The sequence below is a fragment of the Hibiscus syriacus genome, unplaced genomic scaffold, assembly GCF_006381635.1.
Source record: "Hibiscus syriacus cultivar Baekdansim isolate YM2019G1 unplaced genomic scaffold, ASM638163v2 tig00000218_pilon, whole genome shotgun sequence".
NCBI lineage: Eukaryota > Viridiplantae > Streptophyta > Magnoliopsida > Malvales > Malvaceae > Hibiscus > Hibiscus syriacus.
This window is the reverse complement of record NW_024061774.1, coordinates 1,728,679-1,800,767: the sequence shown is the minus strand read 5'-3', so window position 1 is coordinate 1,800,767 and position 72,089 is coordinate 1,728,679. Positions and strand designations below refer to the sequence as shown.

Here is a 72,089-nt window from a genome sequence, read left to right as displayed (position 1 = left end):
AACCATTCCCATCCTGCAAAATAAAAGATAAAATGAAAACCATGTAACACAAAATGCTAACAATAGTGTCAATATCTGCCACTGTATAATATACGAACACATGATCTTTTCTGAAGGAAGCAAAAGTTTCTTCCATGAATAAGTTCAAGCCTATAACTCAGGTCTGAAGACACAATCGATTATGTGCCTGATACGGTTATGTTCAATTTTTGTTCAAAATCTTCATGCATTTGTGGAGAGTCATATGCCATGTCTTGATCTGTGTCCAACATGGGCACTTCAGGAAAATGAGGAGTCATAGCAACATAGAATTATCAACTCGATTAGACCCAAAAAGTGCAAACATACAAGTTTAACTTAAAATTAAATGCCACTGCAACAAAAACAATTAAAACCACGACTACATTGAACAATTTTGTCGATCGTTAAGTTCTAACTACAATAACAAGCCGAAGAAAGAAAAAGATTGTATAAACTGGTAAGTTTCCACGTCGTTTTAGCATTTGAATCTAATACTCAGATTCACATTCCAAGAATTTGTCAGCATTTAGCGATCATAACCATGGATCCATTTCGCATTTCTTGTTTTGAGCAACAGATTACAACAGAACAGAACAGATCAGAATCAATAACAGGAAACTCAAAACCCTAATCTAGTAATCTTCGATAAATAATTCGAAAATTAATAAAAATAATCAGATTTTAAATAAAAATTTACAGAAAAATAATTTATTTATGGATAATGAAATATACCATTCTCGTAAATTTTAATGGCTAAGAAGAAACTTTTCGCTGCTTGGCGGAGGAGATGAAGAGAAATGGACAACTCTTTGGGAGAGTGAGTGACTCGGTCGATGACGCGGATTACATCAATGGGATACGACGGTACAAGGATATTTTTGTAGAGCTAAATAAATCAAGGGTGGACTACATTAAATGGTCACTTAAATTTTAATAAGTTTAGTTTCTAACACTGAAATTTCAAAAAGTAATAAAACCGTCAATAACATAATCAACTTTAGATGCCGAGTTGGGGACTTTTGAGGGGATAAAGATGGCATGGGAGTTGGGAATTCAATCTTTAGTTGTAGAAGCGGATAGCAAGTAGGCGATTTCAGTCTTCCACCATCCGCACTGTGCAGATTTCAGTTCGTTCACGGATATAATTACTGGAATTACATTATTGTGTTGGTTGGTTTGACAGGAATGTAAGATTACAGTGTTTGGTTGAACGAATAAAAGATTACTGAAATGTATATTTTACCAAATTGTCTTTGTTCTATATTTTTTAACAAGTGAAATTCTAAATGTTTAAATAAAAATTATTTATATAAAATTCTATATGTTGATAATATATACTTGAGTATGTAAATATATATGTATTATTTTAATTTTAATTAATATTAAATTTTACATAATTTATGTAAAAATATATTAAAATTTTACATTATGTAACTAAATGTTTACATTATGAAAATTCTTTATAGATATTCATAATAATAAAAAGATGTAAATTATTTTTGTTATCTAAGATATAATATTTATTATATCTTCTATATACAATAATTTATTTATTTATTTATCTTTTATATTTATACTTAATTCTGCATACTTTATCATTATTATTTATCTCATGAATTTATATTACAAAAACATAATTCAAATAAGTAAGAAAATATAACACTAAAAATCATATTATCTATAATTTTATATTTCACCGTCATTATCATTATCTTTGCTAATATTTATCAAATGAATGATAAAACCACTGCCTTAAAAAATACAGCCAATACTTTATCACGACCTGATACCCTTCCACAATGGTTTTAAAACTGAGTCAAAGCTTTCAATACCATAGGGAGCAGTAGCCTCAGCACTGATTCTCATCATTCAAACCATGTTCTATGATTTTTGCTAGGGACTTTAAGTGAGGAAGAACCGCACAACCAATCAAAATAGCAGTAAATGTATGAAACCTTTTGTTGTGGATACTCTTATTGATTTGTAAATCCCGACTCACTAAACGTGCATACGTGGAAATCTTATTAGTATTTTTTAAAATAATATTTTTTAAATAATATTTAATAATAATTGAAATAGATAATAATTTGAAGTTGATCGTATTTAATACATCAATAAAAAAAAATTACTCTTTTAACATTAAACCTTAAATTTATATTTTCAAGAAAATTATTTGGTGTTGGCATCTTCTTGAAACAAATATATTCCTTAAAAATAAATTATATATATATATAAAAAGAGATTTTATTAACATTACCTTATAATTGTCCGTTTGAGCAGATAAAAGAAAAGAGATTTCATGTTCAAAACTCGTTATTCTCTCTCTCAAACCACAAATGACAATTCACAGTTTCTATAAAAGAAATTATACACACCGAATAACAATTCACAGTTTCTATATCAAACAGAAGTCTTAGATACCTTCAGTTGGGGTAACAAAAACCATGATTAATCAAATTCATTTCTTCCCCTCTCTAACAGATATACAACAATAAAGACGGGAAACAAAATAATTTCTGGACTCCGTAAAGCTTATTTTCAGTTCATCGTCCCAGAAATCACATCGGGATCCATCGTACGTAATGTACGTCTAATGAAGACCCAGTAATATCTAGTAAAAGATCGAGTTGGAGGTATTTTTTAACTTGCCTATATGAGAAAACCGATGTAACAGTAGCCGCCTTGCAGAAAGCCTAATTGCCGATTAGCAATTAGCGGGCAATGTGTATTATCAAAATTGTGTTTTGAATCGGACCCGAAAGAGATAGTTTAACCATCTGGTTGTTCGTGAGAGCTCAAGCCAATGTTGTTCTCAATCATTCTCTAATGTAGGCATGATACAAATACGATACCCAGACATCCAAATTTTTTATATTTAAACAAAAAGCTCACTTTTTTCTGCCGTAATAAGACCCACTTCCAGAATGGCTATGATGGCGATGTCGTGATCCTCCACTCCTGCTGTTGGATCATTCCCATGAGTTTCCACAGCCATAAGCTCGACTATTTACACTAGGCCAATTCAATGTTTGTGCTCAGAGTCCGTTCTTCTCTTCCTCCACCCTGTCATTATACTCCAAGATCAGCCTCTTAATGTCTTGTTTCTCTTCGAACTCAGCTGCTTCTTTCTGTTTCATGCTTTGGACAATAGTGAAATCTCGAGGAATGTACATTTGTTTTGTTTGTTGTTTATTCCCTCGCTTCACGAGAACTTTCACCTGAACCTCCTGGCTCCCTCCGGCCTCTTCATCCAACACTTCATCACCGCTTTCCCAAACCACCAACCCTTCGATGATTATCTTTGCTAGAACCCTCGAATACATTCATTGGTATCATCATGTTTAATGTAGGTCAGCCCCTTAGCTCCAGCTTACGATGCTCCATGCTCTCCTGTAATTAAAATTGAATAAAATGAATTGCAAGCCAACTATTTCGTTGAAACTCAATTTGAACCCACCGATCACACTAGAGGGAAGTTATGATAACAAACCTGATTAATGTATGGCTCCATTTGATGCAATAATTCATATCCCTATAAATGACCAAAGTTAGTCGTGAGCAATGCATTCAGCAAGTGATTAAAATTTGAAACAATCAGAAAGAAATAGAGAAGTCATGCCATGCGATAACCTGTTTGAAGTATCGAAGATGCGCATCCATAGTCCCACTGACAGCTTCCAGAAACTCAAATCGCTTTTTGGATTCAACATTTGAAAGAGCAGTTACCTGTAATCGTAAACCACAATAGTGTAATTCCCATATTGAACCAATTTTGAACTATCAAAGCAACATCAATTTAGAAATCATCTGCTAGCAAGTCACTCACTAGATTAAAATGAGCCTGCTCAAATGTTTTTCTTGCATTATGAAGTTCCTAGAATAACGCCAACCATGTCAGACTAAATATCCATCAACATTATATATATGCAAGTAAGAATGTCAGATGCATGAGATTATAAACCATTAAAGCAAGCCATTTTGCAAGATACCTCTTCCAAAACATTGATAATATTACTCTTTGTACTTTTTCTCAGTGAAAGAAACTTTTCACGAGCCTGCAAGATTATACAAAGCAATACAATGTAACAATTAATTCGATTTTAGGCCAACTCCAAATTATATTATCACATTCAATCAATGAAAATAAAGCAAGCTAACAAACTACACAAGCAAAATAAATTTAAATTCTAAAGCACCTGGTCGTAAATAAGACTAGCCTTGTTAAAGAGTTTACGTGCTTCCTGCACTCAGATAAGATATTTTAAACCAAAAAGCTTACAAATAAAAAATACATTATCTAGAATAATACACAGATTATAAGAAGTTAGATGAATCTATAGCAAAGTGATAAATAAATAACCTATGAATCTATAGCAAAGATATTTTTTATAGGATGTAATAAAGTAACCAACTGATAGTATCAACAGATTCTTCTCTTATACACCTAAACACTCATTCAGGCATTTTGACAAACAGTTTATACGCTTACGAGTAAACGGTTCTCAAGCTTTAACACGAATGCAAAATAACCTCAATGATCTCCAAACTCTTGTTACCAAAGCAGCATATTCTCTTAAAACTAAAAAATCATAGTGGAGTGTTCAAAATGGGTCCGGAAAAGTGAAAATAATACCTGTAATCAGATGAGTACTCAAACAACTTCCCTTTGTTAGAGTGAAGGATTAGTTGAGGCCTTGAACTGCTGCAAAAACTCCATTTTGTACGAACCAATGATCATCAAATCAACCCAACAATTCTTTCTTTATTTCAAAAACTCTTAACATTCGTTTCCAAAGGTGTTTGTTCGTATCACAATTAATGCTTTCATTTTGGATACTTCTATTAATCTCTTCCTAGTCTGGGTTAAGAATCTCCTCTCCACTCCGTGAAATATTTTATGTATTGAAAACATTAGATTTCAAAGAGTTACAATCCAAAACCAGTTATCTTAGGTCCTTACTCCTCTGTAATAAATTTGAATTCATGTTAAAATGATAGTTCAGAGAATTACCTAGGACTGAAGAACTTACTTGTATGTCCCAATTTCTCTCAATGCTATGGTAAACTTGGTCATAACCGGCCCTAAAGAAGCCAAAAAATGTTCAATTACAGATATGATTCCAAACCAAAATATAATCTAAATGTGATGTTAGAACCGACGAACAGAATGAAAAAGCTTCTGCAGATCGAACAAAAATCAAACCCATTAACAACTGCATTTGACGAAAAAACAAATTCGTTTCAAGAAAAAAAAAACATTCTTATGTGATTGATTCTAGACATCTGAATGAATATCAGGTTAAATTATATTTAAAAAAGAAGAAGAGAAATTTCTTGCGATTTCTCAGCTGCAAAAAAAATAAAATGAAATGAAAGAATAAAAATTCCAACCTTAGAGAATTGCTGGGCTCTAAGCTTCTTCTCGCCATCAGCATGGGAAGGAATTCTCGTCTTTATAAGGGCTCCAAGCAAAAATCATAATACGCCATAAGCAGAAATAAACGCCAAATTGAAGAAGAAAATTTTGTTTCAATAGAACCAAGCGGGGAGAATGATATTTTAGGAAGCAAGGGACGGGAATAAGAAAATACCTAAGGGAGATGGAGGACTAACATTCCCGGAGAAACAGGGGGAAAACACTGTTGGTATTAATTTTTGACTGGTATATGGGAATGTAGAGAAACCAAACGTGGGTATCTTCAACCCGGAAAAAAAACATTCCCCCTAGGAATGAAATATTCCGTGAACCAAACGGGACCTTAGTGTTATGCGTCCGAGAGCTAGCTGCTCGTTCTTGGAATACAGTCGTGACTTTCACTCCCCGGGAGTGTAACAAGGTTGCTGATGGAATGGCTAAGGCAGCTTGGGATTTACCGTTCGGCTTTCACTCTTACTATCTCCCTCCTGCAGCGATTCATGACCTGGTTCAGGCGGAGCGCGTGCTTTCTTCTTCTGAATATGTGTTACTTCAGCATGGGCTGATCTCTTTGTATTAAAAAAAATGGAACACTAACCATTAAACGCCATTATTCCTGTCATAGAAAACTAATTTTATGTTAGGGGTAAACTTTTAAAATTTTAGGAGACAAAAAAATATTTTCAATAAAAATACATAAAAATATATATATTAATTTTAAATTTTTACAAGACGACTGACTCCATCCATTTCTCGATCCATCCCAAGAGATATCATTGTTAAACCAGATTATACCATGATTTACCAATCGTTTGCCTTAGAAACATAAATCTGAGAGAGAAAACACACACAGGGAGGAGAAGCACTGCACAATGTTCTCTTTTTTTTGTTATTGATGTCACGTCGGATCTTTTACAAGTATGGTTTATGATATGACATACATTTTTAAAATTTGGAAGGCTCATATTTTAAAAATATATCACAATTTTATTTCTAAAAATGTTTGAAGGATAACTTTTTTTTAATAAAATATCATTATAATAAAGTTGATTAAAATTTAATCACAATCATACCTAGAGAAGAGAAAAGTGAGATTCTAAGAGAAGAAGAATAATGTTACTAATAAGCCTAGAACCAATAACTCAAGGAACTATGAAAGAATAAAGATGAATAACTTGATCACTCAACTAAATGTGTTTGCTTTGTTTAAATTTTCTTTTATTTTGTAAAAGATAATTATAATATAATAAATTTTAATATTTTATTTTATTTTACTTTATTATAAAAAATTTTAGATATCTGAAAATTAGCACAAGATGCTCACATCTTTTGGAATAGAATTGATAGATTTCGTTATATCCTGCAGTACATTGTCAGGTATATAATGCAGTACATTGTCAGGTATATAATGGTAAATTATGTCGTAGTCTCTTATGTTTTCTGTCTGATCGACTTTGGTCACTGAAAAAAATTAAGGGAAAATTGTCAATAACACCATCAGTCCGTCCAATTTAATTCTCTAATGTTATCGATTCGTCCGATTTCAATCTCTAACGTTATCAGTCCGTTCAATTTTAGTTCTTTAGTCATGTTAATGACTTCAACAAAAGGGACTTAAAATAAAAGGGGTTAAACAAAATTAATAGCATAAAGACTTAATCGGACGGACCGATAACGTAAGATACTATTTTCCTTTAAATTTTTTTCTGTGACCAAAGTTGATAAGACTGATATAAAAGAGACTATCGACATAGTTTACCCTTTAATAATTTGTCATATAGACCCTAAAATGTTAACTCTTTTTTATTAAAAATAATCATTTCAATATTAAATTAATACTAGTATACGTAATAACGTGGAGGATATTAGATGAATTTTAAATCAATCATAATCATATATGGAAACTTTTAAGGTTAATGGAAAAATTAATGGAACAATGTGGAAATTAAATTAAACGAGATATAAGAGGAAATTATCCAAACTTTCCTCTCCTGATTCATTTGAGACAAATTAGTTTGAGAAAAAATAGGGTCAAACATAAATAGTTAGATTTAATATTAAATTAAAATAAACTAATTATAATCTTTATTTCATTATGGAAACCCAAGATTTACTCAAAAAGATTAAAACTCTATATTTGACTCTACAATCTACTGTTTCGAAGTTCTCTTGACAATACCCTCTGTAATTGTAACACTTTCAACCCATACCCGACCCGGATACGAGTCTAGGATGACACATTGACTAAACAAAACAATACTCTTAAAAAAACCGATAAAACATTTGAACGTATATTATTAAAATACAATAATATACATATGTTAATACAAGTTTATCAAAATACTCAGAGCATACACAACTCGACATGCCAACATTTATTTACGTAACAAAAGAACCTACTGATTAAGTTGCCTCTGATCTAATAGTTGCAGGAGTAGTGTTGCCCCGCTGCTTAACCTGTCTCGTCTACTTTCTCGGATCCTACGTGTGAAACACTCACACGCTAAGTCATCGACTTAGTGAGGCAATATAATAATAATAAGTAAATATCATGAGAATGCCAAAAATGAAATGAAATGCAATAACATATGCATTTAATATGTATAATGTCCATAACCACGTTTCCTACACATAGACTCATCACATTAACACTCATAGGCTCATATTAATCAGTTCACTAGCCCATGATACCATACTGAGAACCTAAGGTATGTGAGTAATGTGAGGTTGTGCACTATGCTATCACCACAGCTCGTATAAATGCACCGAAGTGCCACGTAGAATTGCACCGAAGTGTCGCGTAGAATTGTACCGTAGTGCCATATAAGATTGTCCCAAAGGACCACGTAGATAATTCCTTAAGAATCATATACATATGCCAAGGATCAAGTATGTGTCTTAAAGACCTCACACATGTTCCAAATAATACATATATATTTCGAAGAACTGCGTGGACCCTCTACTCTTGGCATGCCAACTATACCTATAGTTCTCATCTACATAACATGGGTTTTTCCCAAATTACATAATATATCGCATAGACATATCATTTCCTTACCTTCATCATATGACTCATATAACTTTGTATACATATTCATTTAAAACATGTTACTTAATGCACATAGTATGAATTCATATCATGTTTCCCAATATGAAATGAATCATGCATCAATGTATTGAATCTAGACTTCTCACAAGTCTAGAACTGAATATACCACTATATTCATGCTATGCATATGTACTCACCTATATTTCTTTGCCTTTCCCTCGATCGGTCTTACTGTGTAATTGTTCTGGAACCTGTTTAGGCTTTGTATCTACATAGTAATTCATTGATACTTATCAGTATACTAATTAATATATTCTAAACTATCATTTCTTGGGTTAAAAGAAAAGCCATTTTCATCTTTTAATAGAGGTATGCATCGATGCACTACGCCATGTATCGATGCATCCCTTGACGGGTGCATCGATGCACTATCTATGCATCGGTGCATAAATCCCATTCGATGTTTGTATTTAATGGGGTGTATCGATGCCCTACTTGTGCATAGATACACTGATGACATTTGATGTTTTTATTTTAAATTAGTGCATCGATGCACTTCATGTGCATCGATACACCTTGAACAATTTCTGGGATTTATCTCTGATGCATCGGTCCATATTGAATGTGCGTCGATGCACATAGCCAAAAATGTTATTTTAAGCACGAAAATCTCTTTATAATCCTCTCAACACTTCATAATTCACCTCATTTTATATCCCTAACTTGCATACACTTACTTAAACTAATTATTATCCATTCGATACCTTTAAAACTTAGAAATCCAATTCTCCATATAAAATTTAAGAATTTCACTCAAATTCCAACATGTTCTAAATCGAATTCTGACACTTTATATATTTTAATTAGCTTGATAACAAGTCAAATCCCACTTCTAATTCTTATTATGAACTCTAATCCAAGATTTTACTTTTCTACTTCCTTTCTTTAATCCTTCTTAACCCCATCATCTAATGGTTTTAAGATAACCTAAGTTTTCCTTAAGCTTAGTTATCATCTAATGATCAATAAGCAACCTTAAATTCATCAAGAATTTGATTAACAAGAAAACTCACCTTTAGCTTTGTCTTCAAGGTGAAGAGAAATAAGAGAAATATGGAAACTTTTGCCTTCTCTACTAACTTCCACGTGGTTATAAAATCTCATCAACTAATATTTAATTGTTTTCCTTGTCAAAAGACTCATTTACCCCTTTAATTCCACCTTCTTTGCTAATTGATCCTACACCAAACATTTCAATCAATTCTTTGAACTTTTCAATTTATCCAATTTGGTCACTGAATTTTTAAATCTCATAATTTAATCACTAACCCGGTATGGAGGATGTTACAAATCTCCCTCCCTTAAGAAAATTCGCCCTCAAATTTTCATTGTACGAACAGATGAGGATATTGAAGTCGCATATCTTCTTCACGTTCCCAAGTGGCTTCTTCTACCTTGTGATTTCTCCAAAGAACTTTGACCAAGGGAACCGTTTTATTTCTCAATTGCTTAACTTCGTGTGCCAATATTTGTATTGGTTCCTCTTCATAGGTCAAATCAGGTTGAACTTCCACTTGTTCTGGTGCAGCAATGTTAGAAGGATCAGACTTATATCTTCGTAACATGGATACATGCAAAACATTATGGATTTTCTCCATTTTGGGTGGCAAAGATAACTGGTATGCCACTGGTCCTATTCTTTTAACGATTTCATATGGCCCAATAAATCTAGGACTTAGCTTTCGCTTTCCTTTCCGACCAAATCGTAATACTTTTTTCCATGGAGATACCTTTAGAAACACTTTATCCCCAACTTCAAATTTAATCTCCTTTCTTTTTAAGGTCAGAATAAGACTTTTGCCGATCAGATGCCACCTTTAGGTTATGTTGAATTTCCCGAACTTTCTCTTCCATATCTTGAATCAAATCTGGACCAAGTACATTTCGATCTTTGAGCTCATACCAGTTTAATGGCGTACGACACTTCCTCCCATATAACGCCTCATAGGGTGCCATTTTAATACTGGACTGATAACTATTATTGTAAGCGAACTCCGCCAGTGGTAAGTATTTCTCCCATGACCCTTTAAACTCAATGACACATGCTCGCAACATATCTTCCAATATTTGAATTGTTTTTTCTGATTGTTCGTCTCTCTGAGGGTGAAAGGCGGTACTAAAGTTTAAGCAAGTCCCCAACGCTCCATGCAAATATTTCCATAATCTCGAGGTGAATCGAGGATCTTGATCAGAAATTATAGAAACAAGCACTCCATGCAATCTAATAATTTCTCTAATATACAGTTCCAAATACTTTTCCATAGAGAAATATGTTCTGACAGGAAGAAAATGTGCTGACTTGGTCAATCGATCAATAATTACCCAGATCAAATCTCTTTTGTTTGGAGTCAAGGATAACCCCGAAACAAAGTCCATCGTTACATTTTCCCACTTCCATTGTGGAATGGAAAGTGTTTGCAATAATCCAGACAGAACTTGATGTTCGGCTTTGACTTGCTGACATGTTAAGCACTTGGACACAAATTCAGTAATGCTTCGTTTCATCCCTGGCCACCAATACCGATCTTTTAAATCCATATACATCTTGGTTCCACCCGGGTGCATCGTCAATGGACTGCAATGAGCCTCTGTCAATAAATCTTTCTTCAACTCTTCATCGTCTGGTATCACAATTCTTTCTTTATAATACAATTTCCCATTACACTTCACCTTAAAATCCTTAATTTCTTTATTCTTTACTTGCTCTATTCTTTTCAAACATATTTCATCTTGGCTTTGTAATTCGCCTATTTGGTCTAACCATGTTGGTTTAAGTTTTAAGTCTACACATAGACCACCATCTCCAGTCAAAGATAACCTTGCATCCATAGCTCGTAAAGCTGCAAACGTCTTTCTACTCAAAGCATCTGCTACCACGTTAGCCTTTCCGGGATGATAGTCAATTATTATATCATAGACTCTCAAAAACTCAACCCATCTCCTTTGTCTCAAATTAAGCTCTTTTTGAGTCATCAGGTATTTCAAGATCTTATGATCCGTATACAAATAATATCGTTCTCCATACAGATAATGAAGCCAAATCTTGAGAGCGAACACCACTATAGCCATTTCTAAATCATGGGTGGGGTAATTCTTTTCATGTAATTTCAACTGTCTCGATGCATACGCTACCACCTTCCCTTGTTAAATTAATACACACTCCAACCCATTGTGGGAAACATCACTGTATACAACAAAATGCTTACCAGATTCTGGTTGAACCAATATAGGAGTTTCTGTCAGAATTCTCTTTAAAGCTTCAAAACTTTCTTGACATTCAGAAGTCCAAACAAACGCTACATTCTTTCTCATCAGCTTCATTAAAGGCAACACTATCATCAAAAAATTCTTAACGAATCTTCGATAATAACCGGCAAGTCCAAGGAAACTCCGAACTTCGGATACATTCTTTGGAACTTCCCAGTCCATTATAGCTTTTACCTTTTGAGGGTCCACCCGAATCCCATCTGCAGAGATCACATGCCCCAAGAAAATTACTTCATTTAACCAAAATTCACATTTGGACAATTTGGCATAAAGCTTCTTATCTCTGAGAATTTGCAAAACTATTCACAAATGTGCACTATGCTCTTCAATGGACTTCGAGTAAACCAGTATGTCATCAATAAAGACAACAACAAGCTGGTCCAAATAGGGCAAAAAATCTTGTTCATGAGATCCATGAAAGTATCAGGTCCATTCGTTACTCTGAATGACATTACAATGAATTCATAGTGATCGTATCTCGTTCTGAAAGCCGTCTTCGGAATATCTTTCTCCTGAATCTTAAATTGCTGATAACCCGAACATAGATCGATCTTTGAAAATACCGAAGCTCCTTTTAGCTGATCAAACAAGTCATCAATGCGCGGGAGAGGATACTTATTCTTGATAGTCACCTTATTAAGCTGTAGATAATCAATGCAGAGACGCATTGATCCATCATTCTTCTTAACAAATAACACCGTAGCTACCTAAGGCGACACACTTGGTCGAATAAATCCCTTCTCTAACAATTCTTGCAATTTATTCTTTAACTCTTGCAATTCTTTCGGAGCCATCCGATAAGGTGCCATTGCAATCGGAGCTGTTCCCGGCATTACTTCAATTTGAAATTCTACCTCTCTATCTGAAGGTAATCCTGGCAACTCAAACGGGAAAAACATCAGGGAATTCCTGAACTATTGGAATCTCATGCAATCCTTTTTCTTTAGCTCTTGTATCTATAACATTTGCAAGAAAACCTTGACATCCTTGTAACAATAACTTCTTAACAGATATTAATGATATTACATTTGCTAGAGGATTAAACCTTTCACTGATCATACTTATTTTTGTTCCTCCTGGACTCTTAAGGGTTACCTTTTTCGATCTGCAATTAACTTCCCCATAGTAATGGAACAACCAATCCATTCCCAGAATCACTTCAAACTCATCAAAGGGTAATTCTATTAGATTAGCATGGAATTCAATTCCCTGAATCTTTATAGGACACCCCTTACAGACTTTGTTCACCCGAGCACTATAGCCTAAAGGATTAGTTACTATAATCTCATTACTCGTAGCTTCTAAGGGAATCCTAAATTTCTTTATTAACTTACTTGTAATATAAGAATAATTGGAACCCAGATCAATCAGTACCAATACTAATTTATCATACAACTGAAAAGTATGTGCTATAATATCAGGGTCATCACAGTCTTCACTTATCTTTAAATTATACACCCGTGCGGTTGACCGAACTTCAGGTTGAGCAGAGGATTCAGGCTGGTTCCATCCTCTGCCTCTTCCTCATCCTCTCTGTGAGGCAGAACCAACTCTATCAGATGGTGCAGACTCTTCAATCATCAACGGATAATCCCGAATAAAATTTTCGGCATCTCCGCATCGAAAACAAGCTCCGGAAGCCATCCGATACTCCCCAAAATGGTTCTTCCCACAATGTTGACACTGTCTTGCTTAACCTTGATTGGATCTCATAACACCAGATCCCACTGACTGTGTCTGTCTAGGCCTTTCCTGACTTGCTCCTCTAGCAGAGGATGCAACTGATTCTGATCTAACTTGTGATCGAAATCCTGAGTGTCTTCCTCTTTTTGATGGTATTGAGCTAGAAGAAGCACCTGTCCTCTTTGATGTCTGAACTCTTGAGTCCCCAAATCTCTCATTCTGAGCCCTTTCAAGAGCCTTTGCATGATTGATCACCTATTGGAACGAGGAAAAATTCAATACAATCAGCATCTCTTTCAATCTAAGGCGTAAGCCCTCCACAAACCATTCACAAGCCTCTTTTTCAATAGGCACAAGCTCAGATGAAAACCTACTCAGCTTATTGAACTCACATTCATACTCATATACAGAGCGATTCATCTGTTTCAAGTTCATAAACTCCTGCTTCATCTGCCGAATAAATTGATCTCCGATGTACTTGTTTTTAAATTCATCTAAGAACAAAGACCAAGTCAACTGGTCACTGGACATCCTCATGGTGACGTTCGTCTACCATATTCTCGCCTAACTTCTCCACTTCAGGGCAGTGGAGACCATCCAACATGATTTTCAAATCATTTAACCAAATATCAGCCGCAACCGTACCTTCCTCAGATTCTCCCTTAAATTCGGGAGCTCCCAAACTTCTCAACTCTTTTGCTACATTCATTCTTTGAATTGGTGAGGCAGGAGGCTGAAGACGCATCAGAATAGCATCCAACGTCCTGAAGAAAGTGTCTTGATCTTGTACAGGCACTCCCTAAGATGTCTGTCCTTCACATTTCCTGACCAGGGTAGGTGAATTACTGCTTTCAGCAGGCCTATCTTCTCCCGCTTCACTTCGGGAGCTATTATGTCCGGACATCTAATAAAATAAACACATTGTTCTATTAGCAAAACAACATACACATACTATACCAGATAAGAAGTTCTCACTCTATGTTGGCATGTATTTCATTTAAAGACTCTATAGACTCTAGATTATGCCTAGAATCAGCTAAACCATAGCTATGATACCATTAAATGTAACACCCTAAACCCATACCCGACCCGGATACGAGTCCATGATGTCACATTGACTAAACAAAACAATACTCTTAAAAAAACCGATAAAACATTTGAACTTATATTATTAAAATACAATAATATACATATGTTAATACAAGTTTATCAAAATACTTAGAGCATACACAACTCGACCCTTTGATTATATGCCAACATTTATTTATGTAACAAAAGAACCTACTGATCTGATCTGATAGTTACAGGAGTAGTGTTGCCCCGCTGCTTAACCTGTCTCGTCTACTTTCTCGGATCCTACGTGTGAAACACTCACACGCTAAGTCATCGACTTAGTGAGGCAATATAATAATAATAAGTAAATATCATGAGAATGCCAAAAATGAAATGAAATGAAATGCAATAACATATGCATTTAATCTGTATAATGTCCATAACTACGTTTTCTACACATAGACTCATCACATTAACACTCATAGGTTTATATTAATCAGTTCACTAGCCCATGATACCATACTGAGAACCTAAGGTATGTGAGTACTATGAGGTTGTACACTATGTTGTCACCACAACTCATATAAATGCACCGAAGTGCCACGTAGAATTGTACCGAAGTGCCGCGTAGAATTGCACCGTAGTGCCATATAAGATTGTCCCTAAAAGACCACGTAGATAATTCCTTAAGAATCATATGCATATGCCAAGGATCAAGTATGTGTCTTAAAGACCTCACACATGTTCCAAATAATACATATATTTTCCGAAGAACCGCGTGACCCTCTACTCTTGGCATGCCAACTATACCTATAGTTCTCATCTACATAACATGGGCTTTTCCCAAATTACATAATATATCGCATAGACATATCATTTCCTTACCTTCATCACATGACTCATATAACTTTGTATACATATTCATTTAAAACATGTTACTCAATGCACATAGTATGAATTCATATCATGCTTCCCAATATGAAATGAATCATGCATCAATGTATTGAATCTAGACTTCTCACAAGTCTAGAACTGAATATACCACTATGTTCATGCTATGCATATGCACTCACCTATATTTCTTTGCCTTTCCCTCAATCGATCTTACTGTGCAATTGTTATGGAACCTGTTTAGGCTCTGTATCTACATAGTAATTCATTGATACTTATCAGTATACTAATTAATATATTCTAAACTATCATTTCCTGGGTTAAAAGAAAAGCCATTTTCATCTTTTAATAGAGGTATGCATCGATGCACTACACCATGTATCGATACATCCATTGACGGGTGCATCGATGCACTATCTATGCATCGGTGCATAAATCTCATTCGATGTTTGTATTTAATGGGATGCATCGATGCACTACTTGTGCATCGATACACTGATGACATTCGATGTTTTTATTTTAAATTAGTGCATCGATGCACTTCATGTGCATCGATACACCTTGAACAATTTCTGGGATTTATCCCTGATGCATCGGTGCATATTGAATGTGCATCGTTGCACATAGCCCAGAAATGTTATTTTAAACACGAAAATCTCTTTATAATCCTCTCAACACTTCATAATTTACCTCCTTTTATATCCTTAACTTTCATACACTTACTTAAACTAATTATTATCCATTTGATACCTCTAAAACTTAGAAATCCAATTCTCCATATAAAATTTAAGAATTTCACTCAAATTCCAACATATCTAAATCGAATTCTGACACTTCATATCCTTTAATTAGCTTGATGACAAGTCAAATCCTACTTCTAATTTTTATTATGAACTAATCCAATATTTTACTTTTCTACTTCCTTTTTTTAATCCTTCCTAACCCCATCATCTTATGGTTTTAAGATAACCTAAGCTTTCTTTAAGCTTAGTTATCATCTAATGATCAATAAGCAACCTTAAATTCATCAAGAATTTGATTAACAAGAAAACTCACCTTTAGCTTTGTCTTCACGGTGAAGAAGAAAGAAGAAGAAGAGAAATTTGGAAAGTTTTGCCTTCTCTACTAACTTCCACGTGGTTATAAAATCTCATCAACTAATATTTAATTGTTTTCCTTGTCAAAAGACTCATTTGCCCCTTTAATTCCACCTTCTTTGCTAAATGATCCTACACCAAACATTTCAATCAATTCTTTGAACTTTTCAATTTATCCAATTTAGTCACTAAATTTTTAAATCTCATAATTTAATCACTAACCCGGTATGGAGGATGTTACAGTAATGGTCCAAATTAAGGATGGCAAAAAAAACCAAACCCGTCGAGAAAACCGAAAACTGAATTAAAAGGGTCGAGTTTGGGGATAATAAACGGGGACGGGGAAAAATCAAATTTTTTAAACGGGGACAGGTTTGGCAATCCCCGCCCCGATTACCCGAATACTTGGCCTGATACCAGGCGCGATAAATATTAAAATATTATTATATATATATATATATATATAATATTAATAAATTTAAATTATATTAAAAAAATATATAAAGGAGATTAGGATTTAGGAGAACACATCTTGACCTAATCGTCACTTTCCCTACGGCTGCTCTCAAATCTTGTTTTGTCGATCTTCACCTTCCCTGCTCCGCTGCTGGTGACTTCACTTCGCCAGCCGATCTTCCTTTCCCTCTCCACTTCGTCGTCCGATCTTCCCCTTCCCTAGTGACTTCTACGACCAATCTTCCCCTTCCGAGTTCCGGCCTTCCCTCGTCACTTCCCATCCGATTGTATTTGAGGTTAGTCTTGCATCTTTATATTTACTAGCATGTGATGGTAGTAGCTTATGTAAACCAATTTTAATGGTATGTAATCAATTTTACGGTTGCAATCTTGTTCTTTTACTCATGGTAGTAGCTTCTTTAATCAATTTTAATGGTCTTGCATCTTTATGTTTACTAGTATCTTCTTCCTGTGTATATAAAATTGTTGGGAAACAGTATGGATTTTGAGAAAATCTGAAGTACAATACCTTATAGATGTGGTACAACTCTCCTATGCATTCAGTTCAATGTGTATACATGGAGTACAACATCTTATGCTTGCAGTACAACACCCATATGCGTGCAAGTCCATGCAACCTGCACTTTTATATGTGATGCTATCTATCCGGGTTTTTTTTAATTCCTCAGTATTGTTTTTGTTTGTCAGTTAATTTGGAAGTGGGTAATTTTAGTTGCTTTTATATTTCTACTTCTGGATGGGATGTACCTGAATGATAAATGTGAAATTAGTGTTTCAAGTTTGATAAATGGTCTTCAATCTTGTTTGCAAACTGATGCATTTTAGGAAAAATAGTTACTAATTAAATGGTCTTCAATCTTGTTTCAAGTTTGATAAATGTGAAATTAGTGTTTGAAAATGTGACTTGGTTAATATTTGGAATTATGGATATGCTATTATTGTTACTATCAAGTATCAAGTTATTATTCTTAGAATCGAGGTTATTTTACAATAAGGCAAGTCCATTTTTGTATGATAGTTGAGAACATTAATTATCCAATTATTACTACTTCAAACCATAGAAATCACCTCTAAATGCTAATACCATTTTTTATCATTAATAGCTACTTTTCTTAATGAAGGTTGTTTCATAGCAATAATGGAAGGTCAACGATCTATAGATGATAATTATAATGCACGGGCACAAGCACAATCACAAGCTGAAAGCAATAACATGACTCAATCATCTCCGATGCCAAATAACCAAGGCCCATCCATTTCACCCATAGAAAAAGAACAAACACAAATCGATGATAGCAATGTTGGTACAAATAGTAGAAAGCAAAAACTTACTTCAGTTGTATGAAATCACTTTGAGAAGGTGAATGTTAACGGTGAGGATAATGCAGAGTGTCATTATTGCAAGAAAAAATTAGGAGCAAATAGTAAGAATGGGACACGACACTTGCATGATCATTTCAAGAGTTGTCCAAGGAGAACTTGTAGAGATATACGTCAACAAGTGATTGGGATGGGGCAAAAAACAAAGGATGGACAAAGAAATCTATCATGCTTAAATTTTGACCCCAAAAAATCAAGAAAAGATCTTGCAAAGATGGTAATAGTGCATGAATATTCACTTGTAATGGTGGAACATCATTGGTTTCAAAAGTTTATGGTTGGTCTTCAAACTTTATTTAAGGTTCCATCTAGGAATACCTTAAAAAATGATATTCTCGAGATTTATGACTTCGAGAAAGAAAAAACAATGTGGTATGTTTATTTGTTTAATCGGTTTCTAATTTGTATCTTGTATTTATTTGGTTTCTAATTTGTATGTTGTATTTATTTCAGTTTATTGGAGAAGAATCGAAGCAAGATTGCCATTACGACAAATATGTGGACATCAAGTAATAAAAAAAGGGTTTCATGTCAATCACATTGCATTTGATCGATGATAACTGGGAGATGCAAAGCCGAATAATGAGGTACTTTAATCTTACCTTTGCTAGCTATGTACTAAATATAAGAACTAAATTGATTCTAATTACTTATTTACTAGGTTTATATATGTGCCTTGTCCTTATACTGCTGAAGTTCTTGCTGATGTGTTGTATGAATCTCTATGTGATTGGAACTTTGATAGAAAAATATCAACAGTTACAGTTGATGACGGTGGTGGTGTCGTTGATGTGACTTGGAAGTTGGAACTTTGGAAGAATGATTTCGTTTATGAAAGTTGAAACATTATATTATTAGTCGTTGTCATTATATTTGTCTATTAGAATTATTTTGTTTTTATATTTTGGATGCATTTGGTGGTGTTTGACGTTTCAAGTAAGTTTAGAACCGATAATGACATTATTTTTTAAATAATTCGTGTCATCGTGTGCAATTTAAACAGTAACCGGGATCCATGCGGTGAAAAATAACCATCTAAGGTAAACGATTATTTAAAAGGTAATTTTCACCGCGATTATCCTCGCGGTAAAAATTACCCGTTTAAATAACCGTTTATGCTAAATAGGGATACTCGTTTCCCCGCAGTTTTCCCCGATTACCTTATGGGGATCCCTGTTTAAATCCCCACAGTTTTTTAAATGGGGATGGGTACGGGTTTTTTAAACGGGGACGGGGGGACCAATCCCCGCCCCGAAACCGCCCCGTTGCCATCCCTACTCCAAATCCAATATAATGATCAACCAAGCCAAGACACTTGGGTTATGGCCAAACTGGAATGCAAAACGGTTCAAACCATGAAAGCCCTCTTGTCACTCACCATAGCAATTATAATCCCCCTCTTCCTCACTCTTTTCATCATCTTCGAATTCGGTTCGACCAAACACTATCGAATCATGATGGCCGAACCGATTTGGTTCCCTCCCTTATGGCTTGTAAACCTCGCATTCGATCAGGTCAAGTTTGAGCATGAGCATTGCTGCGTGGCTTGGTTGGGTGGACCATGGACTCGATATGAATTATGATGTTTTGCCTTTTTATATTTCTCAAGTTTCACTAAGCATTGTTTGGCATCCTCTTCAACTCGTCATCGGGTCGGTTCGGGTTGGGTTCATGGTTTGTTTATTACATTTCGGTACTCTTTTTGGTTGCTACCATTGTTTTAGAAAATTTAATAATTTTGCAACATATCTTGTTATACCTTGCTTGGTTTGGTCTGCAATTCTTACCATTATTAGTTGTGAACTCATACTACTTCACTCTTAGAGATGTAATAATTCTGAATTTATATCCGTTGAATGTTTATGTAGTATGCTTGGATGAGTTTCCACTTATTTTCCTCTCTTTTTATTTTGTCTATGGATAGATGAAAAGAGAAAGATGAAAGAGTTAGTCCTTTTGAAAATTTTATATTATTAAATATTTTTTTGTATTTTCTAATAATAATTTATTTTTATCTCTAAAATTTTATAAGTTCATTTCTCTTGAAAAAATTATAAATTCATCATTTTAATATAAAATTATATATTTGTTTGAGATTTTGAAAGTTTTACCTTATTTGTAAAGAAGAGAAGAAAGTGTTAATTTACACAATTTTTTCACTTGGATGCACACTCTGTAAGGTTTCTTCATTGGCGATCCTTACATTTTTTTTATTGCCTCCTTAATTTTTAAGACATTGCCTTGACTAATTTAGACCGACCCAAATTGTACATATGTTTTTTGTGGGTAAGTCTCTCAGCAGAAATTTTCTATATACACAAAAATTCGAACGCGAGATTTGATTAAACGATATCAAACTGCTTACTTATTAAACTAAATACACTCTTTATGTGTCATCAAACTATATATATATATATATATATATATATATATATATATAAATTACTATATTTGGAACAGGAGTCCTCTGCCCCTTTATATGCCTCCTTTTGTGCCCCACGAATAATAGTTTGATATGTCTTTTTTTTACTTTTATATTAATATTTAAATAAATTTCTAAAAATAATTATTTCTTATTTTGTTTGATCTTCCCCAACCTCCATTTTTGAAGAAGAAGAAGTCGTTCTGCTCATTCCCAACTTTTTTCTCATTATATAAAATATTTCGATGGCAAATTTTACATTTAATTGGCCTATTCTATATTTGTTGTTGCTATCTGTGTTCTTATTCTTTCCCATTCGTTCATATCATGTAGTTAATAACTTCTGTTGTTAAATACCAGGATTTCGAATTGCAAGTTTTTATCTTTTTTAAACTAATGCATTGTAACAGGAGTGAAAGCAACGACCTCCACCGTAGTAAATAAATGCAATTATGTGATATGGTATGGGATTCTCTTAAAGGTGGGTGTTTAAGCACTTCCCGAAACAAGTTTCACTCTCTAAAGCGGAGAAATTGAGACCATTTTCGCACCGGCATCATGGGGTGGTCGCTCTTGGGGGTAGAAACCATTGCTCCCATGATTTTACCGGGAAATTTTCTTTCCTCACCGGTGATTGCAGCTCCGAGAAAGTGTAATGTTTAGGGAACGGTGTTATCCCACATGTAATATCCTAAATTTCGGGTCAGTAGTTCAGGTTAATCCGAGAGCCATATGTCGAGCCCATTTGATTTCCTAGATTAGTTTGAACCAGCTTATAATAGTATTGGACTTGAGTTGGCCCAAGAGATTAAGGTAAGTGATGGTTTTAAGAAGAGGTAAAAAGGAGAGGGACCAAAAGTATAGTTTACTCATAGCCAGTTTTAAAGAATAAAAAAACCCATTTCCTTAAGGTGGCGTTTGGTTCGCTGGAATATTTATGAGAGAATTAGAATCTGTGAAGGAATTGGAATCTGTAGGAATTGGAATCCAATTCTATATTCCATTTGGTTGGCAGGAAATGGAATTGGAATCCAATTCCATGTTCTGTTTGGTTCGCAGACATGTCAGATGAATTTGATTTCAGTAATATAAAATGACAGAATTGTCCTTCTTGTTTTTTTGCTTTATTTTACCACTTACATGTAGTAATATATTATAAAAAATTAAAAAATATGAAATTTTCATTTTAATTGATTGATTATTCATTTTAATAAATTATAAAAATCTTGCTAATAAATATTATAAGTTAAAATCATCGCAATCAAAATATGTTAATAAGTTACCAAAAGATAGAACAATATTTCGATACATTCCAATCGGAGTATGTTAATTAGTTACCAAAAATTATATCAAAAACTATTTTTATTCAATATATGAATTAAAAATTCGACCCGACACGACTCAAAATAATAAAAAAATTATTTTTATTTAATAAAAACATTGACTTAATTGAACAAATTATATATAGAGGGGTATTATTGTTATTATTCCTAAATATATAAGGTAAAATTATATATTTTTTCGGGTCGGTCCGATTTTTTCACCCTAAACCCGAACCCAACCCGAATATCACACTTAAAAAAACCCGACCCGACTAGACTCGAATATCACACTTAAAAAACCCGACCCAACCTGAACAAAATAAATTTTCATCCGACCCGACCCGAATATATGAATTAGAAATCCGACCCGACCTGAAATAATAAAAAATTATTTTTATTTAATAAAAACAGTGACTTAATCCGACCCGAATTATATATATTTTCGGGTCGGTCCGGGTTTTTTCACCCTAAACTCGAACCCGACCCGACCCGAATATCACACTTAAAAAAATCGACCCGACTCGACCCGAATACCACAATTAAAAAACCCGACCCGACCTGAACAAAATAAAGTTTCATCCGACCCGACCCGAATATATGAATTAGAAATCTAACCCGACCCGAAATAATAAAAAATTATTTTTATTTAATAAAAACAGTGACTTAATTCGACCCGACCTGAATTATATATATTTTCGGGTCGGTCCGATTTTTTTCACCCTAAACCCGAACCCGACCCGATCGGAATATCACACTTAAAAAAACCCGATCCAACCCGACCAAAATAAAGTTTCACCCGACCCGAATATATGAATTAGAAATCCAACCCGAACTGACCCAAAATAATAAAAAAAATATTTTTATTGAATATATGAATAAGTTACCAAAGGATTGATGAGGGTAGTATGGTCAAATTTCAATTCCCTCCAACAAGGGAATTGAATTCCATCCATTTTTGGATGGAATTCACTTTCCCTCATTTGATGGAATTGTATTCCATCAGGGATTCCAATTCCCTTGAAAAACTTGAACCAAACATGGGAAAGTGGTGGAATTGGATTCCAATTCCCACCAATTCCAAGGGATTCCATCCAACCAAACACCACCTAAATGTTTTTCACGTGAACTTTCTCCCTAAAAATATGTTCCTATTCTCTTCTTTAGAGTCTTCTTTTCCATTTCTTCTTCCTTCCCAAGAGAAAACAAAAAGATAAAAAATTATTGATTTCCAAGCCTAATTAGAAGCAACCAAGGTAAGAGTATTAATCTTCATCCCCCAACCTTTCATTTATGCCCCTAATATTGAGTTTTGAGTGTGGGTTTCAAAAATGGGTTTTTGAGAGTTTTAAGACCACCAAATGATTCAAGTTATTTTGGGTAGATTTGAGTTATAGGAGTTGTATTTATGCTTTGTCCAACCCCTAGTTGAGTAGTAATCCATTTTTTTTGTTTGGGTTTAGTTAAAGAGGTGGGAGAGAAGGCTAGAGCTAAAGAGAAAGTGAATCTTAGTTGATTCAAAAGGAGTTCTAGCAACATAAAAAGACAGGTAACACAATCACGACTCCTTCATACCTTTAGTAGGTCATTAGAAATGCAATATAACTTATGTGATGAGATTTAGCATGTTGAGTAGTTTTTATGGCAAATTTGCATGTTTTAGATGTTATGATGTGTTTTAAGCCTTATTTATGACCCTTTAGATCAAATAAGACTTAATAAAACATTGGGAAGCCTTAAAGTATGAAAATTAGGAAGTTTGGGTGGCAAATTCGTGCCCAAATAGGGCATTTTTAAGAGTGAGTATTGATATTGTAAGAAACAATATCGATACTATTCATATAAAAGGCATAATCCAGGAGTTTTTAAAGAGCAGTATCAATACCCCTTAAAGGAGTATCGATATTGAGGGTTTGGTATCGATACCGGAATTTCAAAATGCCATTTTGGTATTGGTACTCTAGGGAGTATCGATACCCAATGTCCCGATATCGATACTCTCACATGAGTATCGATACTTCATCTTTCTTTCAAGGCATTTCAACTGGAGTATTGATACAATGGGTTGGGTATCGATACATTGGGTTGGGTATCGATACTGTAAGACCAGTATCAATACCAAGGTTAAGATTTGAGCTTTAATTCAAGAGGAATTATGGAAATAGGTGAGATTTCCAAAAAGACTTATAATTTCTTCCAAATAAGACTACAAGTGAGAACAATAATAATGCTTAATTAAACGTAGTAACATGTTAAAGTAGGGTGAAATAAGATTAGCCTTGATTGATGCTCAGAAAACGATTCAGACACCTGAATTCTTTTAGAAAAGTTAGTGGTGTCAATGTATAGATGCAGTCCGAATATCCTTAAGTAGTGTACGAGCTAGTCGAGGATGTTGACCGATGTAGAGATTTTAGGCACCATCCTCGGTAGACTAGAGGGGTGTGTGAGCTCCGAGATGTAGACGTGAACTCTAAGATGTAGAGATCCTTTAATCGCACCATGATGTCTACCATAGATTAAACTGAGGTCCATGCCTAGAGCAGAGCAGAGTACATCTCATTTTTTTAAGGGCATGTATATTTATAAATATTGATGTAAAGTTGAGTCATAAAGTTAGTCAAGAATTTATATTTATATTTTTGAATGTAAATATTTTATTTTGGAAGCCCCGAGTGTAAAGTTTATTTTATATTTTAGCTATGAATTTATGTTTTAAAATAGTTTGAGAATGATCGTTTTAAAGTAAGAGATATGAAAAAGTTTGGTCAACCACTTCGGGGGTTTCGTGTGACATCCAAATCAATCGATTGCGTATCGTATTGGTTTAGGGTGTTATTTCGCCTATAACATTGGCTGATAAAATGTTTAATATGATACTTATCTTTTAATAAAATATCAAATTTAATATTTATTTTTTAATAAAATATTTAATATAATATTTGTACTTTTAAAATGTTCAATATAATATATGTACTTTATTAAAATATCCATATAATATTTGAATATTCATTTTGTGTAATATTATGATGTTTGAATTAACATCGTTAGTAAATGATTATTTAATTAAAAATTCGAATTCTTTAATAATATACAAAATAATAATTTAAGTATCATATTAAATATTTTATATAATAAATAAATTAAATTAAATATTTTTAAATAAATATATATTTATATATTATATTAAATATTTTATCAAAATATAAATACATTAAATTTTTTAAAATTACATATATCAAAACACATTAAACTAACTTGATATGATTAGTCTCTTAGGTATCTTGAGACATGATTTCGATAATATAATTTTGACACTCTTTTTTATTTTTTTGACAGAACTAGAAGGGAATTAAAATAAAAAAAAAAACTTAACATTAAAAATAAAATAATATTCAGTTATCGAAACACATGGCTTTATCCATTGAAACGCAGCGTTTCTTAAACTTTCCCAAATCTCTGCCATCTTCAAATCCACACTGAAAATTCTCATTTTTTTTGCTTGTTTTCCGTTTTTGGTGTAGTAATATCAATGACTTCATCTTCTTTATGATCTCAAACGATCAAAACAGCGAATGGAACCGCAATTCTCAAAGCAACGATCTTGCGGGCCACCGTTGCCCCAGCAGCAGCAGCAGCAATTGAAAATGAAGGTCTCACCACCGCACCCGCAGCACTCCGACATCGAGCGGAGCAGCAGTGAACTTCGCGCCGTCGATTGCAATCTGAATTCCCTTTGCAAGCACATTCAATTGGAAGGTTTCAACGGCGGTTCCTTCTCCGACATCGTCGTAAACGCCATGGGATCCACCTACCACCTCCACCGTCTAATCATCTCCCGTAGCTCCTACTTCAGGTCATCCAAATCAACATTCAAGATCAAAATGCCTACCGTCAATCTAACACTGATTTTAGTTCTCTCTCTTTTTTAAATCAGGAATATGTTGCAGGGACCTTGGAAAGAAGCCAATGCTCCAATAGTAACGTTAAACGTCGACGATAACAACGTTAACAGTGAAGCTATCGCGATCGCGTTGTCTTATATGTATGGACACCATCCCAAGCTTAATGATAATAACGCGTTTCGCGTTTTAGCTGCTGCTTCATTTCTTGATCTTCAGGTCCTTATACTAATCGAACCTTTTTCTTTAAAAAAGAAAGTACCTTGTATCATTTTCCTGTTAATGAAATTTCCTTTGGCATGTGAAATTGATGGCAGGATCTATGCGCCATATGTACGGACTTTATTATATCTGAGCTGTGGACTTCAAATTTCTTAGCATATCAGGTTTCAACATTGAAACTTCATTATTTCTCTTCTTTTTCTTTTGGTGTATTAATCGAAATTTGGGTGTAAATTTAGGTGTTTGCTGAGAGTCAAGATTACGGGATACATGGGGAAAGGGTGAGGAATGCTTGCTGGGGCTATCTTTGTCAAAGTGGTGCCATGGAATTGAAAGAGGTAAAGCTGAAAAGGTCTTATTTATGGGTTTACCAAATTACATACTTTATTTTAGCTGTGATATTATGACTCAATTGTAGAGGAACTAACAAGAACTCAAAAATTTTGTCCATGTACTGTAGTTTATTAGTGAATGTTTTTGTTTGTCTTCACTAACTGGTCTGTGGATCCCTTTCACTGTGTAGGTGTTACCTAAACTTTCTTCTCAGACTTTGCATGCATTGCTGACCTCTAATGAGCTGTGGGTACATAGTGAAGAAAAAAGGTAAGATTTATAGGTGGCAGCCCCATAAACTTGGATTTTGTGGTTCATGTTTATAAGGTTTGATGAACTAGTATTTTCATTTCTTTAAAAGGTTTGAGCTCGCATTGTATACTCTCCTTGCAAAAGGTTCTTTTTTCCAGACTGAACATTCTGATCAAGGAATTCCCTCTGATAAGATGGCAATGGGTAGTTCTCCTCAGTCTTCTAAAGCAAAGGGAAAAAATTTAGTTGATAGGCGCCCTAGTAAGAGATTGGAGTCTGCAATGGAACGCCTAAGTCTAAGAGAAGATCATCTGGTTGAGCTTGCAGATTGTGTGGCTGACATCCATACAGGTTTATCTAGCTCGGACCAACAGGTGCTGCAACCTGAATATTCTCGCTCGGAGCCTATATATGCTGGAAACAGTTATAAGTCTTCATCAATAAGTAGTCTGTTTTCAGATGCAGAGGGAATAAGAACTTCATGTTCATATGCTGAAATCCCAATTGATGTTGGAACAAGTGGAGTGGGAGCCTGTGGAATGGCAATGGAGGGACCATCCGAGGAAGGCTCATGCTACCATTTGAATAACAATAATTGGCTTGCAAGTGGTCAATCGAGGCATTGTTCTTCTGTGGACTCATCCTGTAGTGAGCTCATGTTGAATGATTGGGGAAGATATGGTGTAGCTTCTCTTTCTTGGGGTGGCAGGGTTGTGGGTAAAAGACAGGTAAAAAGCTCCGCAAAAGGAAACTATGGGGATCATATTGAGGAATATGATTCTTTTGTCAGTATATTTGAAGGGGATTCTCTTCTGTACTGCAACATGTCCTTTGAGGTACTTTTGAATGTGAGAAAGCAACTTGAAGAGTTTGGATTTCCTTGCAAAGCTTTGAATGATGGTCTTTGGCTGCAGGTATGTTATCTGTACCTGTTTGTTTCCATTTCTGTCATATCTGGTGCTGTGAAAGGGATGTATGTTGAATGCTGTGATGATATCAAGTTGATATAACTACTATGCTAGTGATATATATCATTTGTATTGGTGAATAGGTTTAAGGTTGAATATTTGGGAAGTCATTCAATCTAGTAGTTTTCAAATAAACTGTTAATTAGATTAACATGGCAAAGACTGTTTTTGCTTTTTTCCTATTAGTTTGTATTTTCTTCCTTTCTAATATAAGCATATATTTAAAATTGTAGCCTCTGCTTCTAGCTTGATAAGAATTTTTTTTATGGATATGTAGATGCTATTAAGCCAGAGGGTGCAAGAAATTGGAGCTGACACATGCAAGAATTGCTGTCTTACTACTATGCAATGCGCTTGCCGGCAGCCTTTTGGACTTCAGCATGGAGTTGCAACTGCAGGTTATTATGTGCAAGAGAACGATCAAAATCATCTAACTGGCAATATTGGAAATGTATATGTGGCTGATAATGCCCAAGGTGAAGGAAATGGCCTCTTTGGACCAGTAAGAGTCCATGTTAGGAGACCTATTGATGGGTTAGCTGATATTGGACGTGGTGCTACTTTTGTTCCTGCCACTGCATGGCCTCCAACTCGTTTTGTCTTTTCCCGTGTGCCTTTCGGTACAGGCAACAGGAATGGCCAACAGTCTCTTGCTAATGATTCAGAGGCTAGAGTTGAGCATGCCGGAGACATGTCTGGAGGTGGTTTAACAGTTCTGGTTGAGTTAAGCCAAGGAGGAGGTAATGCCACTAATGTTCAAGGAGAACAAACCGAAAGGAGTTATGTGACAGATATGCAAAACAGAGTGCCTGTAACTTCTGCTGCTGGGCCAAGTGCTAGTGGAATTGCCATGCAGATGCTCGAGTCACCGGAACAGACCATTGGAATTGAGTGGGAGAGTGCAACTAGTTCTTCTATATCGTTGGACATGAAAACCCCTCTGAATCACTTCCCTCCCTTTCGTTTTGGGTAAGTTAATTTTTTCACACATAATTGTGGGTGTGTTTATAAACCAGAGGTTGGTGCATATAGTTAGTGGTGGAATCATTCTTCCACTTGGGGTCATAACATTGTTCCCTTCTCTCTGAATCTAATGTATTATCAGTAGCATGAACCGAGCGACCTCAGTGGTAAAGGAATTGTTGTTATTCCTTGAGGTTCCGGGTTTAAACACTAGGAATGCTAGGGGGTGTGAGGGTTCAATGTCAAATGATTGTTAGTTATCTTTGAACAGATACTGTCTTATACTTACCCCAGATTAATAAAAAAATAATGTATTATCAGTAAAACATTTTACCTCTATTAGCTACCAAAAGAACTGATGCTCTTGATCACATTCTTTGTGATTTTAGGGTTCCATCTGTTCTATACTGTAAATCTTCTTTTATTTGGTACTTCAAAGTTGAAGAGTTATTCTGATATATGTTCCATAAATTGTTGCTGGCTCTGCAGGGTTGAATTCGAGGATGTACTCAGGCTAAGTGATGGGCAAGTCGAGCACTCTCCTGAATTCTTTTATGCGGGTTCCCTATGGAAGGTATTTGAATATGAATATCCTTCCTGAGCAGCAAGACCGATTTACTTTTACTTCAAACCTGTCTTAGTATTTCTCAGTATCCAAATGTCATTGTATTTTTATCTGAAAGAGAATCACGGAACTAGAAAAATTATTGTTATCTGAGGCTCTGATTTTGAATATTCTGGTTCCGGAATGGCTCCCAACTCTGCTATGTATAGAACTTGTTGATGTTATTAGGCTTTTCAATTCTATTTCCTAGGTTTGTGTTAAGATCTGCATTCTAAGATCCATTTTGATTTACAGGTCAGCGTTCAAGCCTTTAATGACGAAGATCCTCAAGGACGTAGGACTCTCGGTAATGTTCTAATTCGTTGAATGATTAACCTCAAAACATTTTTGTTCTTGTTTTTCAAGTTCATTCGAGATGATTTTGCAATATTGTCTAAACGATTTTTCTCCCACTTCAGGCTTATTCCTTCACCGGCGGAAGGCTGAAGCAACTGACTCTCTGAGAAAGGTCAGTCCTCTTTTTCTCAATATCTTTAAGTACGAGAGATGGTCTTTTGTTCCGTTTCATCCATGGAACAATTTTTTTTCCGGTTTAGATCTTGGTGACAGCAATTTGTTGTTGTCTTATTGTAAGAATGCAACCTTAACTTTTCAGTGACACGCCTATTAACTACATATACTCAGACATGGGTATCGGAATATGACCTAATCCAACATAAAAAAACATACCCATATTATATACTCATATCGGACTGTCACATTCTAGTTCCAGTAACAATGAGAAACATCTTGTCTTAACTTTTCAGGTTCGCATGTATGTGGATTCTCGTGAAAAGGTTACTGCCCGATATCAGGTAATCGACTTGTCTGTGTTAATATCCATAAAAATCATATGCAAAGACAAAAGATGTGTTTTATAAGTAGTAATCTACGTTTATTATGGCTTAATTTTCCAGCTAATATGTCCATCAAAGCGAGAAGTCATGATGTTCGGAAGCTTCAAACAAAGAGGAACCCTCTTACCGAAAGCTCCCAAGGGTTGGGGATGGCGGACAGCTCTGTTGTTCGATGAGCTTGCTGATCTTCTTCAAAATGGTGCCTTGAGAATAGCTGCTGTGGTGCAACTCGTCTGAAAATATTGATGTTGGAGACATGTCCAGACATGGTATGAGTATTTGCTCCTCCAAATACATGAATAAAATTGAAAAAAAATTGATCTGTGCAGATTTCTTCTCGTTACAGATGAGGCAGACTTAAAGCTTGATATCCATTGATCTGTGCAGTTTTTTACGTTTAGTGGATGATCAATTTTCAGCTGTAATTTTTGTTTGACTAATATCTTTTATTCCTCTTTCTTTCATGGTTAATTTTATGCAAATCAAGTATAAAAATGTACAGATAAATAGATTTTGGTCAAGTTGTATAAAAGCTTCGTGTATTGTGTGTTTTCTGTGAATTTTTTTAGGGTTAAGTAAAAAATTACATTTTAGTCTCGATTGATTGACATCAAATTTTGATTTTGATTTCGAGCAACTCTTTCTTTTATCTTTTTCAAAATAAATAATTTGATAATTTTTTTTCTATTTTCTGAAATGTATATGTTTTATCAAGGTGAATTTAAAAGTTGATAAATAGTTAATAATTAAATTTAAGATAGATTTAAAGTTTTAGTTAAAAGCATTGCAAATTTCAGGTTAAAACAATTTTTTAAAAAATAATTTTGATTTTTAAAGTTGATTTTTATTCTTCAAAATATATTTCCTTTAGGGAAAAAAAAGGTTGTGACTTGTGATCAAAATTTAGTTGTTGATCAATATTTTTTGTTTGTTAAATTTAGTTCAATTGGCATTTTTTTTTTAAAGGAGTTTTGTATATTCTTATTCCAACCTACAAAACAAAGCAAGATATATAGGCCTAGTTAAAAATCCTCCCTAAATCTAAGTGATGGAAAAAGAGTGCGTAAGTTTCAAAACAAAGCTTCTTGAAGGAATATGTGATCACATACTAATTCGAAAAGCTATCTCGTCCGCTAGCACCTGGTTTGGGTGCAAACAAAACACAAACACGACACAATAGCAGAGACCAACTTCATTAGCCACTACTCGAAGTACCAAGCTACACCAGCCAAGAAGATGTCTGAAATATAGCATCTCTTCACTATCAACACTCCAAATCTTTGGCACAAAAACAAGCAGACCATAAACCTTGGAAATAATAGAGCACACTGCCACATTCAAATCGTCACAAGAACACAGCTTGACTTCAACCAACCCTAAACGAACCCCAATCATTTAACCAGGGATCACCAACAAAGATAAAAGGAAAGACGCCAGCAACAATTAACCAACAACACAAAACAAATAAGAGGAAAGAGGACTTTTGATCCACTTAGAAAAAAGGGGTTACAGCAACCATAATGAATCATGAAAACATGCCACCCAAAAACAAACTTGTTAAATATAATGCCCCAGAATGGCATTCCCGATATGGCAAACTTTGCACCAACTTTCTGCAGGAGCGATCTGCACTAACACAGCACACACAAAACCAAATACCATGTAACAAACAAATTAACCCAAACCCATCAAACATTAAAGCAGCGTTAGGCAACAAAAATGGGGCACCTTTTAACATCATTTATCGAAGGGCAGAGATCAGGCCACTTACTATTCCACCATAGGCCGATCCTAAGGGTAGCAATATCATAAAGTTGGTTCACGAGCAAGGTTTATCATTAAAAAGTTCATTTCTATAGAGCCAGATACTCCATATGATACCAAAAAAAGCCATTTTCCATATAGACTTCAATGTTTTCTTAACCGGTTGATTCTCCCAAGCGATAATAAAACTTTTCACATTATCTGGGCAAACAAAGACCACTCTCCAGTTAGAGCACCATCTTTGCCAGACTTCCCAAGACACCTTACACTGGCAAAACAGATGGTCCGATGACTCCAGCTGTTCATGACAAAGACTGCATAAACAACGACCCAGGTTTTGTATACCGCGTTTGGTTAATTCAACTAATGACGGTACTCTCCGAAGGACGGCTTTCCAAACAAACGCCTCCACTTTAGGAGGAGCTAGCTTTGCCCAAACCAAAATCCAAACAGAGTCCTCAACCACCCCAACACTAACCACACTGTTACAGAATCTTTTGGGAGTGTAGACACTACTGCTAGAGCCCTTCCAAACAAGCTGATCCACCTCTACACTAACGCTCACTACTCTGTTGATTAATTCTAAGAAATTCTCCCAAATCTTTGACTCCCAATCAAAAAATGTTCTTCTAAACTCTATTTTCCAGTACCAAACTCCATTTCTCCTCTGACCGAACTCGGCAACCTTACCAGTCTTCGTCAAGGCAATAGCAAAGATAGTTGTTTAAATGCTCAATGTTTATTTATTTATTTATGTGTGGGGAAAAGTTAGATAGTATAAATAAATTCATAAATAATTAATAATTAAAATCAAAACAGAAATTTCAGATGGATTGAAAGTTCATTTAAAAACATTGCAAAATTTTATGTTTACACAATTTTTTTAAAAATAATTTTGAATTTTAAAATTCATTACTATTTTTAAAATATATTAATATTTCAATTAGAAAGTAATTGTGATCTACATCAAGTTGTTAATTTCGTACATTTTTAATTCGGTCACCAGTCTACCAGATTTCACAAATTAATCCTCAAAACTTTTCAAAGTTACAATTTAACTCTCAAATTCCTAAATTTTTATTATTCAACCCAAAATTTAGGATTTAGTTCGTAAAATGCACTTTAAATTTATTCAGAAGTTTTAATTTGAATTTTGATACAGAACATTTTATAATTTTTATTTCGAACTGTACGAGACTATGACGTCGTCTTATTTTATATAAGAGATACAAAATGCCTAACAAATTTTCACCTCAAAATAAAAGGTTTATCAGTATATCACAAATAAATATATAAAGTATATAAACTTTTCTTTTAGGTAATTAAAATATTTTTAATCAAAATAGGTACTTAAAGTTTTAATATGTGATTATTTTAAATTAAAAGTAACGTTAGTTTTTTTTAAAGGTGAGTTTTGTGTGATTTATTAAAGTCAACAAAAATATATACCGATAGGGGTCTCGTCAAAAAAACTCTCTAAACTTAAATAGAAGAAAAAGAGTGCGCTTAATCGGTGTTGTTACATAAGCGAAACATTCAGAGACAATGACAATGGAACCAACTTGCCTATTTAACCTGACCACACACAAAAATAAAATAAAAAATAAAAAAAAACCCTGGCAAAGAGCCTTCAACCTCACCCAAGGTCACCCGAAAACAAATTCAAAACTGCATGAACACACCACATATGTTGCAACACCAATCAGAAGTAGCCCAGACGAACAAAAGGGTGGAAAGAACACTTTCCAATGCACTCAACACCACAACAAACCAACCTGAACCCTCCAAAAGCTTATCAAACATAAATCCACCAACGAACCACAACACCTACTTTGCTTTAAACAGGTACTTTATCAATCTACAATATACATTCGATCAACTCATGAGAGGTACTTTATTAATCTACAATATACATTCGATCAACTTATCACATGAGACCACAAAAACTCCCCAAAAGGATCCTTCTTTTGTCCCCACTTTCCACCGCAATCTTTGTATTCTAATGATAAAAACCCTACCACCGAAGCTTTTCCTTATGAACAGACCTATTACCTCCGTACCTGGTAGGTTCCTTTGCAAAATAGGTCATGATAATGGCCCCATTGATCCTTCTTCTTTCCCCACTTTCCACCGCAATCTTTGCCGCCTCAAGATTTTAAAAACAAACAAACAAACGCAAGAGTATACATCTTGGACCGACGATTTGATTTAATTGACACCGTTTAATCGAATATCTTCCTTTTTAGCATTGTTTGATATATATTTCTCGAAGTGGCACCCTTTCGGCTGAGGTGGTGAAAGACACATTCCCGGGGACGCGCTTTACATTTTACGCTGAGTTGAATGCCACGTGTGAAAGGCGCATCCCCGGGGACGCGCCTTCACAGGGTTTTACTGATTCGGCTGCCACGGTGATATTTTTTTTAATAATAAAAAATTTATTTTTATTATAAATTAGTAATATATTATGTAAATTGTTTCGGTTATAATTTAATAATTATCGAATGTATTTTTTAATGTGTGTTAAAGGTGGAGTGTATTATCAACATTAATCGGATAGAACGATAGATGAAAACTAGTTTTTATTTTATTGTAGTTATATGAAAAATGTATAAAATTATTATATTACACGTATGGTTATATTATTATTTTTATTTTGATTACCGATCTATTAATTTTATCACTTAATTATTTAAATATTATCAATCTAGTCATCTGTTATTATTATTTAACCAAAATATTGATGCATAAGTTAATAAAATTAGTATAATTACACATTTAATCTGTTATTATTATTATACATTGAGAAATTATAGAAAATGCAATTACATTTAAATATTATAAACAAAAACATTCATTTAAATAGAATATTAGGTTACATAAGGGTTAACGGTTATGTGATGATAATAGAGCTAAACATTTTTTTCTATTGTGTCCGATGTTTCTACAATGCCCACATCGTTTTTGTTCTGTTGACTTCTCCCGAATATCCATATCACAATGTATTCTAGTAGTTGGATGACCTGAGTCCCTCAATAGCAATGGATCTGATACAATTGTAAGCCAAGTTTGAATCTCATCTGGGTCTCTTTCGTTTCCTATGGGCAAAAACTCAAATTCATATACCTTGAATACTTGTGAAAGTTGGTATACGGGATCAACATAATTTTTGTAGTCCAAATACGAATGTGAGCAAGCTGTAATGACATGAGAGCATGGATATTTGAGTGCTTGAAAGAAACCACAATCGTACCACCTCTCATACAGATTAACTCTGAAAGATTTAGCTTCAATCCCTTACAACGGACGTGGTATTTCGGTTACACGAAACAGTTCACGGGTGCGAGAAAAATTTGTAACCAACATCTCATTTGATGCAGTCACTTTTTTCTGTAAATCAGTTACTAGTATTAGGTGGTAAATATGGCCGTTTTGCATCCAAGTAAGAGCTTGTCCACCGAGCTTTGCAAAGAGTTGACCCAAACGAAAATAAGTTGTTTTGACCAACGTCGTGACTGATAAATGACGCGCCCCCTTTAAGGTTAAATTTATTACTTCAGCCAAGTTTGTTGTCATATGACCATAGCGATATCCCTCGTCATACGCATTTGTCCACATTTCTTTGTTGATGTCCATAATGTACTCGCACCCCTTTTTATTTTTGCCAAACAACTTTTGTAGCACCGACTCAAACCTTTGAGGTAAGAGTTCGTAACCTAAGCCATTAGGAATATGTAATAGTTAATATGAAGTATAAATAAGTAATACGAAAATGATAGAAAAATTGGAAAAAAGTAACATACCCATCCGCACGACTAACTGACGTTCATCGTTCTTCTTGTATTTTCTGTAATAGTTTGCAGCAATATGACGGACACAATAACGATGTTGAACATGTGGAGGTCTATACATTGTACCCAAAGAGTCCATTGATGCTTTTATCCCAGCTCCTCTATCTAAAATAATGCATACTCGTTCCCTGGTGACAGCATGTAAAGGTAAAGTTTTAAGGAAAAAAGCCCAAGACTCAGTGTCTTCTCCTTGAACGAGGGCAAACGCAACAGGAAGAATATTGCGGTTTCCATCTTAGACCACAACCAATAATAAAACTTGCTTGTATTTTCCATACAAGAAAGTACCATCAATTTGGACAACTGGTTTACAATACTTGACTGCATTAATACACTGAGGGTAAGTCCAAAAGACACGGTAGAATTGGCTGCGATCGCGAACCACTCGATCATTCACGTAATGATGTTGAGTTTCGAACTCAACAATCGTCCCGGGATTGAGTCTTTGCACAACATGAAACCAACTGGGCAGCTCTTTGTAAGAGGAATCCCATTCACCATGAAGTTTGCAAATGGCATTCTGTTTTGCCAACCAAGCTTTTTTGTAGGAGACGGTGTACCCATATTGTGACTGTATAGCAGAAATCAACACTGCAACAGCTATATGAGAGCTTTGCTTCACAATGGGCATGATTGCTTGGCAAATAATGTTGGAGTCCAAGTTGGGATGATCCTGGTTTATACCTCTTGCACAACACGTATGAGGACAGTTGTATCTGGTTAGTTCCCATAAGTTGTTCTTCCTCTTCCTCTTTGATACACGAACCATCCGTTGACATCTATTGTCACGTTGGACGCAGAAACAGACATATTTCTCTGTGTTAGATCGATCAACTCGGGACTGAACTGAGTTACGAATATTGTAACTCTTTATTGCCATCATTGCTTCCACCTTCGATGCGAACTTCATTCCAATATGTAAATCACCGTCATTAATTGTCGATTGAAGTCCATAGTTGCCAACATCAGGAAGATCCAGAAATTCAGGCTCATACATTGCATCATAATCAGCCCCATACATATGTACAAGAAGTTCGGCTGGTGTTGTATTTATTGGAACGTTATCCTCGTCATCATCAGAATGTACGTTAAACTGTGGTGAGTCAGGTTCAACGAATAATCTCGTTTCAGCACCATTTGCACTGGCTCCCGAAGTGGTTCTTTTGGTGGAGATGAGGGTTCCTCCGATAATCCAATGTTGAGGTCAAATAAGTTCCCGCTTGTGTGTCCTCCCATTGAACTTGAGGCCATTGTATCATGTGGGATGTGAATAGACTGTCGTCTCGTTGGCATTTCCATATGTAAGTCGAAAACATTGGCAGATGAATGTCTGCCCCTTGAAGTAGAAGAGATGTTGCCATATGGATTATTGGTGAAACCACGTGGGTTGAGATCATAAGCAGTTGCAGATGAATGTCTTCCTATTAAACTTGATGGCATGGCATCTGGAGTTGGATCCTCCATTAATGATGTGAAATCATTACATATCAGTTGTGTCAGGCTATCAACTTGATCAGCTTGATATACAATGCCAAAGTGAGAGGAATATGAGAGATCACGAGAAGCACAAACCTCAATAAAAGTGACATACATTTCAATAAGAGATTGTGAACTTCCCATATGAGCATCAACCATCATAGAAACATCATCATCATTTGAAAGATGAAATGATGTATACGTGAGCGAAAAAAGTTCAGTAGGAAATCTGTACTGAAGTGAAGATAGTCTTCTTCGGCCTGCTACACGAATCTTTAACGAAATTTTTGTGATTAACTACTCAAACGTGATGTTTCTCTTCAAGGTTAAGGGGATATAATGATCTGACTCAAAAACAACCCCCTCTTCAGCTTCCTTAATATCTCCATCATACAAAACAACAGCAGAAAGACGACTCATTTTCAGAGAATAGAGGATTGAGATTTTTGAGAGAATATGTTATCATTGCCCTATTATGTCACTTATGTCCCCCGAGAACTATTCATGTCAATACCTACTATTTCTTAGGGGACTTTAAAGCGCGTTCCCGGGGAACTATAGATGGATGGTGAAATCAGGTAAATTATAACCAAAATTTAACTTCTTTTGGAAGTTCAGCAAGTTAAGGATAAAATTATACATATAGATAAATTTAAATTCATAACTTAAATTAAAACGTTATGTGAAGTTTGAATAAATTAGATAAAATGTTATAGATAAATTGAATAAATGTGAAGTGATAAGTTGATTGTGACATTGAAATTGTATGGAATGAGCATCAACATGTTTTTACGAATAAATGTGAAGTGATAAGTTGATTTTAATGTATACGTTTTAATATATATGTTGATGATAAAATCATATGTATGGATAAATTTAATTTCAATTTAAGTACTGTGAACTATAATTGGAATATAACTTTTAATTTCTAATACAATTGGAATATTAAGTTGAATTTAATGTTAAATTTCAACAACAACAACAACAACAAAACCCTATTCCCATATGTAATGGGGTAAGGGGGAGGTAGGTTAGTAGGCTGCCCCCAACTCCGGTTGAGTGCAGCTTCCGTGGAAGACCTCCGGCAGTCAGAAAATAAAAAATAAAGATAAAATGCAATGCATGTATAAATAAATAAATAAATAAATACAAAGTTGAACAGTCTTCATTTGTAGTCTTAATATGCGCGTTTGTAATGGGAAGTAATCCCTGCAAATAAATCTCTGCGTAAAAATATCTGCATATAGACAGAAACGTAAGACTCGACTAAATTTAAAAAGAGGAAACCTGAAGAGAAAGATACACAGAATTCTATGATAGCAAGCTAGGAGAAGGAATAAAGTAAAATGGGTTAAAACCTAAACTATGACAACATTACTTCGCTACCCTAGTTCTGAGTCTTCATAAATTCCAATGACAGAAACGTATAAAAAGTAGTAGTCATGGAAATTACTACAAAGGCATTAAAAAAGAAGATATAGATGTTACACCCTATGGCTGTGACCCGCACTACTCGGCTACCCTGGTCTTAAGTCTCCATACTTTCCTATCGGAGGTCATGTCATCGGTAAGGGCTAAATCCTTCAAATCAGATCTCAAGCAGTCTTCCCACTTCCGCCTTGGTCGTCCTCTCCATCTGGCACCGTTGACTGTAATCGACTCTACCCTCCTGACCGTATTCGACGGTTGTCGCCTAAGGACATGCCCAAACCACCGTAGTCTTCCCTCCCTCAATTTTTCAGCTACAGACACCACCCCCAAGGACATCCTAATAGCAGAGTTTGGTGTCATGTCTCACAGAGTCCTACCATATATCCATCGAAGCATTCTCATTTCTGCGGCCTCCATCTTCCTTACATGATCCTTCTTGATTGCCCAACATTCTGATCCATACAGCAGCGCTGGTCTTATTGCCATTCTAAAAAATTTTCCCTTAAGTTTTAGAGGCACCTTCTTGTCACACAAAACTCCAGTTGTAGCCCTCTACTTTAGCCATCCCGCCTTTATACGGTGTGTAACGTCATCATCTACACCCCCATCTTTATGTATCATAGACCCTAGGTACTTAAAACAATCCTTTAAGGGGAGAATGTGTCCTTCTATGCATACTTCTACATCTTCATCGTTTTGGATCCCACTGAAGTTTGAACATAAATACTCTGTCTTTTCAATATTGATCCTTAGACCTTTTTCTTCCAAAGCAGTCTTCCAGGTAGCCAGTCTACTATTCAGCTCAGTTTTTGTTTCAACAACTAGGACAATGTCATCAGCGAAAAGCATACACCATGGAACACCGTCTGGTGTCGCACAATATATGTCGTCCATAATTAAGGCGAAGATGTAAGGGCTAAGAGCCGACCCCTGGTGGAGTCCGATTTCCACCGGGAATGCCTCGGTGTCGCCAACTGTAGTCTTGACGTATGTAGTAGATCTACAGTACATATCACGAATCGCTCGGATATAAGCAGTTGGGATCCGTCTCGTTTCCAAGGTCTTCCAGATCGTATCTCGAGGAACGCTATCATACGCCTTTTCAAGGTCAATGAACGCCATGTGAAGATCTCTATTTTTCCCTATATTTCTCCATAAGCCGTCGAAGTAGATGAATCGCCTCCGTAGTACACCTGCCTGGCATAAAGCCAAATTAGTTTTCTGAAACCCTAGTAATATGTCTCAACCTAGCCTCTATCACCCTTTCCCATAGCTTCATGGTATGGCTGAGTAGTTTAATACCTCTATAGTTGCCACAACGTTGGGGATCTCCTTTATTCTTATAGATTGGTATCACCGTAGACTCTCTCCACTCCTCTGGCATCTTGGCAGTCTCTAAAATAATATTAAAGATGTTGGTCAACCACTTTACTCCCTCTTCACCTAGGGCTAACCACACAGTGATAGGAATTTGATCTGGACCGACATCTTTGTCCCTCCCCATCTTTCTAAGAGCCATTTTGACTTTCTCAAACCCAATCGTACTTGTAAGGCAGTCATTGGCCGTAGTATGATGGTTAGTTGACCCATCAACGGTACTATCTCTACAGGGAGAGGCACCGTCATTAAATAAGCCAAAAAAGTAACTACCCCAAACCCTCTTAATATCATGATCTTTCACTAAAAGAACACCATTATCGTCTTTTATAAACCTAATGCTACCTAGGTCCTTTTTCCTATTTTCCCTGGATTTTGCAAGCCTGAAGATGTCATTTTGACCTTCCTTGGTGTCTAATCTCTTGTACATTTCCTCGTATGCCATATCCTTTACTTTAGCCACTGATTTCTTGGCTTCCCGCTTTGCCTCCTTGTACCTTTGTTTAGCTATCGTTCTTTCTTCGTCGTCATTACATTGTAGAAACTCCTTGAAGCAAGTTTGCTTTGTCTTTACCTTAGTTTGGACTTCGTCGTTCCACCACCACGATTCTTTATGTTCTTTGACCTTCCCTGTCGACAACCCAAGGGTGTTTTTGCCCACCTCTCTGATGGAATTTTCCATATTTTTCCATAACATATCTGCATTATTTGAGTTTGAAGTTCCAAAACCTGTATTAGACAAAACCTTACTCTTAAAGTCATCAGCTGTCGCACCATGTAAGTTCTTCCAAAGGATCCTAGGTTTACCAAGTTTAGCCCTCCTATGAGTACTCCACCCGTGGCGTACGCGAAACACCAAAACCAATAATCTATGTTGTGATGGACATGACTCTTCAGGGAACACCTTACAATCGATGCAAGCCCATCGATCCCGATTTCGAACCAGGATGTAGTCAATTTGGGTACAATGTCCCCCGTTATGGAACGTAATCAAGTTTATATCTCTCTTGTTAAAGAAGGAGTTAGTGACCACCATATCGTGTGCATTAGCAAATTCAAGCAACGTACGCCCCTCCTCGTTCCTACTACCAAAACCGAAACCCCCATGAACACCGTCATACCCGTCTGTTGCACTACCTATATGGCCATTGAAGTTTCCCCCTATGAAAACTCTTTGGTCCTCTGGAATGCTCCTAAGTACATCATCTAATTGATCCCAGAAGTAACGTTTCTCCCCCTCCCCTAGGCCAACGTGTGGGGCGTACACTGAAAGGACATTCACCACTTCCGTTTCTATAATAACCTTAATCATCATGATCCTATCCCAGTATCTACAAACTTCAACTACATTTTCCTTAAGCTTAGAGGATACCAAGATACCCACCCCATTTCTAGCGTTATCTACACCTGAATACCACAACTTGTACCCATTACACTCTCTGGCACGAGCCCCTTTCCACCTAGTCTCCTAAATACATGTAAAATCAATTTTCCTATTACTAAGTACGTCGGTCAGCTCCAGCAGCCTAGCATTTAATGTGCCTACATTCAACGAACAAACTCTAAGACTAGTCTCCTTGACATCACTCTGTAATCATCTTTAGCCGAAGCTATGAGGATCTATGAAAAAGGAATCCAAAGAAGACAGAAGATGCACCAATAAAAAACTAGAGAATTGAGGAGTACTAAGAAGCCTAATTGGTTACCTAATAGAATTTTAAGACAAATTAACACTATCTATAGTCGAAATGGTGACACTTGCAAGTAAATCTGAAAACCCAAGGAAGCAACACCACCTTCTCAATAAATCACAGTTTCCGAGAAATCAAATACACAGATTTCCAGTTAAAAAAACAAACAAATTTCAAAAGGCAGAGCAGATTTATTCCTTCCGCTTGAGCCAAAATACATAAACAGAAGAATAAACAAAAGTAAAATGAGAACAAAAAGTTGGTAACAAACCTTCAGCAGCGAAGAAGCTAAAATCCAGTACAATAAATCTAACCAACAAATTAAAAATCTGGAGATCGGATCTAATATCAAATACAAAGAATAGAGTGAACCCAAAAAAAGAATACTCACCACAAAATGAGAATCTGCAAACTTGAAAGAGATCGACTCAGAAAAGAACAAAAAAACTTAAACATGGAAAGATGGAATATGATTGGAATAAGTTTAAATTAAAAGGGTGTTGAATTGAAATATGGGGCAAAAATAGGTGAGTCCAAAAAGAGAAAAGAAATAATAGGCCAGATCTAGAGATTTTCTGCTTGGTTGATGAGAAAAAACGACAATATGTCAAACCTGTGTTTGTATAATTTATATTTAAATTTTAAATTTCGAATAATATTATTTGTATTTTAATTTTAAATTTCGAATACTATAATTTGTATTTTAAAAACATTTATTAAACATTTAATGTTAAATTTGAATAAAAAATAATATTAAAAATATTGGCAATAACAACCATGAAACATTTAAATAACATAACCAAATTACATAAATTTCTTAAATATAACTATTTAAATAACATTAAAATACAACTGGATCACCGATGTCGTATTCTCGAATGAGTTCCACATGGCAGTGGTTGTCTATTTCGCGGAGGATTTCTTCGTGGAACTTGTTCTTCAGTCTCGTCATCTTCACTATCATCATCATCGACATTTTCTTCATTTGGCGCAGATGACGCTGAAGGGGCTGTATAAAATAACGACCCTGGAGGAGTGCTAGTAACAATCCCACCGCTCCCCGGGAATTGTGAAAACTGTGGAAACATTGGCATCGATGTTTGTGATCCAGATGGAGATTGAGATGTCTATGGAGAAGCACCATCAGCCAAATAAGATGCATATGAACCATATGCTGGATCATTAAACATAGCCGTATATGCACCTCCATATGGTATAAAACCCTGCGGGCTAGGCATGTAACCTGGCGGGCTAGGAATGCAACCCTGCGGAGATGAGATATGAATTGGTGGGCTTGGCATATACCCATACGGAGATGGCATATGAACTGGTGGGCTTGGCATATGCCCGTGAGGAGATGGCATCTAAAGTGGAGGGTTGGGCATGTACCACTGTGGTATCGGTGGATAAGGATGTTGTGGTGGGACTGATGCAGAACCAGTAGTGTCTTTTCTCCGTCCACGCATCGGGGGACGATGATATTGAGACGATTGACATCTTTCTCGGTGCCTAGGAATGCTAACCCCTCGTGCTTCCGCCAAAAGTAGAAACAACTTCCCATTTTCATTAAACCAGTCCATATAGTTATCCGTAACCATATGACCTGTTTCTGCGTAATATTGTCGAGGGGCCAACTGTGCATACTGGTTCTACTAAAGCGCAATCCAATCTCTGTGTCTCACCACACAGTTAACCTATTTCTTTCCTTGTCTATCTATGTTATGCACGTCATCTAAATTCCTAGGTGCTCCAGGAATATATTGCGTACAACCATACTGACGGAGCACACGATCAACTGGATGCCACTCAATAATAGCATAACATATAAGAGGTATAACCGACATCCAAACCTCTAATGACCCACTAAGGTGGGGTGGGAAGCAAGCATTCACTTCATCGCTCGCATAAGGTATCCATTGAAACTGAAATATAAATATATAATTCAAATAAATAAAATATTCTAATTATATATAGCATTTTAAATTAAAATATTAATATTTAAACAGATGTAAAAACATACCTCAGACCCAGCTTTTGTATCAATAAGTAAACGAATTTCCTCTAACCCAATAGGTATACTTCTATGATTCTTTCTTTTCATCGACCACCTATGAAATATAATATAAGCTAAATATCACCGTATTTAATTAAAAATATTTAAATCAAAATTTAGTTCGAAAACTACCTCAATAATAAGGGGAATATGTATGGTTCATTCACGATCGGGCATAAGAAATGCATGCGGAACCACACCCATGATTGCAGAAGCAGGAGACATCCACCGATAGCAGTTTTCTTATAATTCGTCGCCCGACACATTTCTCTAAAGAGAAATGCCAAAACTGCAACGCCCCAACTATATCTTCCAGTTTCATCAAAATCGATCAGATGCCACAACCACATACAATGCACCTGGTTGCGAGATTTGTCGGGCATCAATATTCCTCCAATTATTCGTAAAATATATGCCCGAGAACATGCCTTTGCTTGATCCTCTGAAGCATTTTCATTTAAAACCTCAAAATTAGCTTTCAACCAAGATAAAATTATACCTCCATTAAACTCTAGCGGAGCAGCTCCAAGATAATCCATGCACATTGACTGCCAAACACCATCCTCCATACCACACATCATATTTCCGTCGACGGGAAGCCCCAGATGCATAGAGACATCCTCCAATGTAATTGTAGCATCTCCACATGGAAGGTGAAAAGTGTGTGTCTCGGGCCTCCACCTCTCAATCAATGCAGAAATTAGGATATGTTCGAGTTTGTAACCGCCAATAATTGTTGCAATATATCCGAACCCAGCAGATGCCAAATATGGCAAAATACGTTCCGGTGTCAGTATACGTGGATTTTTAATAAATGTCTCTAAAATACGATCAGTATTCTAAATAATATGCATTATAAAAAATTAAAATTAATATAAATTCATAATAAATTTAAATTAAACATAATAATAAATATTAACATTAATTATAAAAAAATATTACCATATCGCTAAAATGTCTGGAGATATGATCAGCATCCAATTGCATCAACATTTCACTTTCTATTATAACTGTAGAAAAAAATAATTAGCAAAAAAAATAATTAATTAATAAATTTAAATAAAAAATAATATTTATATAATTATATTAATATAAAATATAATAACTATTTAAAAAAATATTAACTTAAAAATAAATTTCTTACCACTAATAAGAAATTTAAAACTTAAAGATTTGAAGAATTTGAGTTATATAAGAGAGGAGAAGATGATTTTGGTGTGAAGAATGAGGGGGACTGAGGGGGTTTATATAGGGGAGGAGGAGGGGTAGTTTGGGAAAAATCGGATGGGCATTTAAGACATTTAATGAAAGGTGCGTCCCCGAGGATGTGCCTTTCACACGTGGCAACCGAATCAGCAAAACCCCGTGAAAGCGCGTCCCCGTGGATGCGCCTTTCACACGTGGCATCAAACTCAGCGTAAAATCAGGTAAAACGCATCTCCGAGGATGCGCCCTTCGCCACCTCAGTCGAAAGGGTTTCACTTCGAGAAATATATGTCAAACGATGCTAAAAAAAAGATATTCGATTAAACGATGTCAGTTTGATCAAATCGCCTCTTAAACATTCTTTTGAGATTATGATAAGCAATAAAAATATCAATCACTTCATCGTATCTTCGAAAAACTTCCCTCGGTGTATTATGATGCACCTCCTTGCTGACGTTATCGACGAAAACGGAAAAACCCTCTCTCCTTCGGATCTAGCTTCTTCCCTCCACTGCCTGGACTCTTTGATGGTTTTGGCAGGTGACTCGTTAACTGGAGGAAGAATGAAAGTTGAAGTAACATCAGTTAAAAGAAAAAAGCATGGGCCAATAAAAAAGTGACAAATAGCATTTAAACAACTATTTACATAAAATTTAAAGAAAAACAAATTAAATCTAAAAAGCACAACTCACCATCGATTAAAACAAGAAATGGAATATAACAACCTCTCATTCACCTCACCTTCTTGAGAGAAATTTTCCCTTACTGTCTTTAGTTTAGGTACTTAAAAAAAGAGAAAATCGCCTCAGTGACCAAAAATATTTTATAATATACGATTTTAATCAACTTTTTTTGGATTTGCGAAAATGACCAATAAAATCGCAACGCGATATCAAAATCGCAACGCGATTTAGAAAATCGCAACGTTAAAAAGAAAATCGCAACGGTCAAAAGAAAATCGCAACGCGAGCTTCCAAGTTCGCAACGCGATTTAGAAGAAAATCGCAATGCGATTGATAGAATCACAATGCGATTTATAGAATCGCAATGCGATTGAGAGAGTCGCAACGCGATTTAGAAGAAAATCGCAATGCGACTGAGAGAATCGCAATGCGACTGAGAGAATCGCAATGCGATTGAGAGAATCGCAACGCGATTTAGAAAATCGCAACGTTAAAAAGAAAATCGCAACGGTCAAAAGAATAGTTAAAAAAATTTTGTTTCTTAAGAATTTTCTCTAAAAAGATAGTATCCGCGCGGACGTGTCGAAGACACGTATTACCACGACCACGACCACGACCACGACCACGACCACGACCACGACCACGACCACGACCACGACCACGACCACGACCACGACCACGACCACGACCACGACCCGACCCGAGACGAGACGGCGACGGCGGCGGCGCGCGAGAGTCCCCCTTGTCCTCTTTCACTCAACAAGGAAGTGCAAAATACAAGCCTTAAATACCATTCCCAATAGTATTTCCAATACTATGTGGGATTGAGCATTACCAACACTTGTTCCAAATATCATTATTCTTCATAAGTTATCATCCATTACAATATGAATTAGTCGTGTTAATGAACCAATATACCTCATTAATATATGGTATTGTTGAACAAAAGAATGATGATGATGATCTTATTAAAGACCATCTAATACGAAAGAATCCAATGCATAACCGATACCTTATTGTGAAACTAATTCACATAGAGGTTGTACGTGAAAAAAAAATCTTTTACTTTTATAGTAAATATCTATCTCAATAATTTTAATATAAAAAATATATTTTTTATTTAATAATAGAATTATTTCATGTATTTATCAAGTTATAATTTTAAATACTTATTAAAATGAATTAATTTATTATCGATAATTCATATTGTAATGGATGATAAATTATGAAGAATAATGATATTGGGAACAAGTGTTGGTAATGCTCAATCCCACATAGTATTGGAAACACTATTGGGAATTATATTTAAGGCTTGTATTTTGCACTTCCTTGTTGAGTGAAAGAGGACAAGGGGGACTCTCGCGCGCCGCCGCCGCCGCCGTCTCGTGGTCGTGGTCGTGGTCGTGGTCGTGGTCGTGGTCGTGGTCGTGGTAATACGTGTCTTCGACACGTCCGCGCGGATACTATCTTTTTAGAGAAAATTCTTAAGAAACAAATTTTTTTTAACTATTCTTTTGACCGTTGCGATTTTCAACGTTGCGATTCTCTCAGTCGCATTGCGATTTTCTTCTAAATCGCGTTGCGACTCTCTCAATCGCATTGCGATTATATAAATCGCATTGCGATTCTATAAATCGCATTGCGATTCTATCAATTGCATTGCGATTTTCTTCTAAATCGCGTTGCGATTTTCTTTTTAACGTTGCGATTTTCTAAATCGCGTTGCGATTTTGATATCGCGTTGCGATTTTATTGGTCATTTTGGCAAATCCAAAAAAAGTTGGTTAAAATCGTATATTATAAGGTATTTTTGGTCACTGAGGCGATTTTCTCTTAAAAAAATGATATATTTTAAATATTTATTTGTGATATAAGTCAAACTAAAACAAGGTGCACAAAAGCAAACATGAAAAGGATAAAATATATAAATGATCACTAATATCTAATTAATTTCTTATTCTCTCATTTAAATTTTAAAAATAATAAATTGATCGTTAATATTATTGATTTATAATAAATAGATAATTTGACTTTAACAACTATTATCGTGGTGATGAAATATTTATGTGACACGTTAAATCAATTACTTGACACTATTTTATTACAAGTTTAACTCTTAAATTTTTTACTTAAGTTCTTCTTCTTCAAGTGATGAAGATCATAATAAAATATGATAAGCTCACGGTGTAATAGTTGATAGTCGAAAACCACTCTAACTGGAGAAACCTGAACACCTTAAATGTGGATTGTGAACAAACTTTGAAGATTATTTTGTTGAAGTTTTTAAAATGAAGACCCAAGTGATATAATATATAAATATTAAATATTGAATTTATAATATATCAACTAAAATTTTATAAAAAGATAAAGAATAACATCACAATTAATTATCCTAAGTGGACTTTGGAGAATTTTTAAATTAAGAGAGATCCAAGTGGTAGTTTTAACTTTCTAATTTTGATATCTTAAAAAAAAAAGCTTTCTAATTTTGATGATTGGCAGACATTCGTTTCCAAAACATAATCCTGAAAGTTGATTCCTTTTTGTCCCGCGAATTTCCAAAGTCGTCCTCCCAATTCAAGATATCTTCGACTCATTCGAATCTCTACTTTTTTCTGGTGTTTGGATCCAAATTACAGCGCCGCTAGCAGTAACAGCTCATTCCTTTGCAAATTTGTCATTGATTTTCTTCCCCGTTCTCCCCTTTATTTTCTGAAATTTTCTTGGCTTGTTTTAGTTTTAAGAAAAATCCGATCCTCTTATTGTGTTTTGAAATATTTCGGTTTCTCAAATTCCGGGTTTCATTGTTTTTGCTTTAAAAGCGGTTATTCTGGGTTGTAACAATTAAGGGTTTTGCTTAAAAACCCTAGCCTGTCAAATCTAGTTTCATGGTTTTCGTTAAATGGGTGTTGTAATTTTAGGGTTAACATTTTTTCAATTTTATCAATGGGTGCTTTAGCAAGCAATCGTAAACGCGGCGGAGATGAATATTTCAATTCCAATTTCAACCACAAAAAGAAATCCCCGTATTCAAATTCCCTGGATTTTCAGTTTTTCAAAAAACCCAGATTTTCTTTGATGAACCAAAGCCCAGAAAAAGCAATTTTACCTTCCAACAGGACCGTCTTAAGAATTTCTCGTTACCCAGAAGCTAAGACACCTTTCCCTAGAGCAGTCCACGCCCCTGTTAGACATAAAAAATTCAGGTTACCAGCTTCGAGACACGAACAGAATTCTGCTAAAGGTGATATGGGGAATTTCTTGAGTAGTAGATTCAGTAATGTGAAAAGGCAAGCTTGGGATGCTTTGAGCCATTTTAAGAAGGAAAAAGAAGTAATTTTTGTGGAGGATGATGAGAAGAAAGAAAAAGGGGTGGTTACATATGATCTTAGTGTTGAAGAAGTGGAAATCATTGAGAAAGGGAAGAATAATGTGGAAGAAGAGAAGCATTTTCAGCCATCATCTTCATCTGCTGTTTCTGAGTTGAATAATGGGAGTTTGAGGAGAATGGAGAGTTCGTTGGACATGTCTTCATTAAGGAAGATTCCCAATGCGCAAGATGTTGAAGCTTATAGGAAGTTGATGGAAAGTGCAGAGAGGAGAAACCCCAAGTTGAAAGAATTGGAATTTCAAATTGAATTGAATGAGAAGCGCAAAGCTGGACTTGAGGCATTGCGACCCAAAAAGAAACTAGAGGAGGAGCAAGTGGAAGTAAGATTCTTTTGTTTGCTTTGTTCTAATTGTGCTGCATTGTCTTGGTAGTGTATTTTGAACCATTTTGTTGCTTCTAGAATAGAATAAATGGCATTTTTATTTGTTAAGAACGTTTGGCATTAATGTTTTGCTGTTATTGTTTGATCGTTTATTGAATTCCAGGTATTACCTCCCAAGCCATTTTTTCCTCTTACTGAGGAGGAGATTAATTTGGTGTCTGGTGCTTTTTCTGTTAAAAACGGGTATGTAATGATTGTGTTAACACTTGATTATTTGATAGGATGTCACTTGTACTGTAACATTATTGTTTATGCGTGCTTTTGTAGGACAAAGATATTAGTCTCTCACCAAAACTCGAACATTGATATTCGAGTAGAAGTTTTGCAATGTCTGAAACCAGGCGCATGGTTGAATGATGAGGTTGTTTTTGTTTTGTTTATGTTTATATCTTGTGCTGTATATCTGCGTAGGGTAACCTCTGCAGGATTTATTAATTTGTCCACATCAATTAGGTCGTATTGGAATTAAGTGTGCCGGTAATCTGGTTTTAACAGGTGTATTTCTCTTTTATAGGTCATTAATCTATATCTTGAACTACTGAAAGAACGGGAAAACAGGGAACCAAAGAAGTTTCTAAAGTGTCATTTCTTCAGCACTTTCTTCTATAAAAAGGTATTTTCTTGGTTCTTCAAAATTACCGTACTTCACTTTGCTGGTTCATATTAGTCTTTGTAAATATCATTTTCTTAACTACTTTTGCGCTTCTGAATTATGTTGCTCAGTTAGTGAATCTGGACAGTGGCTATAACTATAAAGCTGTCAAAAGATGGACTTCGCGAAGGAAGTTGGGGTACTGCTTATTGGACTGTGATAAAGTAATTATTTATGTCTTTCACTTTGATTCAATCTTTTTTTGTATCTATCGTTAAAATTATTCCATTTTGCTCAGATATTTGTCCCCATACACAAAGACATACATTGGTGCTTGGCAGTTATTAATAAGAAAGATCAGAAATTCCAATACCTGGATTCACTAAAAGGAAAAGATCCCTTCGTGCTGAGAGCACTGGTATGATCTTCTGGGTTTTCTCTTTAAATGTCTTATTATTTTGATGCATTTAATTAATTGATCCAAAGTGCATTATATAGTTTAGATGTTAGAGGATTTGGAGTTTTCGGCCCTGTTAGCTGCTAGAGTCGTTTTCTGTCTACATTTTTACGCTAAATCTTTCTTAACCTATTCACAAAATAGTCGCTTTGTCTTCAAGCACGCCCTTCCTACTCTTCCCTCCTATAAAAAATATTGTCTTAAACAAAGGTCATACTGATTCTTTTGGCACTTCTTTTGAAATTGTCTAATATTAGTTGTAACGTGCCAGGCAAAATACTTTGTTGAAGAAGTGAAGGACAAGAGTGGAGAGAACATCGATATAAGTTCTTGGGAACAAGAATATGTTGATGACCTTCCTTCACAGGAGAATGGGTGTGTATTCTTGTATCTATTGCTGTCACATTTTATGTTGTGCTAGGAATACTTAGTTCTTCATAAGCTTATTGGATAAACAAATAACTTGTGCTGTTAAGTATTCAATTATGTGGTAGCTTTATAGGTATCTGAATCTTTTTATACTAACCATTGATGGCAATTGGTTCCAAATATTTGGTAAGCTGTAATTAACACCTTTTAGTAAAAGGCTTTTACTGCTAGTTTCATGATGTCATGTGCCTTTTCTGTTTGAATTTGAATTGTTTCCCCTAAATAATTTTCTTTTTGTACAGGTTTGATTGTGGCATGTTTATGTTAAAATATATCGACTTTTATAGCAGAGGTTTAAGTCTTTGTTTTGACCAGGTAAATCCATGGGAAGTGATTTATTATACTTGAATTTCACGCTTTATATTGTTCTTTTTTCCTGTGATTAAACACTAGAACTTAAGGCAATTATTATTGGGGTAAAGTACTCAAATGGTCCCTACGTTGCTTTGTTGAGTCTATCGACTATGAAAAATTACAAAATGATCACTCGATTATTTATATGTTTCAAACTCGTCTTTTTCCGTTAAAATTTTGGCGTTCATCTAAGCTGAACATTAACATATGATAAAATCTTATCATATCCCAGTCAGTAGATTAATGTCCAGCTCAGACGACCGTCAATTTTTTTAACGAAAAATGATGAGTTTGGAATATATGAATAGTTGAGAGACCGTTTTGTAATTTTTAATAGATGGAGACTCAACAAAACAAGATCATATAGACGGGACAATGTTATAACTATTAATAATTGGGGATTTAACAAAACAGCGTTTTATAATCGATGATCATTTGTGTACTTTACCCTAATTATGGGGACGTAATGACTATTGTCTATCTGCCAAAATATACGACAAAATGCAGTAGATAGTGATGTTTTCGCATAGTCATTCATCCACTTGAAACACGAGGTCTGCTCATTTGCTTTTGAACTAATTCGTGATTTTCTGTGTTTTGTAGGAACACATGCCATATTTTCGATTAAGGACTGCCAAAGAAATTCTGAAACTGAGAGCTGATTGATTGAAAGTGTGAACGTACTCTGTACAAGGGTATGCCTGCTTTCATAAACTTTTTTGGAAGGCTTTTACTAGTAGCTTTAATGGTGTACAAAAAGCTTACTTCTGATCAAATATTCCAATATAATTACCAAGACAAAGTATTGATACGTTCATATAAAAGGCGAAAGCGGTTAAATATAAATGCAAGCCATTGAGATTTTGTAGGGCAGTAGAACTTTGCTAGAAAGGGCCGTCTGTGATTGGAAGTAATAGGTGCTTTTTGTTTATTTCCACCCCCCCCCCCCAAAGTATTATCCATAAGAATGTTTCTTCTTTCTTCTAAAATCTTCATTTGTCTTGTGTAGGATTTTATGATAGGAGACGAACTTGTAATATTTTGTAAAGACGGAAATAAATTATCAATAAATAATAAAGAATATATCTAAAATGTATTGGAAATTAAAATTTTTAAGAGTCCTTCATTCCATCATCGGATATGTTAACAAGTTGTATTCTATATATATTGGCATGAAAAATAAGAAAAATCATTTTGGTTACATTTAGAAGGTAAAAGGTGAGTTATCATAAGTCCATTTTGAAGACTTATTGAATGGGAAAGCTGAGCTTATTTTAAGCATGTAGATACTTACAAAACGTAAAGGATACATCCTAAGGACTTGATGGAAAGCTACCCAACTACTCACAGTTCAACTAAAATAATTGGTCTATTGTCAAAGTGAAGTCTTAAACCGAGAGAACAACTAAAAGATAATAATAATAATAATGGGCCTATTATTGTCAACAGGATAATAATTCTTTAGCTACACCTGATGATGGTTTCCTACCTACAAGACTAAAACAATGGACCTATTGAGGCAAAGCCCAGCTACAGTTGGTCTAACACTTGACCTTGAAAACACAAGCAAAGTAGAAAAAAATGAAGGTAAGAAAGAGCCACGACTAGGGATCGTCAAGGGTAGGGTCGGGTTGAATTTTCGATCCTTTGATATGATTTGGAAATTATGTATCTACCATCGATTCGAATTTGATATGTTTTTTTAGATTAAATCCAAATTTGATCTGACAAAAAATAATATATTTATTAAAAAATTACTTTTATTCAATAAAAATATATATATATATAATTGAAAAATAAGAGGTATTATTGTAATCATCTCTAAATATATAAAATAAAATTATAATTTTTTGGGGTTGGATCGAGTTAGGTATTTTCCACCCTAAAGTCAAACTCGACTCAATCCAAACATAACCTCTAAATAATAGTTTTTTTAAAATATGATATGATTGGGTCGAAACTCGTTGGGTTCGATTCCCATGTCATCCTTAACCACGATTGAAGATACAATAGAAAGAGAAACACTAATTTTTTTCTACGAATCCTAAATCTAATCCTACTTAAAGAAAATGGACAGAAGGACTCTATGAGAAAAGGAGAGTTCTCCTAGCGGGTCTATAAATCATGACCTAAGAAAATATGATAGAACAAAGATGATCAGTCTGACTAACCGACCAAATATGCTTGCTCAACACTAACTTTAAATAGATAGCCAAGAAGGTTTAAATTTTTAAATATTACTTATGAGGTTATTATAAGATAATATCTATTTATAATATTAATTAGCTATTAACAATATATATATACACTACCGACGCAATTACTCAAACCTAAAATTTTGGGAGGACAACATTCCCTTAATCACTAAATTCACTCAATAAAAATTTTAAAATTTTGAAGTCTAAATAACATATAAGCCTTTGGAAAATTTAAAGTCCAACTACCTCATAGACCTTTTGGCATAATGAGCTTGAATGGAATTATAACAAAAATAGAATAAATATAAACTAAGAAACAATAGGATTTATTAATTGATCGAGTGATTAAAAGTATTTATATTATTTTATCTTATCTTATGTAGATTGACATTTTGATATTTATCATCTTGTGTGGTCAATTAATCGTTGATATAAACAATAAAATACTGTTAGTGTCTTTTATAAATATTTTTATAAAGCTGAATAAAATTAAAACAAAAGATTTTAATGTAATAAAATAATCTAAATATAAATTTATATAGATGTGAAAATATTTTTTTAACAATTTCTAAGTTATTTTTGAACAATTTTTATTTAGAGAGAAGGAAGGAGAGTTTTTACTCAAATTTACGATCTAAAAAAGGGTGTGAAATTAGAATTTCAAAGAGTTTTAAGCGGGAACTGAAACATTTTCAAAGAATTTCAAGTTTTCAACGATAATCACAGACAAAATCATTAGTCCCGAAACAGAGAAAATCATCCAGAGTAAATTTCCAGAAAGTTTGAGCCATGGAAGAGACCATAGCAAGAATCCTAACAGAGCTCGAAGAAATCAATCAAACCCAATCTCCACTCATTTCTCCATCTACTCTATTAGATCTTCAATCCCTCTTATCCACCAACGACCCATATTTCATCTCCCAATTCTTCGATGACCTCCCTTCCAAAACCCTTTCTCCTTCTTCACTCACCAACCTCTTATCTTTAACAATGGATTCCTACCCTTCCCATTATCTCTTAGCTTCTAAAGTTTACCTCTCTCTTCTCCTTTCCCCGAATTCCCCTGTCTTCACTTTATTCACTCCCATTTCCTTCTTTTCTCTCCTCCGTTCCCTCCGTCGCGCCTTCAAAAACCGTGCTTCGTCCCAACCTGAGGAGTCTCCCCCTCCCAACGCGCCGTCGAATAAGAAGAGAAAGTGTGCGGGTAAGGGCCGTGGAGCACGGGGTAACGTTAGAAGTTCGGGAGATTGTAATGAGGAAATAAGTGATTGTTCTGATATTAAACATGTGTTTACTGTGTTTGAAATGTTGGTTTCCGTTTTGGGTTTGATTCATTTGGATAGGTTTCCTGATAGTTTGAAGTCGTTGGTACAAACTATATGTGAAATTCCTATGATGGCAATGGAAAAGATTGGGAATTCTGGTAGCTTCAATCGGTTAATGGGTTTGTGTTCGCTGGTCTTGAGCGGAGTGTTGAGACCTGAACATGGAGAGATAGCTAATACTGCAGCTGAGGTCTTGAAAGCTCTATCACCGTTGATATTAATGGTTAAATCGCAAGCAAGAAGTTTTGCATTGGTGTTTGTGACTCAGAGGATGATGGAATTGGGAAATGAGAGTGATGGTGTTAAGAAAGCTGTTGTTAATTTCCCTAGGTATTTGGTTCAAAAGGCACCCGAGAAGGCGGAGCTGCGAGCTTTGGCAGTGGATTCAATAATGGAGGTTGTTAAAGTGATGGACTTTGAGGATCAAATAGGATATGTGGACTATGTCTTGAAGATGACTCACGGGAAGGCTAATCTTAGGCTGTTAGGTGTTGATCTTATTGCAGTGATGTTAATGTCATTATGGGATCCTTTTGGGGTGGATTCAGAAGTTAAAACCAGAGATTATTGGGGGATAACGTGTTTGGAAGCTTTGGTTATGAGATGTTCGGATTTGAGCTCCGGCATTTGTGCTTGAGCCCTCTCAAGCAGGGTTTCAAAAAACGGTCCCTGACCGCGATTTCGTCCGCGATATAACGGTTTTCGCCGTTGTCCGAGCTACCCGCAACAGTCGCAATAGCGTCAGCGATGACCGTAATAGCGTTCGCGACGGCCGCACGGTAAATCCGAAATAACTGAAAACGCGACCGTGATTTGAAACCTTGCTCTCAAGCTTGGCACAAGTTGTGGGGTTTTTGTCTAGTGATGATAGGAGTAAAGGTGTTTTGAAGGAAGTAATGGGATTAGCTGAAGGTGGAGAGGAGAGGCCACATTTTAGAATGAATGATCTTTTGAGGGATAGGTGTATGGATGAAAAGGCAACTGTAAGGAAGGTGAAGATACAATTTTTTTCCTATTTGTTTTTATTTATTATTTATTTATTTATTTATTATATTTAATATTATATTATTATTATTATTATTATTATCATTTTATTATTATAATTTATTATTATTATTATTAATATTATTGTTATTACAGGCTAAATAGTCCGGCCCAGATCTTGAGACCTAACCCAGATGCAAAGGAAACCCTAGGGTTTCAACATCTTCATCCAGCCTCTTCTATCTTTCCACTGTTGGATCTGACTTGATCCAACGACCCAGATGGCTCCAGACAAAACCTTAGGGTATCATTACCCTAGGGCCATACGACCGTTGCAGTTACTCCCACCATCTCCACCGCTGCCACGCCTCGTCGAAAGTTTCCAGAAGAGCCACTCCAGTTGCACACATGTCGCCCCCAACGGTGAGTCACAACTGGAAGTTTGGTGACTCACCAAACTCTACTCTTTTACCCGGTCTGAAGCAAGCGTCGATGATGGTTATAAAACCATCGATTGAATCACCTGCAAAAGAGACGAAGAACGAGGAGGAAAAATAAAGATCCAACAGCAACAAAAACCACCCAAAAATCGAAACAAAAAGAAAAGAGAAGTCTTACCGAGGAAGCTGCAACGCTACCGGAGCCTTCACATATCACCGGAAACCTTCGAAAACAGAAGGTATCTTCCTAGATCTGCTCTAATTGGGGGCTATTTAAGAAAAAGGGTTACCGGAATCGTCGTTAGGACGGTCCGATCTACATTTTGGTGTAATATTATATTTTTTCGACTACCGGAGGCGGTGGTCGGCGGTAGGATTAGCGGCGGTGATCGGCGCCAGATTCCTTCCGGCGAGGGAATACCACAGAAGGTAAAGAGAGTTCTCATCTCTAACAAATAGAGAGAGAATGAGAAATGGAAACAAATGAAAAATGGCCTTAGGCCGAATGGGTTACGGGTATAAATACCCTCACCAAAACGACATAGTTTTGGTGAGGGCCTCAGTGTAATTTCGAATAGGGTTTAACCTTTTCCGCTACCCCTTGTAACTTTGTAACATTACATTTTAGTCACTTTAATCAAGCTTCAAACCTTTTAATTCGAACTCTTAATGTTATTTCTTTATAATTTAGTCACTGACATAAATATTTTAGACAAATAACTGATTTAGTCCTTTAATTCTAATTAATTTTATTTTAATCCCGAATACATGTTTTAAATTTATTTTAATTTGATATAATTTTAATCTAGTCACTAAATTAATAAATAGGTAAAATAGCATGCTTAGCCCTTGTAATATTAAATAATTAATTGCAAATTAGATTATTTAATTTTAAAATGTTATAATTTAGTCACTAATTTTAATACTTTAAGTTAATTACTAGTTTTTTATTTATAGTTTTAATTTCATTATTTTTAGTTATTGTTTTATATTATTATTATTATTATTATTATTATTATTATTATTATGTATAAATATATATATAATAAATAATATTTATTTATTTATTTTTATTTGTTTTTTATTAAATAAAAATCCTATTTTTTTAATTTTATAAATTACTTTTAAGAAAAATAATCATATTTTGATATTTATTTATTTTTTAATATCGAATAAAAGAGTTGTCTTAAAGCACCTAGAAGCCCTTTTATGATATTTCTAAATAATTAGATATCTCTTATATTTATATATTAATATATTTTTTGTAAAATTATAAATTTGAAAATAACAGAATTATAAATTAAATATATCTTTGAATTCTTAAATTTCCAATAATAGAGACAATTTATAATTAAAAAGTACCAATTTTGGGCGTTGTAGGGTTGTTAATCCTTCCATAAACGTAACCGACCACTAATCCCTTTTTTATTATTAAAAAGAATAAATTTTTGGTTAAAACGCAGATCAATTTATCTTTTAACTGATGTTTTCTTAAGAACTCTTTTAAAATATATTTTTTAGGTATTCGACCTACCTGACCCAAAAGGTCGATGGCGACTCCCAAATTATTTAAAAAAATCATTTATTCACATTATTTTTCCCGCCGAGTAAAAAATTCGTGCCCGGACGAAAGCCGGTTACGACAGCTTGGCGACTCTGCTGGGGACTGGTCAAGCTTTTAAAATCAATTATAAATTGTCTCTATTAATTATAAATTATAAATTCATATATTTAATTTATAATTCTTTCTTTTCTATTTTTTATATATACTTATTATTTTCATAGTATTTATATATATTATTTCATTTTATTTGCAAGTATTTTATTTCATTATTTATTTTTCTGTCAGAGGTTTGAACATTTCTCCTCACACACAACACTTGCATTGCATAACATAAAACTCTATAATTGAGTTTGCCCCTTTTAAGTGGGAGTGAAAGCGACGTCTTCGTGAGAATTTATTCTCCGTGTCAGACCTAGCAAGTAACTTTCGGGGTTCATATGCTCTATGTCTTCGTGAGAATTTATTCTCCGTGTTAGGCATAGAGAAGTGTATCCCCTCGAATTGAAATCGATCCACTTTAGTCTGTGATGGACTAGGATTGAGGGTTAACATCCCAAAGGGGCATTAACAAGGACAATTCGGGTACCTTTATTCTTAGATCTGAAACCCTGCATATAATAAACCCTAAAAACTCTTCCGATCTGAAGTCATGCCGAAATTTTGTCCAAAATAGTTGTACACACAGGAGAAATGAATTCTAATTTTTCCTTTTAATTTATTTTCTTACTGAATAAATTGCACGTGAATTTAAATTATTTAAAGTATGAAGAAAGCATGTTTAAATAAAGATATTTAGGTAGACATTATTGTTAAATTATTTTTTCCTTTATTATGTAAACTAATTCATTTTTTTTGTGTTCTTTATTTCTTCTGTTTGCATAGCATCATACATGATAAAAGGCATTGATCCTCGTGTTAATTGTCTCATTGGAAAACATTCATCCATGGATAAAAAGTATTCAAATCAAATAGTTCTAAACTCAGAAGTAAGACAGTGGGCTGAGGACTTACAAAGACAAGGGGGAGACAGTCTGCAGGATGACTATGTATCTGAGTTAGCCAGTTATGCTCCAGTTTCGCTAAAAGAAATGATATGCAAGATTTGCGAGGCATTTGGGAGAGTTGGGACTCAAACAAAAAGTTTCAGTTTTATCAGACTTACGGAGACATCCCATATTTGCTCTATGTCGAAGTTGATGATGACTTACTTCGAGCCCTAATTCAATTATGGAATCCAGGATACAATTACTTCACTCTCAATAAGGAGGACTTGGTTCCTACTATTGAAGAGTACACAACTTTTCTACATATAGAAGGGGCTTTGGAGAATCCAATTTATTCAAGGTCAATTAAAACTCAATCTTTTCTAGTTAAATTAGCAAAGATTGCCGGAGTACGAGAGGAATGGGTGGTATCCCGTACAAAACAAAAGGGCGAAAGCGAAGGCATTGCTTGGACCAACATTAAAGAACTTATTCAGAGTCATCCATACACTAAAGTACGATTCAATCTCTTTGCTCTGGGTATGTATGGTATGGTCATCTTCCCAAAAGTATTGGGATATATTGAAGCTGCAGTAATAGATTTGTTTGAGCAGCTACCATAAAGGGTTAATCCTGCTTCTGCAATTCTAGTAGAGACTTTCAGATCGTTAAACGCTTGTAGAAAACTAGGAGGTGGACGATTCTCAGGGTGTGCCCAATTCTTATATGTCTGGATCCGTAGCCATTTTTTGAGGACAGAAAAGGTTTCATACCGGCGCTTTAATACGGACTACTCACCATTGAAAGAATTTCTGGAGCAAGAATGGCCGAAAGAAATTACGAAAGATATGTGGATTAATGCCTTTCGAAATCTGCAAAGCGATGACATTGTTTGGCGAGCCCCGTGGCAAATCCAAAGGGAATTCTTTTACAAATGTGGTGATTACAACTGGGTAATGCTGCTCGGATTGTGGGGAGGAATCGGATATGCACCACTTCTGGTCATAAGACAGTATGAAGGTCGTCAATTTGTACTTGTCACTGTTGGATTACATTCGTATGAGTTCGCATTCCACAGCAAAAATTATAAAAGAAATATCATGGAGGCCTTTACAGCTTAGAAAAAAACTTTTTGTATCCGATCTAAAGCAGCAAAAGAAATGTTAACTGCTGATTATGAGGAATGTAGATCTGTTAGGAATAATGAAAATATCCCTCTACCAGACCAAAATGAGGATATCTCTATGGAAGATCACATTAAGGTGGTTCCATCATAGATTGAAATCCTGAGAGTTGAGTTTGAAGCAGAAAGAGAAAGTTGGTCGAGAGAATTAGAGCAAATGAGATGAGATAAAGCTATGTTGGGTGTTGACATTGACTTTCATTCATCACAATGTGCAATGTTGAGAGAAAACAAAGAAAAAGTTAATGGTGAATTCAGAACATTAAAGAAAAATTACTATGAGCTATATAAATCCCGGAAAGCATCAGGACCGAGCCGATCAACAGTACAGATGACCAGAGAATTGAACATCGAGAAAAGTCAAGTTGAAGATCTGAAAGGAAAGAATAGCCGTCTACTCAAAAGCCTTGAGAAAGGAAAGCAGAAAATGGAAGATTTTGAGGTTGACAGAAGAGAGCGAATTATAAAACACAAAGCTAAACACCGCGAGATCATGAATGAAATGCAAAGAGAAAGGGACCGAGCCAAAGATTTAGAAGAGATGAAGAATGACATGCTTGATAAATTTGAAGGTGAGAAAAATACCATGTTCAAGGGATTTTAATCTGAGATAAACCATCTGATTGCTGAACTTGAAGTTAGGGGAAAGGATTGAAGAGTTCGATGTTGAAAAAGAAAAATAGGAGCTGGAAAGGAAGAATTTCAACACTAAAACTGAGTTAGAGCAAACTCTCGAAGGAATTAATGAACAATGGAAAAAATCGACTGATTTCTATGTAGAAAGAAGTGAAGAAAGAAGCAATATGGTATTCGAGGCCATGGTACAAATGAGCGAAGTTGCCAGATATATTGGGGAGCTAGCTGTTGAAGCAAAAATAATTGAGCATCACGTTGATCCAGTTTCTAAGTTCGGAAAGAAGATGTCATGGCTAATGAAAGAAATTATAAAGCTTAATAGGAAAGATACGCCTTATCTGTAGTTATGAACTATTATAAAGAAACTTTATTATGCCGATGAAAGTTGTTCTATAACAGTTAACTTTTTGGGATCAATACCTTTTGCATACATGCATTTTGCATACATTCATTATTTATTGCATTATTTTCTTTATGTATAATTTTTATTATTAAGATAACATTCATTAATTAAATTTTGAAAAAATAATATCAAAAGAATTTTCAATCAAGTTATTCTGTCCAAAAGAGAAATACAACATCACTACGGTACTAGACAAGCTACTAAGAAAATTATGGAGGATAAAATACAACGTATTGAGGAACAACATAATAAAGAACAAGCAGAGATGAGAATGAAGCTAGAGAAAATTGAAGCCAGTACTGCAAACTCACAAGGCAACATGATGCATAAAATAGAAGACATGTTTAAAAAGCAAGCTATCATTGGAAAAATACATGAAAATCATGTATCTTTCGACCAAGAACCTATGTATCCTCTAGGTTTCCCACCAGAACCAATTTATCACTCTGGTACTACACCTATACAAATCAATGCCCGCACATCAACATTTCAAGAAGCCAAACCATATGAAAATCGACAAGTTGATCCTGCATCTTCAAGCAAAAATCCACTTATATCATATGTGAAAATAGGGGATTTTAATGTTGAGCATCTAATACCAGATTTGAATGAGCTGAATGAGAAAGAAAAAGTAAATGAAGAATTGACCAGACAGATCAGGAGCTTAGAAGAACGAATGAAATCCGTGGAAATAACTGAATCATTCTATGGGTTTGACACTAGTGAGTTGAGTTTGGTTCCAGACCTAATCCTCCCCATCAAGTTCAAAGTTCCCGAATTTGATAGATATGAGGGTACCACATGCCCTTCATCCCACATTACTATGTTTTGTCGTAGAATGGCAGGATATGTGAAAGACGAGAAATTGTTAATTCACTGCTTTCAAGATAGTTTGACAGGACCAACCTTAAAATGGTATACTCAATTGACCAAAGCCAACATTAGATCCTGGAAGGATCTGGCTAAGGCATTCCTAGAGTAGTACCGCCACGTAACAGACATGGTCCCTGATAGATGGACTCTCCAAAATTTGGAGAAAAAGAATAACGAAACATTCAGACAGTATGCTCAGAGATGGCGTGACACAACAGCCCAAGTTCAGCCACCTCTATCAAAAAAAGAGGCCACAATAATGTTTGTCCATACGTTAAAAGCTCCTTATTTAAGTCATCTAATGGGGAATGCAATCAGAAATTTTGCAGATTTGGTCATTTCTGGAGAACTCATTGAAAATGTCTTGAAAAGTGGCAAAATTGAATCAAATGAGGGGTCTAGTTCCAAAAGACCTATGTACCAGAAAAAAGAGAACGAAGTCAACAATGCAAGCTCTTACAACAAGGATTTTTCGAAAAGTGTTACAATAACCCAACCAAGGGTTAAGAAAGAAGAAACAAACACTAATCGAGTAGAGTCCAGAGGATCTCGAAAGGAAAATGAAAGGTTGTCTTTTACACCTTTACCAGTACCCTATGCTGAGATATATGATTCGCTGTTAAAAGCAGCTGTCATACGACCCTATCCGTTGGTTCCCATGCAACCACCATTTCCTCTATGGTATGATGTAAAAGCGCACTATGTTTACCATGAAGGAATTACGAGTCATTCTATTAAAAACTGTTTGGCATTTAAAATGGTGGTTCAAAATTTGATCAACATTGGAAAGTTGGAATTCAATTCACCATTTACATCAAATCATCCGCTGCCAAATCATGGAGATAAAAACGTGAACGCAATTCAGGAAGAGAATAGAAAGAAAGCAAAAACTGACGTTTCTGAGATTAAATCTCCTTTTGGTTGGATATTTCAACAATTTTCCTTATCCGGTATGATTCCACAAGAATTCAGGCCAAAACATAATGAAGGCAAGAATTATTGTGAATATCATCAAGAGAAGAGGCATGAAATTCAACTATGTCCTGAATTTAGGGATTTGGTGCAAAAATTGATGAATAACAAAGAGATATAATTCTTTGAAGAAGAACCAGGGAAAAGAGAAGATGACGTTTGCTCATCAGAAGATTCTAAACCTAATCAGAGAACAAGTGATCCCGTGATTATTAATGTGAAATCATCTACAATGATCCCTGCACCAACAAAGTCGAAAGTAGTTATCACAACTCCTTTACCATTTCCATATAAAGATACCCGCAGTGTACCTTGGAATTATACTACCAATGTTTAAATGGTAGGAGGATCTGTTTCTCTGGAAAAATCAGAAGAGAAAATACAGAGTATGGATTCTACGTCTGAACCAGTAAGTGAAGTCGGATTCTTTACAAGAAATGGGAGATGTTACTCTCCCGAAACATCAAATGCATCAAAACATGTGAAAGCAAAAGGAAAAGCCATGGTAATACCCCAAAAGGTATTTGATGATGAATCCCCTCCAACATTCAATGAGCCTGTAACAGAAAAACAAGCACAAGAATTTTTGAAATTCCTGAAACATAGTGAATATAGTGTGGTTGAACAACTACATAAACAACAAGCGCGAATTTCTATTCTTGATCTATTGATGAATTCAGAAGCACACAAAAATGCTTTGATGAGAATGCTTAATCAAACCTTTATCCCTGAAGATATATCCCTTAACAAGCTTAACAGAATTGTGAAACATATAGCCGCTGACAATTACATAACGTTCACGGATGATGAAATACCTGAAGGCGGAATGGGGTCAGTAAAAGCTTTGAATATTACCACACATTGTCATGGTCATGTTTTGCCAGGAGTATTGATTGACAATGGATCCGCTCTTAACTTGATGCCTCTAGTCACACTTCAAAGAATGCCTGTGGATAAATCGCACATGAAAAGTTATCAGAATGTAGTGCGAGCTTTTGATGGCACTCAAAAAGAGGTGCTTGGGAAAAATGGAAATACCGTTGTTGATCGGACCAGTCATGTACAATATTGACTTTGTGGTGATGGATATCCACCCTACATATAATTGTTTATTAGGGAGGCCATGGATTCATTCTGCATGAGATGTTCCTTCTTCATTACATCAGAAATTGAAATTCGTTGTTGATGGATAACTAATATGCGTAGGAGCTGAAGAAGAAATCATTGCGTCTATAACAAGTGATGTTCCGTATATTGAAACCAATGATGATGCTCTCGAATGCTCTTTCCGAGCTCTTGAATTTGTCAATGCAACCTTTATTGCAGAGGGAAGCAAAATTCCACATCCCAGATTGTCTGATTACATCAAGATGACTGTACGACAGACTTTAGGCATCGGAGCTAAAACTGGGAAAGGTTTGGGAAAGAATCTTCAAGGGAGTTCAGTTCCTGTAAGTATGAAGATAAAGAAAGATCGTTTTGGGCTTGGATTTAAGCCCAATTTTCAGCAAAAGAACAAAGAGATGAAAAGAAGTTGTGAAGATAGAAAGGCAAGGTTGAAAGGAGAAGAAATTCCTTGGGAAGACATATTTTTCCCACAGTTGAAGACCACATTCAGATCAGGAGAAACAGTTAATGTAGAACAACAACTTGTTGAGGCCTTTAAAGAAGAAAAGTTGACAAAAGATCAAAGCATACTTGAACAAGCTATGGAAGGATTATTTATCAACATGATCATGAATGACAACAAGACTGGCAAATACTTGGCTAAAATTCGCTCTTGTTTTCCTGGAGAAACACTCAACAATTGGACTGCTGAAGACCTCCCTGTAGTTTTTAATATTAACACAGAGTAATATTCAGAACTAATCTTTATGTTTAGCCCAAGAATATGAAAACTTTTTGTTATCTTGTAAAGGAAATTATGTTAAGTTCACCTAATACAAATATAAGAAATTTTCTTTAAAAAATTCTCAAATGGCAATCATTCTTTACATTCTTTACATTTTTTTCATTCATTTATTTATTATATCCTTTCAGAAATATGTCCGACTTAAATTTGCAGGTGTCACAATGTTAATAGCATGTTTATTCCTAAATTTAATCGAGAGATAAATTTAGAGCAGCCCATATGTCTGGAGGAAATCAATGAGTGTGAGGATAAACTAGAATGTGATGTTCCTACTGAATTATTAAGACTGGTAGAAAAAGAAGATAAACAAATTTTACCTTACAAAGAAGAGATTGAGACTGTAAATCTGGGAACAGATGAAGAAATGAAAGAGGTGAAAATTGGTACTACTCTGACAATCCAGATAAAACAAGAATTGATAAATCTCCTTCAAGAGTTCAAAGATATCTTCGCCTGGTCTTATCAAGATATGCCTGGTTTGAGTACAGATATAGTGATGCACAAACTTCCAATCAGTCCAGAATATAAACCGGTCCAACAAAAGCTCAGGCGAATGAGGCCAGAAATATTGTTGCAGATCAAAGAGAAAGTGATGAAGCAGATTAATGCAGGTTTCCTACAGGCAGCCAAAATACCCAGAATGGGTAGCCAACATTGTTCCAGTACCAAATAAAAATGGGAAAGTTTGAATGTGTGTGGATTACAGAGATCTCAACAAAGCTAGTCCGAAAGATAGCTTTCCATTACCCCACATAGATACCTTGGTGGACAATACTGCAGGACATGCATGGTTTTCATTCATGGATGGCTTTTCAGGATATAATCAGATAAAAATGAACCCTGAAGACATGGAAAAAACAACATTTATAACCATGTGGGGCATATTCTGCTATAAAGTAATGCCATTTGGATTGAAAAATGCAGGGGCAACATATCAAAGAGCTATGGTAACTTTGTTTCATGACATGATGCACAAAGAGATTGAAGTATATGTGGATGAAATGATTGTCAAATCCCGAACCGAAGAAGAACATATTCAAAATTTGAGAAAGCTTTTCCAGAGATTGAGGAAGTATCAATTAAAGCTCAACCTCGCTAAATACACTTTTGGGGTAACTTTCGGGAAACTTTTGGGATTTATGGTCAGCAAAAAGGAATCGAGATTGATCCAGATAAAGTAAAAGCAATTCAAGATCTTCCACCACCCAATACAAAAAAAGAAGTTCGAGGCTTTTTGGGAAGATTAAATTATATATCTCGATTCATTTCTCAATTAACTGACAAATGTGATCCAGTGTTCAAATTACTTCGAAAGAACAATCCTAAAGTCTGGAATGATGAATGTCAAGAAACTTTGGATATTATTAAGAAATATTTATCCAATGCCCCCATTTTAGTATCACCAATGCCTGATAGACCGTTAATTCTCTACTTGACAGTCTTTAAAAATTCGATGGGATGTTTACTGGGACATCATGATGAATCTGGAAGAAAAGAAAAAGCCATTTATTATCTAAGCAAGAAATTTACTGATTGTGAAATTCGATATCCACCAATACAAAAATTATGTTGTGCCTTAGTGTGGGCTACTCGAAGACTCAGACAATACATGTTATATCATACTACTTGGTTGATATCCAAACTTGACCCTTTGAAATTCTTAATGGAATCACCAGCTTTGACAGGCAGAATAGCTAGATGGCATATGTTATTATCCGAGTTTGATATTGTATATGTCAACCAAAAAGCGATAAAAGGAAGTGTCATAGCTGATTTTCTGGCCAGTCGTGTATCAGATGATTATCAGCCTTTGAGTTTTAATTTTCCAGATGAAGATTTGTTATGCATATCCATGAATGAAGAAGTCATAACAAATGATGAAACTTGGAATCTTTACTTTGATGGAGCATCCAACACCTTGGGACGAGGAATCGGGGTAGTGTTAATTTCTCCAGAAAATATTTATTATCCCTTTACAAGCAGACTGGAGTTCTTTTGCACCAATAACATGGCGGAATATGAAGCTTGTGTAATGGGATTGAAAGCAGCCATAGAAAGAAAAATTAAATGTCTCAAGATATATGGAGATTCATCGTTAGTGGTGTATCAATTACGAGGTGAATGGGAAATAAAAGATCCCAAATTGTTGAAATACCGAAATTTTACCCTCGAATTAGTGAAAGAATTTGAGAGAGTCACCTTCAATTATCTCCCTCGAGAGGAAAATCAAATGGCAGATGCTTTGGCTACATTAGCTGCTATGTTTCAGGTAACTAAGAAAGTTGATATAATGCCAATCGAAATGCAAGTATATGAAATTCCTGCACATTGCTATAGTGTAGAAGAAGAGGCAGATGACAAACCATGGTATTATGATATCTTGCAATATATCAAGTATCAAAGTTATCCACAAAATGCATCTGCAATTGATAAAAGAACATTGAGAAGAATGGATGCTGGATACTTTCTTGATGGTGAGATTTTGTACAGAAGAAGCAATGATCAAATGCTATTGAGATGTGTAAATAACAGCGAAGCCAGAAGCATCATTGAGGAAGTACACAGTGGAATATGTGGAACACATGCAAATGGTCTTTCCATGGCTAGAAAAATAATGAGATATAGATATTATTGGGCTACCATGCACACAGATTGCATTGATTATGCAAGGAAATGTCATAAATGCCAGATATATGCAGATAAGATTCATGTACCCCCATCTCCTTTACATGTAATGACATCACCCTGGCCATTTTCTATGTGGGGAATAGACATCATTGGGGCAATCACACCAAAAGCATCGAATGGACATTGTTTCATCCTTGTGGCAATTGACTATTTTACCAAGTGGGTTGAAGCTGCTTCATATGCCAATATTAAGAGGTCCACAGTCTGCAAATTCATAAAGAAAGAAATAATTTGCCGGTATGGCCTACCAGAAAGGATCATTACAGATAATGCTCTGAACCTGAACAACAAAATGATGACCGAACTTTGTGCACAGTTTAAGATCAAACATGCAAACTCAGTGGCATATCGTCCAAAGATAAATAGGGCAGTTGAAGCAGCAAATAAGAACATCAAGAGAATCATTACAAAGGACACTGAAAATTACAAAGATTGGCATGAGAAGTTACCTTTTGCTTTATATGCATATCGAACTACTGTTCGAACATCTACTGGGGCAACGCCTTTTTCTTTAGTCTATGGGATGGAAGCACTCTTACCAATTGAAGTTGAGATTCCGTCGCTTCGAATTTTGAGAGAAGTAAAATTGGATGAATCTGAATGGATCCAAGCTCGATTTGATCAATTGAACCTTATTGAGGAGAAAAGATTGAAAGCTATTTGCCATGGACAGATGTATCAAAAACGGATGATGAAGTCTCATGACAAGAAAGTACATCCAAGAGAATTCCAAGAGGGTGATCTAGTACTAAAAAAGATCTTGCCTATACATAAAGATTTACGTGGAAAATGGATGCATAATTGGGAATGGTCATACGTTGTAAAAAAGACCTTTTTCGGAGGAGCGTTGATCTTGGCAAAAATGGATGGAAAAGTTATGAGAAACCCAATAAACTCAGATTCTGTCAAGAAATATTATGCTTAAAAAAATGAAATGAAAAAAGAAAGAAAAAATAAAAAAAAATAAAAAATGAGGGTCAAGATGAAAACCCGCAAAGGGCATCTTGCAACCAAAGGAAGGATTTGAGTTGAAAACTTGAAAGGGCGACTCAAATGTATGTTGATATTAGACATCTGGCAATTGAACCCTCTTAAGATTTTGATAGTTTGGGAGGAACTTCACATCTACAAGCATTCTGACAACGTTTGAGATCTTCCAGACAAAAGCTTACATCAGTACTCTAAATTATATCAATTCGATTAATTTAGAAATACTTATGCTAATAATTTGTTGAATCATTATCATTCCTGTGCTTGCCATAACTTTGAATACAATTCTATTTATTTATTAATAAATTCTAAGTTTAGTTTCTCTAAATTCAATTTATTTTTTGAGATTCAATTTATTTTCGAAATTCAATTTATTCTTTTATTTTGTAAATGGATTAACATAATTTTGAAATAAGCTAAAGATTTCTGAGTATCACTTTATGTTAATACTTTTAAAGGCATGGAATACAAAGTAAGTCTTATCAACGTTTGCAATCATTGTTGAAAAGCAAACAAATTATTACCATCATAGAGTTATTTGGAAGCAGAAGAAGAAGAAATCTGTTCTCAATTGGTAGATTATGAATATAGCCCTTTTTCATACAGCAGTACAAATATGCTTCGAATTTACAAATTCTGGCTCTACATCATATAAGTACTATGATGTTTTGGTCCAAACACCAACTGAAGTAACCACCACGTTATCATAGTAGAAATAAGGAGACCCAATAACATCTTCTGGAAGTGTTCTTTGAGATATCTGATCTAGTTCAATAAGAACTCCAAAACCAATCATTGGATTAGGAAGATGAACTGCATGATTGTCTTCATTAAGAAGCTTCTTTCCAAGCTACCTATGCTTCTTCTTTTTAAAGAAAATCATAGCCCAAGTTTCGCTTTTTCTTGTAATTGGGATCATTGCATAATAGCTTCCTATCTTTTACCGGAAGAAGTGTGTCAGCAGCCTTAGCCATTTGAGCAGCACATATAAAATCTGTCAACTCTGCAATTGATGAATCAGGACCACATCTCTATGAATATTGAAGACTTAGCATTTGAGTATCCCATTTTCGTCAAGTATAATAGTTTACTCTCCTAATCAGAATCAGAATTCAGGATTTCCTCGGTATCAGAAGAACTATCAATATCTGTGAAATCATCTTGAGAGATCACTTCATAATTAGATGAGTAGTTATCAGAATTAACATGTTACATGAGTGCAAACTTTTCAAGAGCCTGTGCCATTGAGTTTTGTTCTCAAGGGGTTTTGTTACATTATATAAAAATAAGGCATATCTACATCTACATTTTTCAAAGATGATAGATTCTCCGATTCGAAGAAGAAAGATTTATTGGATTTCTACACAACTGAAGAAAGACTAAGTTCACCAATTGGAAATCAAATAAAGATAAACTTAACATTCATGCATCATATTTAGGCATTTGCAAAAATAGGTGCATTTTCGTTCATTTTATCCATGTTGAATTTTGATAAGAATTTCAAAGATTTTAGCAAAGATTCAAATCCATCATTCAATGGATCAACATTTCCAGAAGAGTTCATAATGAGAAGAACTCATCTGAAGAAGGAAGAAGAAGTTCACAATGAGAAGAACTTGTTCAACTTTTTGCTTAAATTCATCACTCGGTGGATCAGCAGTGCCAGTTAGAGTTCATAATGAGAAGAACTCATCTGATGAAGAAAGAAGAAGTTCATAATGAGAAGAATTTGTTCAACCTTTTGCTTGAATTCATCATTCGATGGATCAACGTTGCCAGAAAGTTCATAATGAGAAGAACTTATCTGAAGAGGAAGAAGAAGTTCATAATGAGAAGAGCTTGTTCAACCTTTTGCTTGACTCTTTCACAGAAGAAGATAGATCAGCATTAACATTTGTAGAAGTGTTCATAATGAGAAGAACTCATCTGAAGAAGAATAAGAATTTCATAATGAGAAGAACTTGTTCAACTTTTTGCTCGAATTCATCACTCGATGGATCAACTTTTCCAGAAGAGTTCATAATGAAAAGAACTTATCTGAAGAGGAAGAAGGAGTTCATAATGAGAAGAATTTGTTCAACATTTTGTTAGATTACATCAGAAGGAGATAAATCATCATCCCCTGTGAAAAAGTTCATAATGAGAAGAACTAATCCCAAAGAAGAACTTGTTCAACATTGCCATTATAATCAAGTGAAGTCAATTGGATAAAAAAAACTTATTATCTTTTCGTCTTTGCCCTATTCTTGTTAACACAAGAATGAGCAAAGAGGGGCAGCTGAAGATACTATTTTTTTTCCCATTTGTTTTTTTATTATTTATTATTATTTTTATTTATTATATTTAATATTATATTATTATTATTATTATTATCATTTTATTATTATTATTATTATTATTATTATTTATTTATTATTATTATTATTATTATTACAAGCCAAATAGACCGGCCCAGATCTAGAGACCCAACCCAGATGCGGAGACCCAACCCAGATGCAAAGGAAACCCTAGGGTTTCAACATCTTCATCCAGCCGCCTCTCTCTTTCCACCGTTGGATCTGACTTGATCCAACGGCCCAGATGGCTCCAGACAAAACCCTAGGGTATCATTACCCTAGGGCCATGCGGTTGCTGCAGCTACTCCCACCATCTCCAACGCTACCACGCCTCGTCGAAAGTTTCCAGAAGAGCCACTCCAGCCGCACACATGTCGCCCTTAACGGTGAGTCACCACTGGAAGTTTGGTGACTCACCAAACTCTACTCTTTTACCCGGTCTGAAGCAAGCGCCGATGATGGTTATAAAACCATCGACCGAATCACCTGCAAAAGAGACGAAGAACGAGGAGGAAAAATAGAGATCCAACAGCAACAAAAACCACCCAAAAATCGAAACAAAGAGAAAAGAGAAGTCTTACCGAGGAAGCTGCAATGCTACCGGAGCCTTCACACATCACCGGAAACCTTCGAAAACAGAAGGTATCTTCCTAGATCTGCTTCAATCGGGGGCTATTTAAGAAAAAGGGTTACCGAAATCGTCGTTAGGACGGTCCAATCTACATTTTGGTGTAATATTATATTTTTCCGACCACAGGAGGCGGTGGTTGGCGGTAGGATTAGCGGCGGTGATCGGCGCCAGATTCCTTCCGGCGAGGGAATACCACAGTGGGTAGAGAGAGTTCTCATCTCTCTCAAATAGAGAGAGAATGAGAAATGGAAACAAATGAAAAATGGCCTTAGGCCGAATGGGTTAAGGGTATAAATACAGGGCCTCAGTGTAATTTCGAATAGGGTTTAACCTTTTCCGCTACCCTTGTAACTTTGTAACATTACATTTTTAGTCACTTTAATCAAGCTTCAAACCTTTTAATTCGGACTCTTAATGTTATTTCTTTATAATTTAGTCACTGACATAAATATTTTAGACAAATAACCGATTTAGTCCTTTAATTCTAATTAATTTTATTTTAATCCCGAATACATGTTTTAAATTTATTTTAATTTGATATATTTTTAATCTAGTCACTAAATTAATAAATAGGTAAAATAGCATGCTTAGCCCCTGT

The 72,089-nt window shown here is 35.1% G+C and overlaps 4 protein-coding genes and 1 pseudogene across 4 annotated transcripts in view; 3 read left to right on the top strand and 2 right to left on the bottom strand.

Moving 5' to 3' along the window:
- Positions 1–886, bottom strand: part of LOC120150757 (heat shock factor-binding protein-like) — a 1,845-nt gene extending 959 nt beyond the window's left edge. Inside the window, exons 1-2 of the mRNA XM_039163416.1 lie at positions 754–886; positions 1–13 (exon numbers count right to left, since the gene is read on the bottom strand). The exon at positions 1–13 is cut by the window's left edge and continues 41 nt beyond it. Coding sequence (XP_039019347.1) covers positions 1–13; positions 754–756 — 16 coding nt within the window. The 5' untranslated portion in view covers positions 757–886. The remainder of the gene's footprint in view (positions 14–753) is intronic.
- A 24,735-nt stretch (positions 887–25,621) lies between these two features.
- Positions 25,622–30,691, top strand: LOC120150662. Its single transcript, XM_039163323.1, has 12 exons — positions 25,622–25,991; positions 26,073–26,256; positions 26,355–26,423; positions 26,499–26,597; positions 26,783–26,862; positions 26,954–27,758; positions 28,090–28,781; positions 29,265–29,349; positions 29,635–29,686; positions 29,799–29,848; positions 30,147–30,194; positions 30,297–30,691. The coding sequence occupies exons 1-12, from the start codon at positions 25,711–25,713 to the stop codon at positions 30,471–30,473; spliced, it is 2,622 nt and encodes an 873-aa protein (XP_039019254.1). The 5' UTR covers positions 25,622–25,710; the 3' UTR covers positions 30,474–30,691.
- Positions 30,692–32,055: 1,364 nt separating this feature from the next.
- LOC120147763 lies at positions 32,056–33,803 on the bottom strand. Its single transcript, XM_039161094.1, has 3 exons — positions 33,700–33,803; positions 33,524–33,575; positions 32,056–32,694 (listed from the first exon to the last, which is right to left on the bottom strand). Exons 1-3 carry the CDS (start codon positions 33,801–33,803, stop codon positions 32,056–32,058), a joined length of 795 nt encoding a protein of 264 aa, XP_039017025.1.
- Positions 33,804–48,290: 14,487 nt separating this feature from the next.
- Positions 48,291–52,327, top strand: LOC120156517 (ubiquitin-like-specific protease ESD4). Its single transcript, XM_039167854.1, has 9 exons — positions 48,291–49,479; positions 49,645–49,724; positions 49,809–49,902; positions 50,056–50,154; positions 50,265–50,357; positions 50,432–50,551; positions 50,862–50,965; positions 51,262–51,334; positions 51,977–52,327. The coding sequence occupies exons 1-9, from the start codon at positions 48,715–48,717 to the stop codon at positions 52,037–52,039; spliced, it is 1,491 nt and encodes a 496-aa protein (XP_039023785.1). The 5' UTR covers positions 48,291–48,714; the 3' UTR covers positions 52,040–52,327.
- Positions 52,328–71,454: 19,127 nt separating this feature from the next.
- Positions 71,455–72,089, top strand: part of LOC120147668 — a 10,695-nt pseudogene continuing 10,060 nt past the window's right edge.

What these genes read in the sequence shown, in the direction of transcription:
- LOC120156517 (XM_039167854.1), top strand. Translation starts at nt 48,715, where the DNA reads ATGGGTGCTTTAGCAAGCAATCGTAAACGCGGCGGAGATGAATATTTC. An exon ending in GCACTTTCTTCTATAAAAAG is followed by an intron (nt 50,155 to 50,264) that starts GTATTTTCTTGG and finishes TATGTTGCTCAG; the next exon opens with TTAGTGAATCTGGACAGTGG. An exon ending in GCTTATTGGACTGTGATAAA is followed by an intron (nt 50,358 to 50,431) that starts GTAATTATTTAT and finishes CATTTTGCTCAG; the next exon opens with ATATTTGTCCCCATACACAA.
- LOC120147763 (XM_039161094.1), bottom strand. Translation starts at nt 33,803, where the DNA reads ATGTTTGATAAGCTTTTGGAGGGTTCAGGTTGGTTTGTTGTGGTGTTG. An exon ending in GTCTGGGCTACTTCTGATTG is followed by an intron (nt 33,576 to 33,699) that starts GTGTTGCAACAT and finishes GTGTGTGGTCAG; the next exon opens with GTTAAATAGGCAAGTTGGTT. An exon ending in TCTCTGAATGTTTCGCTTAT is followed by an intron (nt 32,695 to 33,523) that starts GTAACAACACCG and finishes GCCTTGACGAAG; the next exon opens with ACTGGTAAGGTTGCCGAGTT.
- LOC120150662 (XM_039163323.1), top strand. Translation starts at nt 25,711, where the DNA reads ATGGAACCGCAATTCTCAAAGCAACGATCTTGCGGGCCACCGTTGCCC. An exon ending in TCCCGTAGCTCCTACTTCAG is followed by an intron (nt 25,992 to 26,072) that starts GTCATCCAAATC and finishes TTTTTAAATCAG; the next exon opens with GAATATGTTGCAGGGACCTT. An exon ending in ATGATGGTCTTTGGCTGCAG is followed by an intron (nt 27,759 to 28,089) that starts GTATGTTATCTG and finishes ATGGATATGTAG; the next exon opens with ATGCTATTAAGCCAGAGGGT.